Below are 72089 nucleotides of genomic sequence, written 5' to 3' on the forward strand. Positions count from 1 at the left end.
AGGTCATTGATCAACTTTGTCATGTTTGGCCGCATACCTTGGACACACTGGTAAAAAGAGCAGAGCGGTCAACCCATCACAGTCTGTGATGGTGTGCTGTGTGGTGGTGACCTCCACTGTCAATGCGACTGCTCAGAGCTGCGGTCACATGGTCTCAGGCGCCAGACATGGCGGCAACCCCCGACCCCAGTGGTGGACACCAGAAGTAAGGGATGCCATCAGGCTGACGATGCAGGCCTATGAGGCCTCTTTGGCTTGTAGGACTCCTGAAGTCAGTCGGCCTCAAATAAATTCTGGCAAACCGTACGACCCCTCAGGAGGGGGAAGCGGTGCTTCAACAACATTCTTTATGGTGCAGATGAAGACTTCTTGAACTCGACAGGGGATGTCGGATGGTTGAATTACTTTGAAGACCTGGTCAATCCTGTCATGTCTTCTGAAGAGGAAACAGCAACTGCGGAAGCAGACTTGTTCATCACCCGGACTGATGTCAGAGGTTGTTGGCAAACTCCTCTGGTTGTATTTTTCTTTTTTGGCAAAGGAGAAGGATGTAGTGTGAGATTGACGGATCGGTGCAGCGTCTGCAGTGATGCGGTGTGTAGATCAGACTTTAGTATTGAAGGAGCTGAGTCAAATGGCAAAGCTCTCAATTTACTGCTCAATCTAAGCTCTTCTCTCACTTATGATCATGAGATTAAGGTAAATGACCGAAAGGACAAGTGGTCAAAATGAGTTTCCTCTGCAGGGTGTCTGGGCGCTCTCTTAGCGATAGGGTGAGGAGCTCAGTCACACGGGCAAGAGCTCAGAATTTCTCTGAGCTCCTCCACGTCAAAGAGCTAGCTGGCTCGGTCATCTATTCCGCATGTCTCTTCACGTTCATGTTCCAGACATGTCCCACTGGGAAGAGGCCCCAGGAAAGATCCAGGACAATTTTGCATTATATTTATACTATATGTAGTTATTGTGAGACTTGCTGGCATTTTACACCTTGCCTGGGACTACAGTTGGAATCTAGCTAAACCACAGTTAATACTGGCTCATTTACAGAAATGTTGATTTAATGCGCTGTGTCCCAGTTCAAATAAACTAATAATAGATCAAATAAATAAATAAGCCTAACACATTTTGAATGAAAAATGTATACAAAATGATTTATTTGTGACCCATGCATCAAGCTAATGTATTGACTCAGTGACAAATCTGTATTGTTGCATCCCTATCTCCATTTGAATAGCAATCCACAAAACAAGGACTGTACAGTTGGTTTCATATTCAGAAACCATTTCGTGCATGGAGGCAGATTCTGTCGCACTGAAACTGAGCATCTTTGTGATCATCCGATTCACTTTGATAGTCTTCCTCCTCCACGTCAGTTACATCAAGTTGGTCTATAGAAAATAGACTTTTAGAATTTATGCAATGAAATGTTTAGCCATCAACTTCAATTTCCTCATGAATATCCTCATGAACGTCGTCCTCATAAAGATAGCGCACATAAACAAGAAGTATTGCCTTGTTGTCTATGTCAGTAGACTCATCATCCTGGATGGCGTACCACGGTGACTTTTTAATCCGCTCCAACAGTTGCGCCTCAATATCCTTCACGGCAAATATCCTTGGTGGCAGGATAAGTTATTCTCCAATTGTGAAAGGTTTCTTTGCCATTGCAAAGCGGTTTGCCACTAAGTACGATGCTCTCAGCGCACTCGCATTTGTTGATGTGGTGGCCCTCAGTAATTGCTTCTGTCCTTCTTGTTCACGTTTTTTTCTTTCAAAAAACTGTAAAGGCTTATCTTTTAATCCACTGTGCTTAGTCTCAATGTGCCAAAGCAGTTTTGATGGTTTCATTGCCTCGTTAGCGAGCTTTTCCCCACATATTACACAGAGCGGACACGGTGCGTGAGAATCACCTGTCGCCACAAACCCGTATTTTAATTAGGACTCATGGTATTGTCGATTAAATTTAGCTTTTTTCTTGGAGGTCGAGGGCTCCTCATCTGGCTCCTCGTCCGGGTCCTCACTTGGCCTTTTCCCCTTTGAATAAAGCTCTCCAAAGACATTTGTTTTTTACTCATTTTGATGTGAGCTTGTGGCATGAGGGTCTATTTTTGGGCAACGTGTTTGATGCGACGCATCCGTGATGACGTATCACGTATAATGCACGAAGATGCTCTCGCTGATAAATTATTGACTTTTTCAGTGCGGCCCGGTAGCAAGTGCGCTGCGGACCGGTACCTGTCCCCGGCCCGGTGGTTGGGGACCCCTGCTCTATGGCTCATGGCTTTGGGTCTCGCAAAGAGAAATGGATTTGATGGAATTACACCACATTCTGCCCTATTTTTTTGCTAGCAGTACAAGAGAACAGACTACATCTGGTGGGAGTAGTCTTTTCTTCCCCACAATTTAACCTCTACTGAAGTAGTTGCAGAGCTTCTGTTAAATTTCAGTTAGTCCATAACTAATGTCATCATGAAGTCTCATTTCATCCCTCTCCAAAAAAAATTTCATGGGCATTTTTGAAACTTCTCCAGCTCGTCTGCGATTAGAACACAATATTTTGTGGGAGGGAAAACTTTGCAAGTTAGGCATAATTCTGTGCACTGGCCTCTTCTTCAAGTTTGCTTCTGGCATTTTCTGCAATCTTCTTCAAGAGCTTGTGGTGTTTTCATCTTCAGTGAAGGGCCGTGCTAATGGTTTATTGTACTTAACATTACTCAGTGTGTTCTGAGTATTGCGAGAAACATTCTTACCACTTAGGCCGCAGTTATTTTATTAATTGGTTTACGGATTTTTAAATGAAATATATTGCACAGGCGGACGGAATATAAATATAATTTCAATTTCATAAGATGTTTTCTTCCGGGTTTGCCCAAAACGCACCACGGGAGGAGAGGTGGGGGAGACGCGGCGCGCAGGAGCGTGTAACAGTAGATTTAGCGTGTTTTAGACGGACAGAACTGACGCTTAAGTGTGCACCCTCCCCCACCCACCCAGTCACGGCAAAACGCGCTGAAGAAAATGTGGTAAACGGGTTTAAAATGTGTATTTGCAATATAAAGGCGCGCAGCAGACAGAGAGACGGACGAGCGCGCTCTCGCCAGAGCAGCTCGGAACAGACTCCCGCAGGAGTTTGGCGAGAAATTGCTTCACGCGCTCTTGTCTTTTGACTTAATACCGCTTTTCACATTTAATTTAAATGAAGATAAGTTAGTTATCCTAAGTTCGGCAGGACCACGGCCCTTCCTGCGGCTACACTACTTAATCATCCAGATCACATACACCTGTGTTCGTGATTTCCGTGCCCCTCCCACCCTCTCTTAAACAGTTCTAATTATTCTAATGTATCTCCTAGATGGGGGTATCGAGGCCCGGGAGCCTTCAGCCCTCATCGCAAGAAGACCCAAAACGGCATCAACTTCATACATTCGTGTTGTTCATGTTTCTCCCCTGCCAACAAACACCTTGCATCGTATCTGGGGTTGTGGTCCTTGCTAGTGAATGCTATTTTGCTTTATCGGCGGTACTTTATAAAAAAAAATGATTGATAATAATTAATTTTATTTATATTGTGTAAGTAAATAATCTAAGTGCGGCGGATCCGTAAACCAAGTAAAAAAATAACTAAGGGCTTATACAGCTTTTTAATTTTTTCAGTGGACTTTATAACCGCCTCATCTGCCATCAAGGCCATCAATGAATCTCGCAGATCTTATTCAGAGAATGTCCTAATATGAGAGCGAGGCAAGGTGTTTTGTACGAGAGATTCTCTTCTGTTTCTGTAGTAGTATTAATAGTCACCAAAGTGGTTAGTTAGTATCTCCTGGTACTAATATTCACGGGAGAGAAAAAGTACAGACAACCATCATCTCTTGTCCGTTTATTTTGCGCATGCTCACAAAAGCATCCCCAGTGCACGCAGGAAACACATGTTTTATTGTGACATCACTGCACAAGCTATTTAACATGGCTTTGCTATATTACTAAATATGCTCAACATCTTAATTGAAACCAGAGACCTTTTTGAGAGCTGCTATCACTTTCTGAAGGTTTGCTGGTTTAACGGAATCTTCAAGGTTGGACAAAGAAAAATCTTTCCCCAAGCATAAAAGAAACATCCCACTTTCCTGAGTTTCCGTCGTATGTATTCATACTTAGTATCATACAGTGACTGGGCAAACTGAAGAATGCACAAGTCATTTTGCACTCCTGAGCTGCAGCTAGGCCCAATACTCTGACTTTTCCAGACTTCTCACCTCCAGTTTCTGGTTCGCATGGGCATCTGCGGGCATGCCTCCATAGATCTTTGCAAATAAACATGCCTTGACAATATGCAGTGAACAAACTTTCCAGGCACACTAACAATTTTGGGTTGTCTCTTAACTTTCAGTTGACCCGTTTCACTCTATAATACAGCTTGAGTATGGAGAAAATTTCCTTTTTGTTCCTCAATTTTTGTTTGACATATTTTGAGAAGTGGAGAAGCCTGGGACAAAGGAGCATCTTCGCCATCTTCATCTTGTTATTCAGAATCCGGTACATTTTCTATATCAGACAGTGAATCAGTTATATCTTCATCCATCTCTTAACTCTGAACTCCATCTCTGTCTTTTTCAGCAACATGCGGTTTCTAAAATGAGACAATTAAAAATAAATTGAACAGGGCAAATTCAGAAAGTTGTATCAATGCTAGTTTAAAAATTGTTGTATCAATGCTAGTGGAAAGCATGATTATGCCAAACTCCTGGGAAATTCCAATTTAGCCATTGCTATTTAGCACATATAATTCCCATTATCTAATTTATAAAAACAATATTTTAAAAGATTATGTAAATGGTTAGCAACAAAATAAAATCCAACTGAAGTGGATACACAAGTGATGGCATGTCAGGCAACACAAGCTCTACTTTCTTTTAGCGCTTTCTCTCCTCAGTGAGTCTATTCAGTTTTTAATGTAAAATTTTACTCCCTGCCAAGTGCATCCTTTAAGCGCCTCCAGAGATGTCTCTGTGCATGTGTTGCATTGGGCCTGACCAGGTACCCGACCAGTTTGAATGAAATCCATTAAAGATTTTTTCCACTGCTTCCACTTCTTGTGCCGTCCATGTCTTCTTTTGCCCTTTTGATCCTAGAAAAGATGAACTCACCAATGAGATGATGTAACAGGTTATTAGTTTGTGACTAATGTAGAAATAGAAGAGACTAGCATAGGAAAAACAGAAGACCAACATTCGACTACTGGAGGGTGTTGGACAGTAAACACACAAAAGCAGATAGTTTGATTTGGTGTAAGTACCACATATTGTGAATTACATACAAAACAATACGAACAATTAACCCCAGAATAATTTACAGTTGAATTCAGTTGTGCATATAATGTTTGACTAGTCAGTTCCAAAAAAATAAAAAGTTCTGTTCCACAGTTTGAGAATCTCGCGAACGTTTATGGTTTACATGCCACAATATTGTCCGATATTCTGTTATTTGCAGTGTGAGTAGCTGTGTAACGCGTAAATGTCAGAGAGAAAGTAGAACGTTGAAGTGGTGGCAGTGACCAGTGAGAGGTGGGAGAGAACAGGCTGCAACAGCCTCCTACCAGACCAGTGGCAGGCGGGTCTGGACTCTGAGGGTCTGGACTCTGAGGGACGGTCCTCAGCTCCGGGCTTTTCATAAGCTCGCCATCTTTATACCCAAATGAGGGCACCTGGCCTGTATAGAATAAACAGGACTGAAATAAGCTGTGTAGGCTAAATTGTTATTGAACTGTGTACACAATATACAGTACAATAAAATGTTTGAATACCATGGCATCAATGTGCAATATTTGTACATTAAAACAGTTCAACAAAAATGGTAAAACATTAACTAAGGGTAACACCTAATGCAGGTTGAACAAGGCTGTTGGCCTAGACCACATGTTAGCATTAGCATGTAGCAGCTAATGCTAGATAGCATATTGGCTAACAAACAATGAAAATACAAATGTGACCAGCCGTGGATGAACCAGGAACAAGTCTCCCCAGAGACATTTTGATTTTCTGAAAGTGTAGATTCAAAGCTATCCAATGATGTCTCACTCATGCACATGATCATATTTGAAGAAGTTGTGGTCATTTGAATGTAAATCCCTCTGAAAGTCTTTTACAGAGAAAACGGCCTCTAAAGATTCTCACCTGAGAGAGCCCAGAGTCACAGGGGGCGGGGCTCATTTGCATCTCATTGAGATAAGCCCTCCCCCTGTCACACTGACAGCACCTCCCCCTACAGCTGTCACTCAAGACTCAAGAGGAGTGTTGTTTTATTGATGTAGTGTCAGGACTTGAACTGGACTTGAATCAGAATTAGAAGTTACTATATTAAAATGGAAATACTTGGATTACAAAAGGCCCTGATAAACAGAATTCACAGGTGATTCAGTGCAACACAAACAACATTGAACACTGAGCACTAAACGGCATGATATGTACGTAATGAAATATAAGGTATAACGTTATGTGGTGCAATAGGAAGTGGTGATATGTACATCATAAAAATGTATTAATCCAAGAGTCCAATTACATCAGAGATCACATCCACATCCTCTTCTGCACATTCGTCCGTGCATTCTTGTGCTGTGACTCTCGGCGCTGGGCATGTGATGTCTTTTGCCTCGTCAGCACAGAAAGGCCTGATTTTTTCATGCAGATAGGTCTGCCTGTCAATGTTCAGTCCAGGTGGGACCAGGACATGGAGATTGTCAACCGGAGGCAGAACAGCTGAATTGCGTAGTAGCTGAAATTCCACTGGTTCTGCTTCACAGTGACTTTGTGCAAGCACCACACCTGGTCTCTTGGCATCATAACTGTAAACAAATAACAGGACATTTAAGAAATGGCAAACTATTTCTCATAAAACACCATCATCATTAACCAATTATTTTTTTTATATGAACACAATGTGAAAGTTTCAATATAAATACCTGAAGCGCTGATGACTCTTGATCTTTGGAAGCCGTCTGAAGAAGGGACTCAGATGCTTCTGCCAGTCCAAGTTCTTGACAAACACTTTACCATCCACCGTTCCAACAAGCTGTGGGATATTGAGGTGACTCTCAGGAGAGCTGTTTTCCACTCCCCGTGACAATGTAAAAAAAATTAGAACAGAAGAAAAATATCTTAAGCAGAACAGAGAGCAGCACTGAAGTTTTACCAGGCTAATGTTTACACATTACAGTGGTCAAATGTAATAAACTAACCTGAGCGATGTCTTCCAAAGTGTCAACTCTGGTCTTCATGCTTGCTTGATAAGGAAATACATTGGCCCCGGCTGTAGAGGGTTTTAGTGTAAGTGTATCTGTAGAAGACAGAGAGAGAGATTTAGACTTATTCTCTAAGCCCTTTATTGTACAGTAACCAAAATCGCCATTCAAGGGACATTTAATAAAGTGAAGTTAAGTTTTAAAAAAAACGCCAAAAATATGCAGCAGAAGCCTAACAACAGCTACCCTAGCCTAGCAAGCATAGCAAGCTCCAAACTTAGCTCGCTAACAGGAATAAAAAACACGAAGAATCAGACATTACACCTCCCCAAACAGCTAGTTTTATGAGAGTTTGTGATGCTAATTTAGCAATTAGCATTGACATTCAATTCAACGCCAAAAATATGCAGCAGAAGCCGAAAAAACAACAACATCTAGCCTAGCCTAGCTCCGAACAGGAATAGAAAACATGATCTACTTACGCCATGATGAGCTGTAAAGTATTTCTGCAGACTTCATTCCCTCCGATGATATAGCTGGTCCTGGCAGACGTTCGCTTTGTTTGGGGCTTTTTTGTAGAAGTTGTCATCTCTGAAGTACGTCTGTTTACCTCGATATGTCCATCTTCAATGCTTCACGCTGCAAACAACCAGGGCGTGGCTGCCCTGCATAAGTAGCCATATGATCGCAGCCCATTGGCTGACTACAATAACACAGCCTGCTGCTGCATTTCAAGTAACACCCCCAAAAGTCCTGACAGAGAAAACTAGCGATTTTTCACAGCTTAATGTATGCTTTTAATGCTGCCTATGCAGTTATCTGATACATGGAGGGGCTACTTCATGACTCCAACTTTCCTTCGATTTTTAAAACATTTAATATGTTTTTTGGGGGCTTACGATCTGTTGTTTTGTGAGGCTGCGTCTGGCGCCTCTTTTCGTGTGATCACATGTGGATGTGATCAAAAGGGGGAATTGTGGCTATTGATCAAATTATTGTGATGTCTGTGTCCTATTTATCATGAGTCAAGACGATCTTGCTGCATATGGGTCACAATGAATTATTCTGTGTATTTTAAATATTCTGTGTATTTTCTGATCATCTGCGGACGTCATAGCAAAGGTCAGGCCATTTTTTATCAAACTCAAGCAACAGCTTTATAAAACACAGCTAAATCTTGTGAAGAGTCGAATCTCAGCTGCAAGACGAACAACATGCTACTGTTTTGCCTGTTTTTCCCTGTTTTCATCAAATAAAGAACTTGAGATCCTCTCCTCCCGCAGTCTGTTATAGACAAAACTTAGACAGAATCACACATTTGAAACCGTTTCGTCGAGGCCGACTTGTGGCGGTTTTTAGAGTGGTGAGTCACAAATATTCAGACTCACCAATCCCATTGATCAGTATTAAGGTGATATGTGATGTCCCTTCTAAACGTGTTCAGTGTTGGCTGGTTCTGAGCAGGTGTTGTTCCAAGTTCCTCTCCCACACTACTGATTGGGAGGAAGTCTGGGCAACAGGTGTTGAACTGCTCAGCAGGTTGATTGGCTGGGTGTGAACATGTGGAAGGAAAATATGCATAAAACTAGTAGATTTTACCCTGGGTTACAATGATGGTGAGTTATTATGATAATATGATGCCTAGTACACACTAATGTACTGTTGCCAATGCAAGCAATTATCCACGCCCATATGGATTTTGGTTGCATCTAGACAAGACGCAGAGCGATGGTTTTTAATCCTCACTAGAGGGCAAGGGCAGATTAATGTGTACTGTATTTACAACTGGTTTGAGCCCCGGATCTCTGTCCAAAAGCCCCTGATCTTTTAATCTTTTAAAAATGCATCATCGTTGGGTTGGAACGCAGGTGACCAGGGTTCGAATCCAGCAGAGGCTTCAATTCTCTTTACCCGTTTCGTTGGTTATTTTTGCTGAACTGATGTATGATTGGTTGCATGTAGAAAGTGGGCGGGAGCGTATAAAGTGCGCAGTGTTTACAACAGACAGCACGTCATGTGATCTGACCAATTTGGCCTTTTCTATCATTTAACTCAGGTTTTGCAAAAAGTGAAGGACATAAATAAGAGCAGATCAACTGGAAAAAGAGACATTCAGAACATGTGAGGAAAAACAAAGTTTTTCAACGACAGCACATGATCGTTCAAACCATGAATTCATTGTGGTTGTCGGTGAAGCAGTGGCTCAGGCAGAGAAACTACAGGACAAACAGCTCACTGAGGAAGGTGTTTGCTAAAGGTAAGACTTTTACTTTCAATAAAGATCAGGTCTAACTCTAAAACAGAACTTCATTATTTAAGGGCTGACTGGCCTAGACAGCAGAGCATCAGTCTGTGGATATTAGTGTTGTGAGTTTGAGCCCTGTCAGGGGCATGTTTTTCATATTTGTTTTGTCACTGATTATTTTAAAGAACAATTTGTACAATGTACAATTTCTTGAACAACTAAATGTCACATCTGCTGTTCTGTTCAACATTTTTTGGAGGGAAGAGCTCTCTCAGAAGGCAAAAAGTGTCTTTGCCTTTGGAGGGTTATTGTATGTAACTGCACTAAAACCACATCATATTGGCCAGAATGAACCCCCTCCCTTTCTTTTTGGGCTAAGCCCCAGATGTTTAGAATGTCTGTCTCCGCCTCTGGTTGTAGTAGAGACTGTGACTTCTATGTCACTCTTGTTCTTGTGTCTTTTATCTCCTGTGATAGATGGAGCTATTAAAAATATTAAAATTCTGACAAAGTGGCATGGACAAAATGGACACGTAAGCACTCACCTGTTCGGTCATTTCCAGACTTTTTTGGGGAAGGTTCTGTGGGAATAACAAAGAAAGTGTTATCCACTTTTTTATTACCTGTCTGACTCCCCTGTACAAATGTCTGGAGAGAGACAACTCTGGATCTGGAGTGGAGTGCCCCATCCTGGTTGGGCAGACATTTTCAGATCCATGCTTAAATAGGTTTTGTTATTACTCTAATCAGAGAAATAACAATAACTCTAATCAGCCATAGGCAGAAGTTGAGGAGAATTCCTTTTGGCTTCATGCAAATTATGGAGGGCTTGGGACAAGACGCTTTCGTTCCATTTGGTCTCACAGAGTTTTTTTTTTTTTTAAAAACAGGCGTTATTCTTGAGCTCTTCATTGCCAGCTATCATAGCTTCACAGTGAATGATGCTTGCTATTTTATTTAGGCTATGGCCTAATTTTAGAGCCAATGATGGGACCTTGTACGTGCTTCTTCATTTTTAACTGCTGTAATGGCATGTGGGAAATTGGTCTGAACAAAAGAAATCAGACAAGGTCTTTTACATCTTTTATCCCTTGCAAAACCAACCTTCCAGTCGTGCACATTTTTTGGCATAAGTATTCATGTTTTGCCTTATCATGTCCATGTGTATTAAAAAGGTGCTCCCCAAACATAACAATGTATTTTTCTTTGCAAACTATAGCCGTAAGTTCACCTTCACGCATGTCCTGTAACATTTTCCAAAATTGTGTGCTGACACTGTCCGGAACAGGCGCTCCATATTTGCAGAGAGCCTGAACTCTTGATGTTCCTTTTTTGAGTCCTTAAGTAGCATCTCTTCATATGCCTCCATAGGCTCTGCCTTTTATAGTAGCCCTCACAGTTTGTACAGTGCACAAAATCCCCTGCTCTTGAAGGTTGAATGGGCTGTCTACTTGGGACCACAGTTCCCTTACCCCCCTTTATCACCTTGTTATTATGGGCGCGATTGCCTTTGTTTAAAAGGAGGGAGAGTTGCATTTTTCGTTCCTTGGAACCTTTACCACATGCGAAAGCCTTTTCTACTTCTGGGATGTCTTTGTGCATTGACTTTAAATGGCGAGCCATTTTGGAAGCCATTTTGCACAATATAAGCAGTGAAACTTCTTGTTGTATATTCTATATATATACAGTGATCCCTCGCTATAACGCGGTTCATTTTTCACGGACTCGCTGCTTCACGGATTTGCATCATGCATTGTGTTCTGCATTCTGATTGGCTAAACAGTCTCTCCACGTCTTCTCTACCTGTGTCAATAACGTTATGGATTCATATGCACACGTACATAAAACCACTTGCCAAATTGAAGTTTGAGAGGCCGGTGAGAGCTTCAATGTTTTATGGAGTATTTCATTGTATAATAACTAAAAAAATAAAGGTTTCTACTTTGCAGATTTCGCCTATCGCGGGTTCGTTTTGGAACGTAACCCCCGCGATAAACGAGGGTTCACTGTATATATTTATACTTTTTTTTCGTCAATGTCAAAACACTCACTTCTGATGCGTCTGGAAACACCAGGGGGCGTCTGAAGTCTTGTGTGTTGAGGTGTCTGAGTTTCCGCCCCTTTTCTTCTCCCTTTTTGGTCAATGATATTCTTCTTTCTTTTCTTTTTTGGAGTTTTTCTGTTGCAGTTTCACTGTCTGAGGTGTCAGCTGTGTTGTCCAGGACGTCCTCATCTTGGCTTCCTGAACTTGTCAGGTCTTCTAGAGGTTTTCTGTTGAGTTGAAAGAAGAAATGTAGCCTCAGGGTTTAAAGGAATAATAGAATTGTTTGTCAATTTGAGAACTCAAGCGACTGTTAGTCCCTTTTTAAAAAGTGCACATGCACACACTCACCCCACCATCCTGTTTTTTCCAAAAGGCTGCCTTCCATCAAACCTCGTGCGGAAGCACGCAACAGCTCCGCTGTAACACGTGCGTTTGTTTATTAGCGTGATCGCATCATCTCTCGTCTCCTCAGATTTCTCGCAGTCTTTCTTTGTGGTCAATCATTCCCTGCGTGCTACTGCACACCTGCAGCCTCGTTCTCAGGATAGCAGCACGTTTCCCTGGCTGCGCATGCGTGGTTGATATGTTGGTGTGTTTAGCGAGTTACCAATACTCAACATGCTCTAGTTCAGAAGTTGTTCCTCAAGTAAAACACATGAACATGTGTTAACTGTTAAGCTATAGCTAGCTAGTAACTTGTGATTTGTAAGTTGTAACTTCTGTTAAAAAACAGTGAATAAACCAGATAAGTCGTCCTTGTTCAAGTGTCTTCAACTTAATTTAGCCCAGTAGCTTGTGTAATACTGTTATAACATTATGCAAATATGGCATGTGTTTAGGTCCTGACTCATTAGGTCCAGACCTGAACCTAAACCTCTGGATTCGAATCAGGATCTGAACCTGAACGTGGGTTTAGGTCTGCATCCCTAGTCTCCGGTCATACGGGCACTTTTGGGGGAAATCATTCCGCTTCATTCGATGGCTCCTTTAAAGGTCCCATATCATGCAAAATCAACTTTTCAGAGCTTTTAACCTGCTTACAGTGCTATTGGTGCCTCATATATGTGCCCAAAGTTTTTTTTTGATTGATTCCTGCTTTAGCTACAGAAAAGTATCTCTCCTTCTCCTCGTATTAGCAGCTCCGTGGCCTACCCACAGGAAGAGTCATCCCCAACCCTCACGCTAAAACTACGTCACCGCGTGGGCGGGGACACACTCACGCTAATGGCTCGTTCACACCGCAGACGCTTATTCGCGCGTTACGCAGAAGTTGGACGCCTGTACATTTAAAGACTAGACGCAAATAAGCTGCGTTCTCGACGCAAGGGAGCAGAGCCGAAAAATAATCAGCAGACGCGGGTTCGCCGCGTGCGCATGCGCAGTGGAGGTGTGGTCAGTGCAGTGGAGGTGTGGTCAGTGCAGTGGAGGTGTGGTCAGTGCAGTGGAGGTGTGGTCAATGCAGTGGAGGTGTGGTCAGTGCAGTGGAGGTGTGGTCAATGCAGTGGAGGTGTGGTCAGTGCAGTGGAGGTGTGGTCAGTGCAGTGGAGGTGTGGCCAATGCAGTGGAGGTGTGGTCAGTGCAGTGGAGGTGTGGTCAATGCAGTGGAGGTGTGGTCAGTGCAGTGGAGGTGTGGTCAATGCAGTGGAGGTGTGGTCAGTGCAGTGGAGGTGTGGTCAATGCAGTGGAGGTGTGGTCAGTGCAGTGGAGGTGTGGTCAGTGCAGTGGAGGTGTGGCCAATGCAGTGGAGGTGTGGTCAGTGCAGTGGAGGTGTGGTCAATGCAGTGGAGGTGTGGTCAGTGCAGTGGAGGTGTGGTCAGTGCATTGGAGGTGTGGTCAGTGCAGTGGAGGTGTGGTCAGTGCATTGGAGGTGTGGTCAGTGCAGTGGAGGTGTGGTCAGTGCAGTGGAGGTGTGGTCAGTGCAGTGGAGGTGTGGTCAGTGCAGTGGAGGTGTGGTCAGTGCAGTGGAGGTGTGGTCAGTGCATTGGAGGTGTGGTCAGTGCAGTGGAGGTGTGGTCAGTGCAGTGGAGGTGTGGTCAGTGCAGTGGAGGTGTGGTCAGTGCATTGGAGGTGTGGTCAGTGCAGTGGAGGTGTGGTCAGTGCATTGGAGGTGTGGTCAGTGCAGTGGAGGTGTGGTCAGTCTGGCTTCTCTAATGGCGGATCAAAGTTGAGACAGAGCCTTTTGAGTATTTGCTTTTCAAAGCCCAAAAACGGAGACGCTCGGCGGCGTGTCTGGATCCACCAGTGATCGAGTTGAGTCAATATCATCCTTTGCTTCAAGACTGGATAAACATCGCTCTCAGCTGTAGTTTCGTTTGTCCCGGGTCCGATTTGATGATTTGTTTTCCCGGTGGCTGCCTACAAGTCCGAAGGTTCATTAGTCCGAAGGTGTGAGTCTGCGCAGCGGGCTCTACTCGCGGCTCTACTCGCGGCTCTACTCGCGGCTCTACTCGCGGCTCTACTCGCGGCTCTACTCGCGGCTCTACTCGCGGCTCTACTCGCGGCTCTACTCGCGGCTCTACTCGCGGCTCTACTCGCGGCTCTACTCGCGGCTCTACTCGCTGTGTCTCCGTGCAGCGGGCTCTCCTCGCCTCCCTTTGTCCCACACACTTTTTTTTGTACTTTTCTAGCATTGATGCACTTTTTATGATTAAACTCACGTATTTTCCATAACCGACTTGTTTCTGTGCATAGCCTGAGCTCCTTATCGTATTATTAATGAATGAATTAACTCAAATAGCAGCAGTTTCGGCCGCGCGCCGCGGCTCTGTAGACACTCCCGTCTTAGCGAGCTGAATTTCCTTTTTGACTCCCAATCCTACGGTGATCGGATCACGCGTTTCTATATATACATATATGCCTCATGGTGCCTCTGTGAGTAGCTGGAGCACTAAAGATTGTGACGAGCCCCTGTGCGTGTCTTCGTGCTTCACGCGCATTTTACAGACTGACTACATCCCGATGCCGTCTGCACCTTCACTTTAGCCAATGAGGAACTTTCGGACCAGTGAACTTTCGGACTCGTGGGGGGTAACCGTTTTCCCGCATTGGTGCGCGGACATGTACCAGGACAACTACAGGCACCTGTCCATCAGGTCAGTACGCAAATATTCATATCTGAGCGCAATAATAAAGTGTATCTGCTGTGTATGTGTTGTGTATGTGTTGTGTATGTGTTGTGTATGTGCTGTGTATGTGTTGTGTATGTGTTGTGTATGTGTTGTGTATGTGTTGTGTATGTGTTGTGTATGTGTTGTGTGTGTGCTGTGTATGTGTTGTGTATGTGTTGTGTATGTGTTGTGTATGTGTTGTGTATGTGCTGTGTATGTGTTGTGTATGTGTTGTGTATGTGATGTGTATGTGTTGTGTGTGTGCTGTGTATGTGTTGTGTATGTGCTGTGTATGTGTTGTGTGTGTGCTGTGTATGTGTTGTGTATGTGATGTGTGTGTGTTGTGTATGTGTTGTGTATGTGCTGAGTATGTGCTGTGTATGTGCTGTGTATGTGTTGTGTGTGTGCTGTGTATGTGTTGTGTATGTGATGTGTGTGTGTTGTGTATGTGTTGTGTATGTGCTGAGTATGTGCTGTGTATGTGTTGTGTATGTGTTGTGTATGTGCTGAGTATGTGTTGTGTGTGTGCTGTGTATGTGTTGTGTATGTGATGTGTATGTGTTGTGTGTGTGCTGTGTATGTGTTGTGTATCTGCTGTGTATGTGTTGTGTATGTGTTGTGTATGTGCTGTGTATGTGTTGTGTATGTGATGTGTGTGTGCTGTGTATGTGTTGTGTATGTGATGTGTGTGTGTTGTGTGTGTGCTGTGTATGTGTTGTGTATGTGATGTGTGTGTGTTGTGTATCTGCTGTGTATGTGTTGTGTATGTGTTGTGTATGTGCTGTGTATGTGATGTGTATGTGATGTGTATGTGCTGTGTATGTGATGTGTATGTGCTGTGTATGTGTTGTGTGTGTGCTGTGTATGTGTTGTGTATGTGATGTGTATGTGATGTGTATGTGTTGTGTATGTGCTGTGTATGTGCTGTGTATGTGTTGTGTGTGTGCTGTGTATGTGTTGTGTATGTGATGTGTGTGTGTTGTGTATGTGTTGTGTATGTGCTGTGTATGTGTTGTGTATGTGCTGTGTATGTGCTGTGTGTGTGTTGTGTGTGTGCTGTGTGTGTGTTGTGTATGTGCTGTGTATGTGCTGTGTATGTGCTGTGTATCTGCTGTGTGTGTGTTGTGTATGTGATGTGTATGTGCTGTGTGTGTGCTGTGTATGTGCTGTGTATGTGTTGTGTATGTGTTGTGTATGTGCTGTGTATGTGCTGTGTGTGTGTTGTGTATGTGATGTGTGTGTGTTGTGTATGTGCTGTGTATGTGCTGTGTATGTGCTGTGTGTGTGTTGTGTATGTGATGTGTGTGTGTTGTGTGTGTGTTGTGTATGTGCTTGTGGTTGTGTATAAAACCAATGAAAAGTACATAGATAGTAACAATTAAACATAGTTTTCATAGCATTAATATGTTGTTCTATTGCACCATTTAAAATTTGATTGTGGTATATTTAATGAAAGTACAAGTAAACTACATTTAGGCTTTATAGTTTATTATTCAGATCTCTTGCCACTGGGGATTTCTACAGGACAATCACCAGCAGCTTCAGGGGACACACGCTCACGCTGAGACTACGTCACGGGGTGGGCGGGGACACACGCTCTCACTGAGACTACGTCACGGGTGGACAGGGGACACACGCTCTCACTGAGACTACGTCACGGGGTGGACAGGGGACACACGCTCTCACTGAGACTACGTCACGGGGTGGGCGGGGACACACGCTCTCACTGAGACTACGTCACGGGTGGACAGGGGACACACGCTCTCACTGAGACTACGTCACGGGGTGGGCGGGGACACACGCTCTCACTGAGACTACGTCACGGGTGGGCGGGGCACACACGCTCTCACTGAGACTACGTCACGGGGTGGGCGGGGACACACGCTCTCACTGAGACTACGTCACGGGTGGACAGGGGACACACGCTCTCACTGAGACTACGTCACGGGTGGACAGGGGACACACGCTCTCACTGAGACTACGTCACGGGGTGGGCGGGGGAGGCAGATCGCTCTTCTCGAGGGTAGGGGCCAATCTCAAACTGAGCCGTTTGCATTTCCGGGTTCTTAGCGGGGTCCAAGATATGGGTGATATTTCATAACTATTATGTCATGGATGTTGCACAACACTTGTGTATGAAATACCAAGAGATGACAAAGAGTGCTTTTTGAATCGGAGATAGCGTTAGCAGCCGATTAGCGCCAGCTTTCTGCTTCTGCTGCTGATTCAACCAGGCTCCTCATGTTTGATTAAAAGATCCAAATGTATTGTGTTATTTATTTATGTATGTTAGCAATAAACAGCAATTAGCTTGCAATTAAGTAACCCACGAACATGACGTTATAGATGTATTATTTGTTCAGCAACAAATAATAAGACTGCAAACAATTTATCGAACTGTATGAAATCCAGCACAACAAAGTTCATACTGTGGAGCAATATTTCATGTTGATTGCCAGCTCATGCATCATAAAACGTGAACATTAACTGTTTGACATGAAAACATCTGAACGTTTACCATCATCTCTGTGTCAGGTCTGACGGCAAAACACTGGTCCTTTTGTCTTTGATTATTCAACATAAATCACTAAATATAGTTTTTGGATCTTTATTTTAACTGAGTCCAGATGACTACAACTGAAGCTTTTTCTACTATCTTTATTTTAAGTTTATCACCGATAGCATCCTATTAATTTCAATGGACATAGCGTTTGTTTTTAGCCAAAAAAGGGCGGGACCATTCTGGTGGCACAGGAAGTGACATAATTATGATCTTCTTTTAGTTCCTGTTAGTAATCTTGCTGCTGCATTTTGAACCAGTCTTTTTATGGAGCTTTTAGGACCTGCTGCAGGAGTTAGTCGTCCAATCTAGACGTGACAAATGCATGGATAAGTTTAGCATCGCTTTTAGGCAAGATTTTCTATATTAAGGTATATTATGCGGATGAAATTAGGTCTGTCCTCTTAGATTTTTTTTCCAGATTTTTTTCTTTGGAAGCCCTATTTGAAGTCCTTTCTCAAAGTGTCTTGCTCCTGAGCTTTGCCCGAGACATCCCGGAAGTCCTCCATTTTCTTTTTTTTTAATTAGTAATATAATATAACAGACAATAAAAACAATCACAGAGTAAACTAAAAAGACATAAAGTGTTCTAGAATAAGGCATATGTAAGTCGGCTCTGTTCTTTTTTTGCCGCAGTCAAAAGTACATTCCACAGCTATCAATCAATAATTGACATAGTTGGCGTTTTATGTCTATGTTTATAATGTTACATGTTGTATTTTTGTCAAATATAAAACAAGGACACAGAAACTGAGATCATTAGAATAGTGCAATGAGAATCCGCCTTTCCATCGGTCCCATTTCTACCAATGTCCAATTCTAATTCTCAGTCAAACGTCTCCATCGATGTCCCTGGTACATTGTTTTATGATCCAATAGAATATCTGTTGAAGACTGTGCAGTGCCTCCAATATTTATGAATAACAGGGCAGTCCCAAAACACATGATCGTGATGAGCCACTAGCATTTCCCTGTGAATAATATGCACTTTGATACGCTGCTATAAAATACTCTGATATATTTTTCCAACATAATTCTTTCCAATCAAGTTATTGTGTGCATTTCCATTGAGATGTGGATATTTGCTCCCAGTCTTCAGAATTATTAACCAATTTCCTTATAACAAAAAGTATTGCAGTCAGTAAGAAACAGCCTTTTCTGAACATGAAAATACATGTATTCCATTCAATCCTTATACATCAGACTGTTAAAGCTGATTTACGAGTGTTTCTTTTTTTTCTTTTTTCAAGAATATGAAACGAAAGACACAGAACAAGACGAGACACGCCCACAGACCTCAAACCCAACAAACAGCACCAAACACCAAAAGAACAGTCACAGTGTGTTTGAGTGAGAATACGAGTCTCACTTGGTCCACAGTCGGTAAATCCAAATGAAGTTCGAATGTCATTTTTTCCAATTGCCTGATGTCTGTTACTGTGTCTGCTCTCTCTGTCCAGTCCTCAATTATTTGTGTGGTTTATATTGAACAGTGTTTCTATAAAGAGACTTGTCCAGGTCATCAGGCTCATTCTGCACATTCTCAAGGCCGTTTTGCTCTCACAATGGACGCATCATCACCGCGGCGCTGGAGCCGGCCCACATCAGACTCACATAAACATGACTAATGCCTCATATTTGAGCTCTGATTCGGCCTCCGTCCTCTGCTGAATCTGTCCGTGTTGATGGAGAGGACACTTTGTTTTTCTCTTTGGATTGTTCACTGCCCAGTTATCTGAGGACAGTGTGTCAGCAACTGTCTCAAAGTGAACCTCTGGAAATGTGGGAAACAGTGTCATTTTTGTGATCATTTTCTGTGCTTTTGATTAGACACAAAGCAATACATTAGAAGCTGTTTTATAAGTCACAGCTATCGGCCTATTTATTGTTCTGTCCCATAGCCGTGCTAAATAACATGCTTGTCAAATGATGTTGTGAAGTATCTGAAGCATATCTATATATATATATATATATATATATATATATATATATATATATATATATATATATATATATATACATATCCATCTTGAAGCCTCTAATCACTCGTTTGAAGACGGTGAGGTGAAGATTTTAAGCAGGAGAAAAGATGGTTTGAAAGAGGAGTCAAGGAAGCTATTTTTGTTAAAAAAGAAAGACCTTCTTTAAACAGAAATGGAGGGCTAAGGTTTAATCTTCCTGTTATTTATAATGGGTTACTGAACCCCTGGAAAGGTAGAGGACCAGGACCAGGACATTTAGATGCTAATCAGGTCCTCAGGGTGGTTGAGCCAGGGTCTCACAAAGACAAAGAGGATTCTAATAGCCCATTAAGATTCTGAATAGGCTCGGTAGATACAAGGGGGGAGTTTCTGTTGAAACAAACAACTCTTTCTACTTCAGGAAGGCTCCGCCCAATGGGCTGGACTTACCACAGAACAGTATTAATATCGGAGTTCTCGATCTAAATTCTTTTATTGACAATGACTCTTGGATGAGAGTCGAAACGTCTATTTTCTAACTGAGTCCAGATGACTACAACTGAAGCTTTTTCTACTATGGAACACGCCTGGACGAATATACAGCCGTCTACGTCGCACTAGTTCTATTCCAATCTTCCTTGGACTGTGTCCCTCCCATTATTTCGTTTGGGATACTGTTGAACTCATTTTAATGCATACATCCAGAAGTGGCCAGTACTTATATTTGTATGTAGTGACAAAACTGTATATCTCAAAGTAGCCATCATGTTTCCTCCTCCTCGAGTCACACATTGTACAGTGAGTGATCTCGTACAGATCAACAGCGTTTGCTTTTTCAATCTGCAAGTGACAGCGACACATGTCGTTTGTCTCTGTCACAGCTTTTCTCATCACAACGTACTTCATTCTATTGTTACTGTTATCTGTCCACCCTAACTGCTCCTCTGCTCCTCTGCTCCTCTTCTCCCTCTGCTCCTCTTCTCCCTCTGCTCCTCTTCTCCTCTTCTCCCTCTGCTCCTCTGCTCCTCTGCTCCTCTTCTCTCTCTGCTCCTCTGCTCCCTTTGCTTCTCTGCTCCCTTTGCTCCCTCTGCCCCTTTGCTTTCTCTGCTCCTCTACTCCCTTTGCTCCTCTGCTCCCTCTGCTCCCTTTGCTCCTCTGCTCCCTCTGCTCCCTTTGCTCTCGCTGCTCCTCTGCTTTCTCTGCTCCTCTACTCCCTTTGCTCCTCTGCTCCCTCTGCTCCCTTTGCTCCTCTGCTCCCTCTGCTCCCTTTGCTCTCGCTGCTCCTCTGCTTTCTCTGCTCCTCTGCTCCCTCTGCTCCCTTTGCTCTCGCTGCTCCTCTGCTTTCTCTGCTCCTCTGCTCCCTCTGCTGGTTAAAACAAACTACTGTTTACTACTCTTCATACAGGGGCAAACATAAGAGGGGAGTGGCCATATTGATCTCAAATCCAACCCCCGAAAAGCTGCTGGGCCAGACTGTGTCACTCCTGCCACCTTAAGACACTGTGCAGGCGAGCTGGCCCCTGTCTTCACAGACGTTTGTAACACCTCCTGGAGTCATGCCATGTCCCAGCTTCAAGTCGTCCATCATTGTCCCTGTCCCCAAGAAGCCCCGGATCACTGGACTTAATGACTACAGACCCGTGGTGCTGACGTCTGTAGTCATGAAGTTATTTGAGCGCCTGGTCCTCCCCCACCTCAAGTCCTTCACCTCCCCCCTGCTGGACCCCCTGCAGTTTGCCTACAGAGCCAACAGGTGGATGACGCATCACAGCTGTATCTGCTTGTTAATCACTGGGTGCGGTATATTAGATGTGTGTTTCTCTGCCTCTGCGCGAGATTGTCTGTGTTGCCTGGTCGGCCCAGGTATCAGGCCTTATCGAGCTTCTGGTATTTTGACCATGACTTCTGCTTTTTGCCTAATCCAGTCTAACTACGCCTCTCGTCTGCTCCCTGACACCGCGGTTTGCTGGTGCTGCCCACCGCTGGAAAGATCCTTTTTTTGTCATCACACTTAAACAAAAGACTTTGCACATTCTCTATTCTGTTATCATTAAAATCTGTTACAAATCACCTCCTGTTTCCTGCTTCCGTAATTGGCTCCGTTCTGCCGTTCGTGACAGACTCAACACCATCCTCCCGGCTCTGCTTCAGGACAACAAGCTCTCTTAAACACTCGGACTACCAGCACAGGATCTCCTCAGGGCTGTGTACTTTATCCTCTGCTCTTCTCCCTGTACACAAACCGCTTCCTCGGCACCCCCATCACCTCCATCACCCCCATCCCCCAGCACCGTTAGCTCCCTCATTAAAAAGGCCCAGCAGAGGATGTACTTCCTGTGGCAGCTGAGGAAAGCCAAGCTGCCAGCAGAGATGATGGTGCAGTTCTACACGGCCATCATTGAGTCCATCCTCACCTCCTCCATCACCGTGTGGTACGCTGGAGCCACAGCCAGGGACAAACAGAAACTATAGTGCCCTCTGCTGAGAAAATGATCGGCTGCAGACTTCATCTCTGCAGGACCTGTACGTCTCCAGGACTCTGGGACGAGCAGGTCGGATCACAGCCACCCCCCTCAGGCAGGAGGCCACTCCCCTCAGGCTGGAGGCCACTCCCCTCAGGCAGGAGGCTACGGTCCATTCGGACCAGAACCTTCCTCCACAAGAACAGTTTCTTTCCCTCTGACTCATGAACACTTCTTAAACACTGTGTGATAAAATGTGAATATATGATTATATTTCTGTGATGTATTTTATCTGCATAATAGTGATATTTTATCTGCATCATTAGTCTAAGAGAAGAACGGGTGTGTGACAAACTGCATTTGTTTGTGAAGGTATCATAAAGATGGGCCAAAGAATGTTGCCCCAGGGGGGGGGGGTTGCACCCCCCCTTGCAGGCTTTATCTCTACGGAAAAATACCAAGTGCCTTGATGTGAGGCTGACCAATGAGAAATGTGACCCGCCTATTCCAGAATATCTAATAAAACCAACCAGCATGGGAAAAAACGGGGTGAGACACAGGAGGATCACGCAGGCTGCTTACAACAGCTTGCGTGACCCCGCCCCGCGTTTTCTCCCAAGCTTGTCATACAAATGTCTGATATTTCTGTGTCGTTTCATATTCTAAGTTGAATTGTGTTCTCGATGTGTTAAGGAATAGCATCGGTGTTTGTCTAATTCCATGACACACTGTCACTTTAACTATAATTTAATCACTCACTGTTCACTTTCTGCACTACATTTATACATTTAACTGTACATTTTGTGTACATAGTAAGCCTATTTTCATTTTTATCTGAAGTATATATAGTAGGTTCAAATTGTTTTTCCTTAATGCTTGCCCTTTTTGACTTTATATAGATTGTTGTATCATTGTTCATTGTTCATTTTTCACAAAGATAAATATGGCAGATTTGTACTTGTCAAAGGAACTATTAATGGAAGTGAGTTTGCTTTGATAAATGTAACATATGATCTTTACTAGAATAGACTACTTAGGCAGACATAGGTACAATAGATCAAAGTGATCATGCTCCTATTTACATCACTCTAGATCTGGAACAGAAACTAAAAATATACTTTGGAGATGTAACGCTCGTCTACTCAATGACCCACAATTTGTAAAAATGCTGACAAAGGACATTGAGACTTGTGTAGAGGAAAATGACAATGGTGAACTTTCCTGCAGAGTCTCTGAGATGCAGCAAAGGCTTAAAAAAGCTCAGATATCTCCGAGTTGTAAAGAGGCCATCATATCCTTAACACCAAAAGAAGGGAAGGACTGACTCGACTGTGCCTCATACAGACCAATCTCAATTCTAAATGTGGACTCACCATATCCACCTCAATAATCTCCAAAAGAATGGAACAAATACTCCCAAATTTGATTAGAAATCAAACTATATTATTTGTAGAGCACAGTTCATACAAAAGTAACTCAAAGTGCTTTAAAATAGTAAAAACATTACAATTCCAATACAATATCAATCACAAGACAAAAATAACAGCAGTAATAGTTACTTATACTTTAAACTTAATCAAAATGGATGAATTGCTTCAGTCAAAAGCACAGCAACAACACTGCCAGCATCGGGACCCTCTCACAGGTCCTCAGAGATCCAGATAACTTAAGACGGGATCTACACATAACGAACCATATACAAAAAGGACAAAACAAAGCTGTAATAATAAGACTGGACGCTGAAAAAGCTTTGGATTCTGTGAGCTGGTTTTATTTATTAAAAGTGCTAAACAGATTTGAAATTGATTATTTAATGATCGAAAAATATTGAGTCACTTTACAATGGTCCAAGATCATTGACATTGACGCTCACCTCACTGACTTTGGAGAGAGGGGTGAGGCAGGGTTGTGCTTGGTCCCCCCTTTTGTTTGCTTTGTACTTAGAACCATTGGCCCAATATATTCCCATTGATGGGACAGAACATCGACATAACATGTCCTGCTGCACAGATGTCCTACTAAACTAAACAATACCAGACATTTCCAAACCCAATGTGATGCATTTCTTTCATGATATTGGGCCAATGTTTGGATACAAACAAAAAACAGAAATGATCTCTTACTGGCGGCCTCCTCTGTCCTTTAGAAAGACTTAAACATTTAAATGACAAACGGAATCCCTTAAATATTTAGGCGTGGTCCATCAATCTTAGAGAAAAACTGTACTCTTCTTTTCTCAACTATAAAGATAGACCTCCCACACTTAAGTCTCAGTCAAAGGATTGAAACTATAACATTTATATTCTGCCCAAATTTCTCTATCCAGACTCACCCACTTTTCCATCTCAAACCGACAGTTTGATGAGTAAAACAATCTCAAGATTTGTGTGGAAAGAAAACAAAATCTTGAATCCAGTTCAAAACAAAAAAAGAGGCTGGAGTTTACCTTGTCTGAAAAATGACTTAATTTCAGCTCAAATCAGAGCCTTGCTGTACTGGTGTGATCCAGAATATTGGAACGTCTACGTGATGTCACACAGACACTATATGTTCTTGTATTTCATGTATTTTGTATTATATTATATTTTCCATGATTTTCCATTTAGCCAGTTTCAACTCCTTAACGCTTCAACTGATTTCAACATGTTATACCTCATTACGATCGCTTTCACAGTAGTACGTGTGCTATTACTTTTGACATTTGAACAACTTGTACTTTTTGCAGAATGTTCAAAAGTATTAGTACTTTTTCCCCATTTTAAATGAATTTGGGCATTATGAGTGTCTGCGGAATTCTTTAGACTTTATTCTTTAGACTTTATTCTTTAGAATTTTGTGACGGAGCCAGTCGAGAGAGAGAGAGAGAGAGAGAGAGAGAGAGAGAGAGAGACCGTGGATGTATTATATTATCTGGATAGGCCACGCCCCCTCTGCCTCTGGCTCCAAATTGAGTAGTGGCCACTTCGCAGAATGCAGCCTCTTGGTCGGACCATTTCAGGAGTTCGGCCTCTAAAATTACCAAACATGCTAAATTGTTTTTAGTCTAAAAATAAAATAGAAGGAATTTCACTCTTTGACTGTTTCTAAAATACTTAAAAAATACATTTTTAACCTCCCGGTGAACGGTGTACGCGCACCGAGCGCGCATGTGACCCTCATGAACGAGCCTCAAAAGAACATGTGACGGAAACTAAACACAAGCAGAAGAACATGTGACGGAAACTAAACACAAGCAGAAGAACATGTGACGGAAACTAAACACAAGCAGAAGAACATGTGACGGAAACTAAACACAAGCAGAAGAACATGTGACGGAAACTAAACACAAGCAGAAGAACATGTGACGGAAACTAAACACAAGCAGAAGAACATGTGACGGAAACTAAACACAAGCAGAAGAACATGTGACGGAAACTAAACACAAGCAGAAGAACATGTGACGGAAACTAAACACAAGCAGAAGAACATGTGACGGAAACTAAACACAAGCAGAAGAACATGTGACGGAAACTAAACACAAGCAGAAGAACATGTGACGGAAACTAAACACAAGCAGAAGAACATGTGACGGAAACTAAACACAAGCAGAAGAACATGTGACGGAAACTAAACACAAGCAGAAGAACATGTGACGGAAACTAAACACAAGCAGAAGAACATGTGACGGAAACTAAACACAAGCAGAAGAACATGTGACGGAAACTAAACACAAGCAGAAGAACATGTGACGGAAACTAAACACAAGCAGAAGAACATGTGACGGAAACTAAACACAAGCAGAAGAACATGTGACGGAAACTAAACACAAGCAGAAGAACATGTGACGGAAACTAAACACAAGCAGAAGAACATGTGACAGAAACTAAACACAAGCAGAAGAACATGTGACGGAAACTAAACACAAGCAGAAGAACATGTGACAGAAACTAAACACAAGCAGAAGAACATGTGACGGAAACTAAACACAAGCAGAAGAAAGAGACGTGACGAGACCAACGATACACGTAAGTTGTGTTTGTATGTCATCCCTCACGTTTCACACATCGTTCAATGTGAAGTGTAAATCAACGATTACACAGTTAACACAAGTTAACACAAGTTAACGCGTGCTAACACGAGCTAACGTAAGCTAAAGTTTAGCTACACAAAGATGCAACGACACGTCGTGATGGCTCGTGCTTCTGCAAATAAATAACTCATTATTTCTCTTACTAAATGTTCTAAGAGACAAGAGGTTAAACACAGATCAAGGAAAACTAGAGAAAGAAGGAAATAAAGTGATGTTTGTATCATGTGCTATAAAAAACTACCAATAATTCAAATATAACCTGCTATAATGGGTCATATCTTACATATATAAATGTAAAGGTGTTTAAAAGTGACAGTCGTGTTCTCACAGGGGCTGAGACCACATTTGAGGTTTTATTACATCTTTAATAATGACGTGTGCTGTGTTTTCTATAGGAATGTCATGGATTTACTTCTATGGAAAATGTAGAGATTTAGCAAACATGTCAGTTATGTTCTAACTTCTAAGGTTTAAACTCATGCATAAGTAAATGACTTTTGGTTCTAGCTGTAAAAATGAATGTGAAAGATGAACTTTTGTGTTACAGAGCGAAATGTAAATGTGTCAATAACATATTCCAGTTTTTCTCTGTTAAATGTGCAGAATATATCAATGTTCTAATGAGTATCTTTCTCATCTTCAGAGCTGACCAGTGAGTTTAGTCTGTCTGTGCTGACCAGAGCTCTACAGGTCACTACAGGTCACTACAGGTCACTACAGGTCACTACAGGTCACTGCAGGTCACTACAGGTCACTGCAGGTCACTACAGGTCACTACAGGTCACTGCAGGTCACTACAGGTCACTACAGGTCACTGCAGGTCACTACAAGTCACTACAGGTCACTGCAGGTCACTGCAGGTCACTACAGGTCACTGCAGGTCACTACAGGTCACTGCAGGTCACTGCAGGTCACTACAGGTCACTGCAGGTCACTACAGGTCACTACAAGTCACTACAGGTCACTGCAGGTCACTGCAGGTCACTACAGGTCACTACAGGTCACTACAAGTCACTACAGGTCACTGCAGGTCACTGCAGGTCACTACAGGTCACTACAGGTCACTACAAGTCACTACAGGTCACTGCAGGTCACTACAGGTCACTGCAGGTCACTACAAGTCACTACAGGTCACTGCAGGTCACTACAGGTCACTACAGGTCACTACAGGTCACTGCAGGTCACTACAGGTCACTACAGGTCACTACAAGTCACTACAGGTCACTACAAATCACTACAGGTCACTACAGGTCTCTACAAGTCACTACAGGTCACTACAAATCACTACAGGTCACTACAGGTCACTACAGGTCACTACAAGTCACTACAGGTCACTACAGGTCACTACAGGTCACTACAGGTCACTACAAGTCACTACAGGTCACTACAAATCACTACAAATCACTACAGGTCACTACAGGTCACTACAAGTCACTACAGGTCACTACAAATCACTACAGGTCACTACAGGTCACTACAGGTCACTACAAGTCACTACAAGTCACTACAGGTCACTACAAGTCACTGCAGGTCACTACAGGTCACTACAGGTCACTACAGGTCACTACAAGTCACTACAGGTCACTACAAATCACTACAGGTCACTACAGGTCACTACAGGTCACTACAAGTCACTACAAGTCACTACAGGTCACTACAAGTCACTACAGGTCACTACAGGTCACTACAGGTCACTACAGGTCACTACAAGTCACTACAGGTCAGGTCACTACAAATCACTACAGGTCACTACAGGTCACTACAGGTCACTACAAGTCACTACAAGTCACTACAGGTCACTACAAGTCACTACAGGTCACTACAAGTCACTACAGGTCACTGCAGGTCACTACAAGTCACTACAGGTCACTACAGGTCACTACAGGTCACTACAAGTCACTACAGGTCACTACAGGTCACTACAGGTCACTACAGGTCACTACAAGTCACTACAGGTCACTGCAGGTCACTACAAGTCACTACAGGTCACTACAGGTCACTGCAGGTCACTACAGGTCACTACAGGTCACTACAGGTCACTACAAGTCACTACAGGTCACTGCAGGTCACTACAGGTCACTGCAGGTCACTACAGGTCACTACAGGTCACTACAGGTCACTACAGGTCACTACAGGTCACTACAGGTCACTACAAGTCACTACAAGTCACTACAGGTCACTGCAGGTCACTACAGGTCACTGCAGGTCACTACAGGTCACTACAGGTCACTACAGGTCACTACAGGTCACTGCAGGTCACTGCAGACCTAATCACTGCAGACACAGAGTCATCTCAAGTAAACTCCTGACGACTCCAAAGCAAAAGGTATTTTAATAATAACTTCTGCCTCGACTAAAAGTAAACAGTAGAATCAGTATTTTGAATTTATAAAATGTCTGTTTTGTTATGACCAAAAGAACTAAATGATAATTGTTCTTCAAAAGAGCCACTGCTGTGTCACATGTGTCTGTAAAGCAGCTTCAGGACAAACATGTGAAGTGTATGTTATATGACTTTTATAAATCTAAACATATGAAGTGTATGTTATATGACTTGTATAATCTAAACATGTGAAGTGTATGTTATATGACTTGTATAATCTAAAGCTGTGACATGTTCTGTTTGTCTCTCAGTCAAACGATGGAGCTGAACGGAGGAGTTACTGAAGTACAGAAGACTGCGTAACCATGGAAACAAAGTCTTGTTAAATACTGAGATATTCAGTATTTAACACAATAATGTCACATTCATGTGCATATAACTGAAGTAAAAATAGTGTTTATTTTACCATTATTATTAGTATTATTTTGTCTTACGCTGTTTTTATTTTATCTTTATTTTCCCCCTCCATTCCCTTTAGGTATGAGAGGTTCTGTCTACAGGAGTTTTTGTTTATAAGAGTTCCTCTATTAAGATCGATCTATTAAGAGTGTTTTTTAAACTTCCTATACGTTTTCTGTCCTTTTCCTCTGGATCTACTGTGTTGCAACAACGAAATTTCCCCATGTGTGGACAATAAAGGAATATCTTATCTTATTCAGTTTGTTCTATTTGACTTATACAGGTTGTTTTATCATTGTTAATATTTTTATGTTGCACTGAATCACCAAAGCAAGTTCCACTGTTTGTGAATTATTTTCTTTGACAATGGCAATAAACCTTTTCTGATTCTATTAATGATGATAATAATAATGAACAGTACAGACTCAAACTCCTTAATAAGGGACTCCCACATTGTGGCTTTAAAACTCACTGTAGCTTTAAAACTCAACTAAAACTGGCTAAAATCAATTTATCATTTCTAGTTATAATCAGATTTGCATTTATTGAACAAGTTCATTCATGTTCATTATTCTTATTAAATACATTAATAAACAAATGTGTTTTGTATTTATTAAAGATTGACATGATACGAAAACGACACAAAAGGAAACTGAATATAATTAAATACTGCTTAACTCAATTATGTAACAGAATCGATGATTATATTTTATATTTCTTCTCATCTGATTAAAAAATGCATATTGGCCAAATTTATGTAAATTAATAACTGAAAAGAACAAAATAACATAATAATAAACAAAATAAATACCCAAGCCAAAAACTACAGAAAATGATGAGGACGTTATTCCACCTCTAAATGTAATTCATTGTCATTAAACCAGACTTTTTATCTTAACACTTCTTTATAATTCTCTTAAATATCAGAGCAACAGACTATTTCAAGCCGAATTATTCCAAAAGTCCGTGTTGACTGTTCTCAGTCTTTCACGCTGCTGTGACGTGCTCGCTCCCGACGCCAAAGCCTCACGGCGATGACGTCACAAAAGTGGGAGGAGATATACCAGTATTCAGGAAGTAATGCGGAACTAAAAAACTTTTTTGGAGCCACGCGCCAATGAGCAGCTCCATAGGCTTCAATGGCGGCCATCTTGGCTTCCAGGGGCTTGGGAGAGACGCAGACACTTATTGCTAGAGTGTCTAGTAGAGGTGAATGTTGTGCAAAGACTGGACTGACAGTAACCGACATTAGACATTAGACAAATGGAAAAAAAGGAGATTCGAGCTTAATTTGGAAATGGACAAATTTGGACCAACTGGGGCTTATATTTTAATATAACTGCTTTTCTCTTATTTTATTCAGCCCGTCTGGGCCCCCATACGACCTAATCCTTCTTCTGGTCAGATTGGTGAATACAGGGCTGTGACATCCAGAGAAAATCAGCTCTACACAGACTGAAAATCCTCTTTCCAGGGAATAAGTGCAGTGTTGACTCTTTAGTCACGTGAACATTTGACATTTTACACATATCAATCGACTTTAGAGCATGTTTTAGCGGCGAGACTCTTCCCTCGTTCTTCATTCGTTCCCCCTGGACCGGAAGTGAGATTACAACGGTATATTATACGATCATGTGGGAAAAGAAGGAAAAGTGGGCGGGGCGGAAAGTTGATGACGATTTGTATTTTTATTTTTTAAAATCTGCTCTCTGCTCATGTTCTGTTTGTTTTATGTTTTATGTTAAATCTTTTTTAAAGATTGAAACAATCTTTGAAAAGAAAAAAAAAAAAAAGTCAAATTGATAGTTTTTGACCACAGCCAATTTTTCCGTTTGAGTTATGTCCAGACTCCAGAAATATGTTTTTTCTCTTACTTAGGTCGCCTCTTGGACCACCACTTTGTCCTCATACTTGAGTAATATGGTGTTGGCTCCGCACCTCTGGGCCCTGAACACAGAGCAGGGGCCGGAGTCCTCGGATGCACTGCAGCACTGTCTGTGCAGAGGGAAGTTCAGGTGGCAGACTAAGATGGATGGTCTTAATACTTTCAGCACAAACAAAAGAGCTGTGTCTCCATAGTTACACACTTTGTTATACTTTCACCACAGTGAACAGCTGCATGGTGACCGGCTGATTCTAGTAAGAGCAGAGGCCACGGCGTGAAACCGTATTGGAACTGTAATGCCAGGTCACGTTATTTGAAACAATGAAATAGATGCAGTTATATTTAAAAGTTTGTGCTTGGTTAGGCAATAAACTTTAAAGAAAGTATACAGTATGCAAGTAATAACATTCAAATTATTTACACAATTACATATTATTTCCTCTGGGCTGTTGGATTAATACCAACTCTTCAAGCACATACTCGACCAGTGTATACTCCCTGATTTACAGGCCTCACTATGGTCCCTGCAGGCCTCAGTCTGGTCCCTGCAGGCCTCAGTCTGGTCCCTGCAGGCCTCAGTCTGGTCCCTGCAGGCCTCAGTCTGGTCCCTGCAGGCCTCAGTCTGGTCCCTGGAGGCCTCAGTCTGGTCCCTGCAAGCCTCAGTCTGGTCCCTGCAGGCCTCAGTCTGGTCCCTGGAGGCCTCAGTCTGGTCAGGCCTCAGTCTGGTCCCTGCAGGCCTCAGTCTGGTCAGGCCTCAGTCTGGTCAGGCCTCAGTCTGGTCCCTGCAAGCCTCAGTCTGGTCCCTGCAGGCCTCAGTCTGGTCAGGCCTCAGTCTGGTCAGGCCTCAGTCTGGTCCCTGCAGGCCTCAGTCTGGTCAGGCCTCACTATGGTCCCTGCAGGCCTCAGTCTGGTCAGGCCTCAGTCTGGTCCCTGCAGGCCTCAGTCTGGTCCCTGCAGGCCTCAGTCTGGTCAGGCCTCAGTCTGGTCCCTGCAGGCCTCAGTCTGGTCAGGCCTCACTATGGTCCCTGCAGGCCTCAGTCTGGTCAGGCCTCAGTCTGGTCCCTGCAGGCCTCAGTCTGGTCCCTGCAGGCCTCAGTCTGGTCAGGCCTCAGTCTGGTCCCTGCAGGCCTCAGTCTGGTCAGGCCTCAGTCTGGTCAGGCCTCAGTCTGGTCCCTGCAGGCCTCAGTCTGGTCCCTGCAGGTCTCAGTCTGGTCCCTTCAGGCCTCAGTCTGGTCCCTGCAGGTCTCAGTCTGGTCCCTGCAGGCCTCAGTCTGGTCCCTGCAGGCCTCAGTCTGGTCCCTGCAGGTCTCAGTCTGGTCCCTGCAGGCCTCAGTCTGGTCCCTGCAGGCCTCAGTCTGGTCCATGCAGGCCTCAGTCTGGTCCCTGCAGGTCTCAGTCTGGTCCCTGCAGGTCTCAGTCTGGTCCCTGCAGGTCTCAGGCTGGTCCCTTCAGGCCTCAGTCTGGTCCCTGCAGGCCTCAGTCTGGTCCCTGCAGGCCTCAGTCTGGTCAGGCCTCAATCTGGTCCCTGCAGGCCTCAGTCTGGTCCTTTCAGGCCTCAGTCTGGTCAGGCCTCAGTCTGGTCAGGCCTCAGTCTGGTCCCTGCGGGCCTCAGTCTGGTTCCTGCAGGCCTCAGTCTGGTCCCTGCAGGCCTCAGTCTGGTCCCTGCGGGCCTCAGTCTGGTTCCTGCAGGCCTCAGTCTGGTCCCTTCAGGCCTCAGTCTGGTCCCTGCAGGCCTCAGTCTGGTCCCTTCAGGCCTCAGTCTGGTCCCTGCGGGTCTCAGTCTGGTCCATGCAGGCCTCAGTCTGGTCCCTGCGGGCCTCAGTCTGGTCCCTGCAGGCCTCAGTCTGGTCCCTGCGGGCCTCAGTCTGGTCCATGCAGGCCTCAGTCTGGTCCCTGCAGGCCTCAGTCTGGCCCCTGACCCTGCTCTACTGTCAGTATAAAGTTTCACAGCTAAACTTTGTAGACTTTAAGCCTTGTAATGAAGATGTCGGCTCACGCTCCATTAGAGACACATAATTAAGAAGAGGATTGTAAGAGGGTTTGATTAAAAGAGTTTTTCTTACACACACACACACACACACATGTAAACAAAGAAAGATGGTGTCCTCAGAAGCAGCTCTGAGCAGAGGTAATGATGCAGAGGACAAAGGGGCCCCAGCTCAGACAATGGGCTGTCAATACAGTCCCCGGGGGGTAAATGTGCCCCCTGCAAAGCACAGGACGGACCACTGTGAAGAAATAAGATACACTCAAGTCTACTCAGAACCAGTCAAGAGAGGTTCAGGATCCATCTGAAATCCATCTGTAAACATGTCTGACATTCTCCATGGGCCTATTGCCCTGCATGTGCCCAGATCGAAAGGAAACAGCCAAAAGAACACTTGTTAGTCCCACCTAGAAAATACTAAAGGCCACTGCAGACCGAGACGCCCTGCTGCTCAGCAAAATAGACCCTAAAATAGACCCTGTATTCTAAAGGCTGGTATTATTGAAAATGCTCTGAAGCTAATATATGTATATTAGCTTCAAAGCATTTTCAATGGGAAGCATTAGCATTAGCATTAGCCTCCAGACATCACCAAACAACTATGAAAAACCAGGGCAGTTTTGCACAGGCGAGTAACACCAGAGCCTCATGGGAAACATTCAGGTGTGGCACTGTTTTGTGTAGGTCGGGACATTAGCATACACTTCAAAACAACCTAACAACGTGTGGTTTGGTTTTGACCTTCTGGGTTAAGAAAAACTACCAGAACGTGATTGTGTTTCATTGTGCTGCAGAGTAAATGACTTGTGAGTAACGCAGTTCCTCGTGTCTGAAAATGAAATGCTCACAACTGATCCGTCCTTTGACCTGGAGACGAGGACAGAGTGTTCTTGGGGGTTAGAGTGAATTCAGTTGTTTGGCGCATGTAAACGTGGTGATTGGATCTGGGAGATTCAAATCGAGACACCACTTTCCAGTGGCGGAAAGTAACAAAGTAAAAGTACTGTACTTATAAAAATATTAGGTATCTGTACTTTATGAAAGTAATTTTTATGGTGAATACTTTTTACTTTTATTTCACTACATTAGAGAGCTAGTATCTGTACTTTCTACTCCAATACTTTTTCAACTGGACTGAGAAGTAGGAGTTTTTCCTTTGGTTTTAGTGCTGGCTTTGAGCAAACAAACATATATACATCAACTACTGTTGACCAACGATCTGAATGAAAAACACTTTTGACTCTTAATTACATTTTTAAACAGGCACTTCAAAACAATTTACTGAAGTAGATGTTTTTTTATGTGCTACTTATACTGCAGTATTTTCTGCTCCTGAATCTGCATTTTTACTTAAGTATCCAAACTGAGTACTTCACCATTGCCTCCATTGTAGTTCTCAAGGGTACATTAAAATAAAGGCAGTGTTCCTAGGGTCGAGATTGATCTGCAGGTAGCACATTTATCTAAGCTGAGAGTACTTGACACAGACTGTGTACATGTACATGCTACTTAAGGAAGTACACATGAGCAGAGAACAAACAAGGACATTCTTCTCATTCACCATTTCATGATCCGGCCCAGAAACATAGCTAGTTCCTTTCCTTGGTGTGGACGGACTGCCTCCACTCAGACAGCTCTAATGTCAGTTCTAATGAGCTGTCTGCAGGAATTAGACTGCTCCCAACAACTCAGAGACTAGACAGTGCCATTACACTGCAGGTTCATTGGGTACATCTGACAACGAAAGAGGCAGACATTAGTGTTTGTCCATTGTAATAGGTCTCAACTTTGTAAGCTCAGAAAATGTTTGGATTTCCATTAGTGCAAAAAAAACAGGCTTGGAACCGGACAAAGGACTAATCAGGTCGTGGACAGGACAAAGGACTAATCAGATCGTGGACAGGACAAAGGACTAATCAGGTCGTGGACAGGACAAAGAACTAATCAGATCGTGGACAGGACAAAGGACTAATCAGGTTTTGAACAGGACAAAAGACAAATCAGATCGTGGACAGGACAAAGGACTAATCAGATCGTGGACAGGACAAAGGACTAATCAGGTCGTGGACAGGACAAAGAACTAATCAGATCGTGGACAGGACAAAGGACTAATCAGGTCGTGGACAGGACAAAGGACTAATCAGATCGTGGACAGGACAAAGGAATAATCAGGTCGTGGACAGGACAAAGGACTAATCAGGTCGTGGACAGGACAAAGGACTAATCAGGTCGTGGACAGGACAAAGGACTAATTAGGTCGTGGACAGGACAAAGGACTAATAAGATCGTGGACAGGACAAAGGAATAATCAGGTCGTGGACAGGACAAAGGACTAATCAGGTCGTGGACAGGACAAAGGACTAATCAGGTCGTGGACAGGACAAAGGACTAATCAGGTCGTGGACAGGACAAAAGACTAATCAGGTCGTGGACAGGACAAAGGACTAATCAGGTCCTGGACAGGACAAAGGACTAATCAGATCGTGGCCAGGACAAAGGACTAATCAGGTCGTGGACAGGACAAAGGACTAATCAGATCGTGGACAGGACAAAGGACTAATCAGGTCGTGGACAGGACAAAGAACTAATCAGATCGTGGACAGGACAAAGGACTAATCAGGTTTTGAACAGGACAAAAGACAAATCAGATCGTGGACAGGACAAAGGACTAATCAGATCGTGGACAGGACAAAGGACTAATCAGGTCGTGGACAGGACAAAGAACTAATCAGATCGTGGACAGGACAAAGGACTAATCAGGTCGTGGACAGGACAAAGGACTAATCAGATCGTGGACAGGACAAAGGAATAATCAGGTCGTGGACAGGACAAAGGACTAATCAGGTCGTGGACAGGACAAAGGACTAATCAGGTCGTGGACAGGACAAAGGACTAATTAGGTCGTGGACAGGACAAAGGACTAATAAGATCGTGGACAGGACAAAGGAATAATCAGGTCGTGGACAGGACAAAGGACTAATCAGGTCGTGGACAGGACAAAGGACTAATCAGGTCGTGGACAGGACAAAGGACTAATCAGGTCGTGGACAGGACAAAAGACTAATCAGGTCGTGGACAGGACAAAGGACTAATCAGGTCCTGGACAGGACAAAGGACTAATCAGATCGTGGCCAGGACAAAGGACTAATCAGGTCGTGGACAGGACAAAGGACTAATCAGGTCGTGGACAGGACAAAGGACTAATCAGGTCGTGGACAGGAAAAAGGACTAATCAGGTCGTGGACAGGACAAAGGACTAATCAGGTCGTGGACAGGACAAAGGATTAATCAAGTCGTGGACAGGACAGAGGACTAATCAGGTCGTGAACAGGACAAAAGACTAATCAGGTCGTGGACAGGAAAACAGGACTAATCAGGTCGTGGACAGGACAAAGGACTAATCAGGTCGTGGACAGGACAAAGGACTAATCAGGTTGTGGACAGGACAAAGGACTAATCAGGTCGTGGACAGGAAAACAGGACTAATCAGGTCGTGGACAGGACAAAGGACTAATCAGGTCGTGGACAGGAAAACAGGACTAATGAGGTCGTGGACAGGACAAAAGACTAATCAGGTCGTGGACAGGACAAAGGACTAATCAGGTCATGGACAGGACAAAGGACTAATCAGGTCGTGGACAGGACAAAGGACTAATCAGGTTGTGGACAGGACAAAGGACTAATCAGGTCGTGGACAGGACAAAGGACTAATCAGGTCGTGGACAGGACAAAGGACTAATCAGGTCGTGGACAGGACAAAGGACTAATCAGGTCGTGGACAGGACAAAGGACTAATCAGGTCGTGGACAGGACAAAGGACTAATCAGATCGTGGACAGGACAAAGGACTAATCAGGTCGTGGACAGGACAAAGAACTAATCAGATCGTGGACAGGACAAAGGACTAATCAGGTCGTGGACAGGACAAAGGACTAATCAGATCGTGGACAGGACAAAGGAATAATCAGGTCGTGGACAGGACAAAGGACTAATCAGGTCGTGGACAGGACAAAGGACTAATCAGGTCGTGGACAGGACAAAGGACTAATCAGGTCGTGGACAGGACAAAGGACTAATTAGGTCGTGGACAGGACAAAGGACTAATCAGGTCGTGGACAGGACAAAGGTCTAATCAGATCGTGGACAGGACAAAGGACTAATCAAGTCGTGGACAGGACAAAGGACTAATCAGGTCGTGAACAGGACAAAAGACTAATCAGGTTGTGGACAGGAAAACAGGACTAATCAGGTCGTGGACAGGACAAAAGACTAATCAAGTCGTGGACAGGACAAAGGACTTATCAGGTTTTGAACAGGACAAAAGACAAATCAGGTCGTGGACAGGACAAAGGACTAATCAGGTCGTGGACAGGAAAAAGGACTAATCAGGTCGTGGACAGGAAAACAGGACTAATCAGGTCGAGGACAGGACAAAGGCCTAATCAGGTCGTGGACAGGACAAAGGACTAATCAGGTCATGGACAGGACAAAGGACTAATCAGATCGTGGACAGGAAAAAGGACTAATCAGGTCGTGGACAGGACAAAGGACTAATCAGGTCGTGGACAGGACAAAGGACTAATCAGGTCGTGGACAGGACAAAGGACTAATCAAGTCGTGGACAGGACAAAGGACTAATCAGGTCGTGGACAGGACAAAGGACTAATCAGGTCGTGGACAGGACAAAGGACTAATCAGGTCGTGGACAGGACAAAGGACTAATCAGGTCGTGGACAGGACAAAGGACTAATCAGGTCGTGGACAGGACAAAGGACTAATCAGGTCGTGAACAGGACAAAAGACTAATCAGGTCGTGGACAGGAAAACAGGACTAATCAGGTCGTGGACAGGACACAGGACTAATCAGGTCGAGGACAGGACAAAGGACTAATCAGGTCGTGGACAGGAAAAAGGACTAATCAGGTCGTGGACAGGACAAAGGACTAATCAGGTCGTGGACAGGACAAAAGACTAATCAGGTCGTGGACAGGACAAAGGACTAATCAGGTCGTGGACAGGACAAAGGAATAATCAGGTCGTGGACAGGACAAAGGACTAATCAGGTCGTGGACAGGACAAAAGACTAATCAGGTCGTTGACAGGACAAAGGACTAATCAGGTCTTGAACAGGACAAAGGAATAATCAGGTCGTGGACAGGACAAAGGACTAATCAGGTCGTGGACAGGACAAAAGACTAATCAGGTCGTTGATAGGACAAAGGACTAATCAGGTCGTGGACAGGACAAAGGAATAATCAGGTCGTGGACAGGACAAAGGACTAATCAGGTCGTGGACAGGACAAAAGACTAATCAGGTCGTTGACAGGACAAAGGACTAATCAGGTCGTGAACAGGACAAAGGACTAATCAGGTCGTGGACAGGACAAAGGACTAATCAAGTCGTGGACAGGACAAAGGACTAATCAGGTCGTGGACAGGACAAAGGACTAATCAGGTCGTGGACAGGACAAAGGACTAATCAAGTCGTGGACAGGACAAAGGACTAATCAGGTCGTGGACAGGACAAAGGAATAATCAGGTCGTGGACAGGACAAAGGACTAATAAGGTCGTGGACAGGACAAAAGACTAATCAGGTCGTTGACAGGACAAAGGAGTAATCAGGTCGTGAACAGGACAAAAGACTAATCAGGTCGTGGACAGGAAAACAGGACTAATCAGGTCGTGGACAGGACACAGGACTAATCAGGTCGAGGACAGGACAAAGGACTAATCAGGTCGTGGACAGGACAAAGGACTAATCAGGTCGTGGACAGGACAAAGGACTAATCAGGTCGTGGACAGGACAAAGGACTAATCAGGTCGTGGACAGGACAAAGGACTAATCAGGTCGTGGACAGGACAAAGGAATAATCAGGTCGTGGACAGGACAAAGGACTAATCAGGTCGTGGACAGGACAAAAGACTAATCAGGTCGTTGATAGGACAAAGGACTAATCAGGTCGTGGACAGGACAAAGGAATAATCAGGTCGTGGACAGGACAAAGGACTAATCAGGTCGTGGACAGGACAAAAGACTAATCAGGTCGTTGACAGGACAAAGGACTAATCAGGTCGTGAACAGGACAAAAGACTAATCAGGTCGTGGACAGGAAAACAGGACTAATCAGGTCGTGGACAGGACACAGGACTAATCAGGTCGAGGACAGGACAAAGGACTTATCAGGTCGTGGACAGGACAAAGGACTAATCAGGTCGTGGACAGGACAAAGGACTAATCAGGTCGTGGACAGGACAAAGGACTAATCAGGTCGTGGACAGGACAAAGGACTAATCAGGTCGTGGACAGGACAAAGGAATAATCAGGTCGTGGACAGGACAAAGGACTAATCAGGTCGTGGACAGGACAAAAGACTAATCAGGTCGTGGACAGGAAAAAGGACTAATCAGGTCGTGGACAGGACAAAGGACTAATCAGGTCGTGGACAGGACAAAAGACTAATCAAGTCGTGGACAGGACAAAGGACTAATCAGGTCGTGAACAGGACAAAAGACTAATCAGGTCGTGGACAGGAAAACAGGACTAATCAGGTCGTGGACAGGACAAAAGACTAATCAAGTCGTGGACAGGACAAAGGACTAATCAGGTTGTGAACAGGACAAAAGACAAATCAGGTCGTGGACAGGACAAAGGACTAATCAGGTCGTGGACAGGAAAAAGGACTAATCAGGTCGTGGACAGGAAAACAGGACTAATCAGGTCGAGGACAGGACAAAGGTCTAATCAGGTCGTGGACAGGATAAAGGACTAATCAGGTCGTGGACAGGAAAAAGGACTAATCAGGTCGAGGATAGGACAAAGGACTAATCAGGTCGTGGACAGGACAACAGGACTAATCAGGTCATAGACAGGACAAAGGAATAATCAGGTCGTGGACAGGACAAAGGAATAATCAGGTCGTGGACAGGACAAAGGAATAATCAGGTCGTGGACAGGACAAAGGAATAATCAGGTCGTGGACAGGACAAAGGACTAATCAGGTCGTGGACAGGACAAAGGACTAATCAGGTCGTGGACAGGACAAAGGACTAATCAGGTCATGGACAGGACAAAGGACTAATCAGATCGTGGACAGGAAAAAGGACTAATCAGGTCGTGGACAGGACAAAGGACTAATCAGGTCGTGGACAGGACAAAGGACTAATCAAGTCGTGGACAGGACAAAGGACTAATCAGGTCGTGGACAGGACAAAGGACTAATCAGGTCGTGGACAGGACAAAGGACTAATCAGGTCGTGGAGAGGACAAAGGACTAATCAGGTCGTGGAGAGGACAAAGGACTAATCAGGTCGTGGACAGGACAAAGGACTAATCAGGTCGTGGACAAGACAAAGGACTAATCAGGTCGTGGACAGGACAAAGGAATAATCAGGTCGTGGACAGGACAAAGGACTAATGAGGTCGTGGACAGGACAAAAGACTAATCAGGTCGTTGACAGGACAAAGGACTAATCAGGTCGTGGACAGGACAAAGGACTAATCAGGTCGTGGACAGGACAAAGGACTAATCAGATCGTGGACAGGAAAAAGGACTAATCAGGTCGTGGACAGGACAAAGGGCTAATCAGGTCGTGGACAGGACAAAGGACTAATCAGGTCGTGGACAGGACAAAGGACTAATCAAGTCGTGGACAGGACAAAGGACTAATCAGGTCGTGGACAGGACAAAGGACTAATCAGGTAGTGGACAGGACAAAGGACTAATCAGGTCGTGGACAGGACAAAGGACTCACTTTACAAAAGTGAGTTTTGAAAAAAGTACTACCTCTGCTTCCGAAGAGTGCACACGCTTTTTTGCTCGCTCCGCTTGCTATCGCTGTTTTCCTTATTTATTTTGCTTTTTAATCAGTTTTTGTCTTCCAAACATTTTTGCCTTAGACTTTTTCAAGTAAACCAAGGATTTTAAGAACATTTTTCCAGTTTTAACGACATATCTGACGCCAGCGACATGTCCGGGAGAAGAAGGGAGAAAGACTGTGAACGCTGTCGGAAATATCAACAAGAAATTAATGAGCTGAAAACACGGATATTTGTTTTGGAATCTGAAAAAGTTATTCACAATACCATTCCTGTGTCAACCGACGGTAAGAAGAGCACACTTTTTACAAGAAAAACTGCTACTTTCAACCTAAACCGCAGTGACTCTGTGTCGTTTCCAAAACTGTCTAAAAACCAGAAAGACCAGGCTGTTTCTTGGAACAAACTTGGAGCAAAGCCTAAACGATACAAAGATAACGTGAAGTCACCTAAAATACAGCTCACCAACAGATTTTTACCACTTTCAGAGATGGAATTAAATGAAAAAAGGAAAGATGACGTGGCCAAAATACAGCGAGGAGGATCTGTGCCAGGAGCAAAGGTCAAGATTGTTTTGGTTGGGGACGGCGCGATAAGTCACGTGACGCATGAAAAGATAAACACACATTCTTTTCCAAGCACCACTGTTTCTGAGATAACGTCACTCCTTCCAAATATTATGGCTAAGCATGGAGGAGCTAAACAGCTGATGGGTGCAGTGGACATGCGGCGGGAACAGACTGAAGTTTTGAAAAAAGACTTCTTGAAGTTATTCGACGTGCTTGATAAAATGGAAATCAAAACATTCATAAGTGGACCTCTTCCAAACATCGACAGGAGGATAAACAAGTTTAGCCGGCTTCTTCAGCTGAACACATGGCTGTCCAAAGAGTGTTCCCCGAGAGGATTACATTACATTGAGAACTTCTATCTATTCTGGAAACGAGAGGACCTGTTTAAGAGAAATGGCCCCCACCTATGCAGAGGTGGAGTGAGGGTGCTGACAGAGAACCTGCTCCACGCTCTGAGGCATTGGACTGGGCCTGGACAGGGTCCTGAGCAGATAGTTAGAGAAGAGAGGAATGAGAGAAGAATTCCTGCTCCATCAGCCAGAGACCAAGCCAATGTTTCAACATCAAAAGCACCACAACCTCAGCCTCCACCAAAGGATTCATCAGCAGCTGCTCCACCACCACCAGCAAAGGATTCAGCTCCAGCTGCTCCGCATTCACCTCCACCGCCTCCAGCAAAGGAACAATCTTCAAAGGCCTTGGACCCATCTGTGACAAGCCCAACAACATCCCTGTCATCGCCCCTGCCTTCACACCAGCCCTGGGTTCCCCCTGCAACATCTACTCCCACTAAAGATTCATCATTCTCCTTCTCATCTCCACTCTCACCCATGGGCCTTCCCAGCCATTTTGAAAGTCTGATCAAATCAGGCATTAAGATGGCTCCACTCACGCCCAATATAGCAAGGGCTATGTCTTCCCTGCACAAGCCGACTACACCAACAAAAGCCCCACCACCCATCCCCCCTCGCCTCTCACCTGGTCCCAAACTCTCCTTAGCTACAAAAGCCCCACCACCCATCCAACCTCGCCTTTCACCTGGTATCTCCCATAGCTAGGATGCACTGGGTCTCAGCGTTGCCGGGACTTATTGTCACATTAAAAATCAAACCAACCCGGGGCCCTATGTAAAAAGAGCCCCCCCTAGTGCTATTTCTGTAGTCACATCATCACACAGATGGAAAAACAAAATGCGAGTCAGGCCCAATCTGAGAAATGTGATTCATATTCCCTGTGAAAAGATAAAGCCCAGTCTCACTGAAACTAGTCTGAAACTTGCTGTGCTAAATGTCAGATCCTTATGTAACAAATCTCTCTTAATTAATAATTTTATTTCTTCTTATAATCTTGATTTTATGTTTTTAACTGAAACATGGCTTGACAAAAACACAGGAAATGTAGTTCTGATAGAATCTGCTCCACCCAACTTTAAGTTTGAATCTGAAACACGAGAAAACAAAAAAGGGGGTTGAGTCTGTGCTGTCTTTAGAGATGAAATAATTACCCGCAGGTTGTCTTTTGGGGTGTTTTCATCATTTGAGTATGTATCCTTTAAAATGGAGCTAAAACGGTCTCCATCCATTCTCGTCATTGTTTTGTACAAGCCTCCCCAGCACTGCCAAAGTTTTATTGATGATTTTACTGAGATGCTTTCAGTCATATGCACAGACTTTGATGGTTTGGTCATTACAGGTGTTTTCAATGTGCATGTTGATAATATTTGTGACAGAAACGCTAAAGAGCTTGATGCTGTCCTTGAAACCTTCAGTCTTACTCAGCATGTGAGAGGCCCCACCCACAGCAAAGGACACACTCTAGATCTCATAATTACAAAGGGGGTAAATATTTCAAATGTTAATGTGATCGATGTTGCTCTGTCTGATCATTTCTGTGTCTTCTTTGACCTGTCTGTTTCTCCCAAACCTCCGGTTGGTCCTGCAGTTGTTCAGAGGAGACACATAAGTGATGGCACAGGTGCACTGTTTATGGAAATGATAAACTTTGAAAATGTCTCATGTTCTAATGTAAATGATTTGTTGAACTCTGTTACATCTAGTGTTTTGAATGTTCTGGACACCATCGCCCCTATAAAGGCTAAAATGGTTAAAAATAAGCAGAAGTTGCCGTGGAGAAATGATGATTGGGTCAGGGCACAAAAAAAGGGAGTGCCGCAGGGCCGAGCGGAAATGGCGCAAGTCAAAGCTCCAGGTTCAAAAAGAGATTTACAAAGAGAAGCTGAACATGTACAACCTAATCTTATGTAGAACTAGGGAAAGATATTTCTCTGAAATAATTGTAAGCTGCAGTAACAACGGGCGTGTCCTGTTTGCCACAGTAAATAGATTAACAAACCCTCCAGCTCAGCTGCCGTTAGAACTCATTTCCACATCCAAGTGTAATGAGTTTGCATTATTCTTTAATGACAAAGTTCAGGGCATTAAAAATGCTATAAATCCCACAATGCAAAAAATTACCCTAAAACCACCAAGACACTTAGAGCTAACTCACTTTGCACCAGTAACTGACAAAACTGTCCATGAGATCATCACCAGTCTGAGTTCATCTACATGCTGCCTTGATGTGTTACACACCAGATTTCTAAAGTCTGTGCTGAACAGTTTGTTAGCACCATTCACTCACATAGTTAACATGTCGCTTCAATCTGGAACATTCCCAATGTCTTTGAAAACTGCGGTCATAAAGCCTCTCCTAAAGAAGAGCAGTCTTGATGCCGCAGTACTGAGTCATTACCGGCCCATCTCTAATCTACCATTTTGGGGCAAAGTCCTTGAAAAGGTTGTTTACCAACAGCTCACAGATTTCCTCTTAATAAACAACTCATTTGATGTTTTTCAGTCAGGTTTTAGACCTCATCACAGCACTGAGACTGCTGTTGTCAAGGTGACAAATGACATCCGCCTGAACACTGACACGGGCAAAGCCTCAGTCTTAATTCTGTTAGATCTGAGTGCTGCTTTTGACACTGTCGATCATGGGATCCTCTTACAGAGACTAGAGGACTGGGTGGGCATCACTGGCACTGCCCTAAACTGGTTAAGGTCCTATCTGGAAGACAGGAAGTACTTTGTTGAAATTGGTAGCTGTGTCTCAGACCACATGACCCTGACCTGTGGAGTGCCCCAAGGGTCAGTCCTGGGTCCCCTTCTGTTCAACCTCTACATGCTGCCGTTGGGTCAGTTGATACGCAGTGAAAATGTGTCCTATCACAATTATGCAGAGGACACTCAGATCTATGTTTCACTATCGGCAGGTGACTATGGACCAGTAGATTCACTCTGTCACTGCATCCAACAGATCAGTTTGTGGATGCAAAACAACTTTCTCCAGCTGAACTCAGACAAGACTGAAATAATCGTTTTTGGCCCACAGAAACAAAGAGAAAGTGTTAGCGGTCACCTTCAGAGTCTGGCTCTAAAACCTACAAACCAAATTAGAAATCTGGGGGTAATAATGGACTCAGACTTGAACTTTAATAGCCACGTCAAATCAATAACATCAGCAGCTTTTTACCATCTAAAAAACATTGCCAAAATCAAAAATATACTGTCAAAACCAGATTTAGAGAGACTTATCCACGCGTTTGTCTCCAGTAGATTAGACTACTGTAACGGCCTGCTCACTGGTCTCTCCAAACGAGCTGTAAAACAGCTGCAGTACATCCAGAACGCTGCTGCTCGGGTCCTGACTAGAACCAGGAAGTATGATCACATTAGTCCTGTTCTCAGGTCTCTGCACTGGCTCCCTGTGGCTCAGAGAAGAGACTTTAAAGCAGCTCTGCTTGTGTACAAGTCTCTCCATGGCCTAGCACCAAAGTACATCTTGGATATGTTAGTGCCATATGAACCATCTCGGACTCTGAGGACCTCAGGGACCGGCCTCCTGCTGGTGCCAGAGTCAGGACAAAACATGGGGAATCTGCGTTTCAGTTTTATGTAGCTAAAATCTGGAACATTCTTCCTGAAGATGTGAGACAGGCTTCAACTCTGACAATGTTCAAATCTAAGCTAAAAACAGTTTTGTTTAGCTGCGCATATGACTGAAGGGATTTTTTCTTTGCACTCTTCTCTTTTGTTTGTGATTTTATTAGTTTAGAAAATCAGTTGGATTGATAATTTTTAATTTAGTTAATTTTATTGTAGTTAATTTTTATCGTTGCACTCTTCTCTTTTGTTTGTGATTTTATTAGTTTAGAAAATCAGTTGGATTGATAATTTTTAATTTAGTTAATTTTATTGTATTTCTGTAATTTCTTTGTGATTTGAATGCATTTTTCCTGCTGTGTGAAGCACTTTGAATTGCCTTGTGTATGAAATGTGCTCTACAAATAAACTTGCCTTGCCTTGCCTTGCCTTACCACTCGACGTTATTAGGAATTAAGAAGTATTCCAGAAGTGCTCCTCGATCCAAATGATTTAAGAACACAATGTTTCTCTAAATCAAATGTGACCCTTCTACAGGACATGTCCTCTTCTGGATGGACTTCCTGTGTGGCATTTCCATACATTTTGAAGGACACACATTATAGTCCTTTAACCTTGTACGTATGGAAAATCACACATTATTCTCTCTGTTGCGTTGCCTCATTAGGATGTGTTAGCTCCACCTACAGGCTGCATTAGGATGTGTTAGCTCCACCTACAGGCAGCATTAGCATGTGTTAGCTCCACCTACAAGCAGCATTAGCATGTGTTAGCTCCACCTACAGGCAGCATTAGCATGTGTTAGCTCCACCTACAGGCAGCATTAGCATGTGTTAGCTCCACCTACAGGCAGCATTAGCATGTGTTAGCTCCACCTACAGGCAGCATTAGGATGTGTTAGCTCCACCTACAGGCAGCATTAGGATGTGTTAGCTCCACCTACAGGCAGCATTAGCATGTGTTATCTCCACCTACAGGCAGCATTAGCATGTGTTAGCTCCACCTACAGGCAGCATTAGCATGTGTTATCTCCACCTACAGGCAGCATTAGCATGTGTTATCTCCACCTACAGGCAGCATTAGCATGTGTTAGCTCCACCTACAGGCAGCATTAGCATGTGTTAGCTCCACCTACAGGCAGCATTAGCATGTGTTAGCTCCACCTACAGGCAGCATTAGCATGTGTTAGCTCCACCTACAGGCAGCATTAGCATGTGTTAGCTCCACCTACAGGCAGCATTAGCATGTGTTAGCTCCACCTACAGGCAGCATTAGCATGTGTTAGCTCCACCTACAGGCAGCATTAGCATGTGTTAGCTCCACCTACAGGCAGCATTAGCATGTGTTAGCTCCACCTACAGGCAGCATTAGCATGTGTTAGCTCCACCTACAGGCAGCATTAGCATGTGTTAGCTCCACCTACAGGCAGCATTAGCATGTGTTAGCTCCACCTACAGGCAGCATTAGCATGTGTTATCTCCACCTACAGGCAGCATTAGCATGTGTTATCTCCACCTACAGGCAGCATTAGCATGTGTTATCTCCACCTACAGGCAGCATTAGCATGTGTTAGCTCCACCTACAGGCAGCATTAGCATGTGTTAGCTCCACCTACAGGCAGCATTAGGATGTGTTAGCTCCACCTACAGGCAGCATTAGCATGTGTTAGCTCCACCTACAGGCAGCATTAGCATGTGTTAGCTCCACCTACAGGCAGCATTAGCATGTGTTAGCTCCACCTACAGGCAGCATTAGCATGTGTTAGCTCCACCTACAGGCAGCATTAGCATGTGTTATCTCCACCTACAGGCAGCATTAGCATGTGTTAGCTCCACCTACAGGCAGCATTAGCATGTGTTATCTCCACCTACAGGCAGCATTAGCATGTGTTATCTCCACCTACAGGCAGCATTAGCATGTGTTAGCTCCACCTACAGGCAGCATTAGCATGTGTTAGCTCCACCTACAGGCAGCATTAGCATGTGTTAGCTCCACCTACAGGCAGCATTAGCATGTGTTAGCTCCACCTACAGGCAGCATTAGCATGTGTTAGCTCCACCTACAGGCAGCATTAGCATGTGTTAGCTCCACCTACAGGCAGCATTAGCATGTGTTATCTCCACCTACAGGCAGCATTAGCATGTGTTAGCTCCACCTACAGGCAGCATTAGCATGTGTTAGCTCCACCTACAGGCAGCATTAGCATGTGTTAGCTACACCTACAGGCAGCATTAGGATGTGTTAGCTCCACCTACAGGCAGCATTAGCATGTGTTAGCTCCACCTACAGGCAGCATTAGCATGTGTTATCTCCACCTACAGGCAGCATTAGCATGTGTTATCTCCACCTACAGGCAGCATTAGCATGTGTTAGCTCCACCTACAGGCAGCATTAGCATGTGTTAGCTCCACCTACAGGCAGCATTAGCATGTGTTAGCTCCACCTACAGGCAGCATTAGGATGTGTTAGCTCCACCTACAGGCAGCATTAGCATGTGTTAGCTCCACCTACAGGCAGCATTAGCATGTGTTAGCTCCACCTACAGGCAGCATTAGCATGTGTTAGCTCCACCTACAGGCAGCATTAGCATGTGTTAGCTCCACCTACAGGCAGCATTAGCATGTGTTAGCTCCACCTACAGGCAGCATTAGGATGTGTTAGCTCCACCTACAGGCAGCATTAGCATGTGTTAGCTCCACCTACAGGCAGCATTAGCATGTGTTATCTCCACCTACAGGCAGCATTAGCATGTGTTAGCTCCACCTACAGGCAGCATTAGCATGTGTTATCTCCACCTACAGGCAGCATTAGCATGTGTTAGCTCCACCTACAGGCAGCATTAGCATGTGTTAGCTCCACCTACAGGCAGCATTAGCATGTGTTAGCTCCACCTACAGGCAGCATTAGCATGTGTTAGCTCCACCTACAGGCAGCATTAGCATGTGTTAGCTCCACCTACAGGCAGCATTAGCATGTGTTAGCTCCACCTACAGGCAGCATTAGGATGTGTTAGCTCCACCTACAGGCAGCATTAGCATGTGTTAGCTCCACCTACAGGCAGCATTAGGATGTGTTAGCTCCACCTACAGGCAGCATTAGCATGTGTTATCTCCAAAAGAGAGATAGAGATTGATTTACAGGTGATTGCTGAATGTCTGACTGATAAATGCACGTTCCACCACGACAGAGACGCACACCGTTGTTGAGAACCGCTGCTCGTCCATTGTTTCAGCATCGTGCAGTTTTGCAGCGGCTCCTGCTCAGCATTATCTTCTGCAGCTGAAGCGTGGAATGTTTTATTATGTCTTCCTCGCACTGATCATTTGGGAAATTAGCTGAGTGTAATTTTAACAGATTTACATTTATTCAGCCAGAGCTTCACACGAACATCTGTCGAACACCATTATGAGAGTGTGGCTGCACGAGCGACGTCTGAACGTCTGAACTGAACGTCTGAACGTCTGAACGACTGAACGTCTGAACGTCTGAACTGAACATCTGAACGTCTGAACGACTGAACGTCTGAACGACTGAACGTCTGAACGACTGAACGTCTGAACGACTGAACGTCTGAACGTCTGAACTGAACGTCTGAACGTCTGAACTGAACGTCTGAACGACTGAACGACTGAACGTCTGAACTGAACATCTGAACGTCTGAACGACTGAACGTCTGAACGACTGAACGTCTGAACTGAACGTCTGAACGTCTGAACGTCTGAACGACTGAACGTCTGAACGACTGAACGTCTGAACGTCTGAACGACTGAACGACTGAACGTCTGAACGTCTGAACGCCTGAACGCCTGAACGTCTGAACGACTGAACGTCTGAACGTCTGAACTGAACATCTGAACGTCTGAACGACTGAACGTCTGAACGACTGAACGTCTGAACGTCTGAACGTCTGAACGACTGAACGTCTGAACGTCTGAACGTTTGAACAACTGAACGTCTGAACTGAACGTCCCAACGTCTGAACGACCGAACGTCTGAACGACCGAACGTCTGAACGACTGAACGTCTGAACGTCTGAACGACTGAACGTCTGAACGACTGAACGTCTGAACGACTGAACGTCTGAACGTCTGAACGACTGAACGTCTGAACGTCTGAACGACTGAACGTCTGAACTGAACGTCTGAACGTCTGAATGACTGAACGCCTGAACTGAACGTCTGAACGTCTGAACAACTGAACGTCTGAACGACTGAACGTCTGAACGTCTGAACTGAACGTCTGAACTGAACGTCTGAACGACCAAACGACCGAACGTCTGAGCGTCTGAACGTCTGAACTGAACGTCTGAACGTCTGAACGACTGAACGTCTGAACGACTGAACGTCTGAACGTCTGAACGTCTGAACGACTGAACGTCTGAACGTCTGAACGTTTGAACAACTGAACGTCTGAACTGAACGTCCCAACGTCTGAACGTCTGAACGACCGAACGTCTGAACGACTGAACGTCTGAACGTCTGAACGACTGAACGTCTGAACTGAACGTCTGAACGTCTGAACGTCTGAACTGAACGTCTGAACGACCAAACGACTGAACGTCTGAATGACTGAACGTCTGAACTGAACGTCTGAACGACTGAACGTCTGAACGTCTGAACTGAACGTCTGAACGTCTGAACGACCGAACGGCCGAACGTCTGAACGACTGAACGACTGAACGTCTGAACGACTGAACGTCTGAACATCTGAACGTCTGAACGTCTGAACGACTGAACGTCTGAACGTCTGAACGACTGAACGACTGAACGTCTGAACTGAACATCTGAACGACTGTACGTCTGAACTGAACGTCTGAACGACTGAACGTCTGAACGACTGAACGTCTGAACGTCTGAACTGAACGTCTGAACGACCGAACGTCTGAACGACTGAACGTCTGAACTGAACGTCTGAACGTCTGAACGTCTGAACGACTGAACGTCTGAACGTCTGAACGACTGAACGTCTGAACGTCTGAACGTTTGAACGACTGAACGTCTGAACGTCTGAACGTCTGAACGACCGAACGACCGAACGTCCGAACGACCGAACGTCCGAACGACCGAACGTCCGAACGTCTGAATGACTGAACGTCTGAACTGAACGTCTGAACGACTGAACGTCTGAACGACTGAACGTCTGAACGTCCGAACGTCTGAACGACTGAACGTCTGAACGTCTGAACTGAACGTCTGAACGTCTGAACTGAACGTCTGAACGTCTGAACGACTGAACGTCTGAACGTCTGAACGTCTGAACGACTGAACGTCTGAACGTCTGAACGTCTGAACTGTCTGAACGACTGAACGTCTGAACGACTGAACGTCTGAACTGAACGTCTGAACGTCTGAATGTCTGAACGACTGAACGACTGAACGTCTGAACGTCTGAACGTCTGAGCGACTGAACGACCGAACGACCGAACGACCGAACGTCCGAACGACTGAACGTCTGAACGTCTGAACGTCTGAACGACTGAACGACCGAACGTCCGAACGTCCGAACGTCCGAACGTCCGAACGTCCGAACGTCCGAACGACTGAACGTCTGAACGTCTGAACGTCTGAACGTCTGAACGACTGAACGACTGAACGTCTGAGAAGAGCGAGGGGGAGAGAAGCAGATTACACAAATGTGATTATTTTGCACAGAAGTGTTTAAAAAAGTAAAGTTTATAGTTGAATATAATTTAGATATTATCTTGAAATTTCTGATTTATAAACCTGAATGAAACTGTCAGAGCTGCAGTGATCGTTGTTTGATTTATAACTATAGCAGATATAATAACTCTTTAGTTGTAAATACATTTACTGGTATTTACTTTATATATACTGGTATTTACTTTATATATACTGGTATTTACTTTATATATACTGGTATTTACTTTATATATACTGGTATTTACTTTATATATGCTGGTATTTACTTTATATATACTTGTATTTACTTTATATATACTGGTATTTACTTTATATATACTGGTATTTACTTTATATATACTGGTATTTACTTTATATATACTGGTATTTACTTTATATATGCTGGTATTTACTTTATATATACTTGTATTTACTTTATATATACTTGTATTTACTTTATATATACTGGTATTTACTTTATATATACTTGTATTTACTTTATATATACTTGTATTTACTTTATATATACTTGTATTTACTTTATATATGCTGGTATTTACTTTATATATGCTGGTATTTACTTTATATATGCTGGTATTTACTTTATATATGCTGGTATTTACTTTATATATACTTGTATTTACTTTATATATACTTGTATTTACTTTATATATGCTGGTATTTACTTTATATATGCTGGTATTTACTTTATATATACTGGTATTTACTTTATATATACTGGTATTTACTTTATATATACTTGTATTTACTTTATATATACTGGTATTTACTTTATATATACTGGTATTTACTTTATATATAGTTGTATTTACTTTATATATGCTGGTATTTACTTTATATATACTGGTATTTACTTTATATATGCTGGTATTTACTTTATATATGCTGGTATTTACTTTATATATGCTGGTATTTACTTTATATATACTTGTATTTACTTTATATATACTTGTATTTACTTTATATATGCTGGTATTTACTTTATATATACTGGTATTTACTTTATATATGCTGGTATTTACTTTATATATACTGGTATTTACTTTATATATACTTGTATTTACTTTATATATACTGGTATTTACTTTATATATACTGGTATTTACTTTATATATACTGGTATTTACTTTATATATACTGGTATTTACTTTATATATACTTGTATTTACTTTATATATACTCGTATTTACTTTATATATGCTGGTATTTACTTTATATATACTTGTATTTCCTTTATATATGCTGGTATTTACTTTATATATACTGGTATTTACTTTATATATACTGGTATTTACTTTATATATACTTGTATTTACTTTATATATGCTGGTATTTACTTTATATATACTTGTATTTACTTTATATATGCTGGTATTTACTTTATATATACTTGTATTTACTTTATATATACTTGTATTTACTTTATATATGCTGGTATTTACTTTATATATACTGGTATTTACTTTATATATACTTGTATTTACTTTATATATACTGGTATTTACTTTATATGTACTGGTATTTACTTTATATATACTGGTATTTACTTTATATATGCTGGTATTTACTTTATATATACTGGTATTTACTTTATATATACTTGTATTTACTTTATATATACTGGTATTTACTTTATATATACTGGTATTTACTTTATATATACTGGTATTTACTTTATATATACTTGTATTTACTTTATATATACTGGTATTTACTTTATATATACTTGTATTTACTTTATATATACTGGTATTTAATTTATATATACTGGTATTTACTTTATATATACTGGTATTTACTTTATATATACTTGTATTTACTTTATATATGATGGTATTTACTTTATATATGCTGGTATTTACTTTATATATACTTGTATTTACTTTATATATACTTGTATTTACTTTATATATGCTGGTATTTACTTTATATATGCTGGTATTTACTTTATATATACTGGTATTTACTTTATATATACTTGTATTTACTTTATATATACTGGTATTTACTTTATATATGCTGGTATTTACTTTATATATACTTGTATTTACTTTATATATACTGGTATTTACTTTATATATACTGGTATTTACTTTATATATGCTGGTATTTACTTTATATATACTTGTATTTACTTTATATATACTGGTATTTACTTTATATATACTGGTATTTACTTTATATATACTGGTATTTACTTTATATATACTGGTATTTACTTTATATATGCTGGTATTTACTTTATATATACTTGTATTTACTTTATATATACTGGTATTTACTTTATATATACTGGTATTTACTTTATATATACTTGTATTTACTTTATATATACTTGTATTTACTTTATATATACTTGTATTTACTTTATATATGCTGGTATTTACTTTATATATGCTGGTATTTACTTTATATATGCTGGTATTTACTTTATATATGCTGGTATTTACTTTATATATACTTGTATTTACTTTATATATACTTGTATTTACTTTATATATGCTGGTATTTACTTTATATATGCTGGTATTTACTTTATATATACTGGTATTTACTTTATATATACTGGTATTTACTTTATATATACTTGTATTTACTTTATATATACTGGTATTTACTTTATATATACTGGTATTTACTTTATATATAGTTGTATTTACTTTATATATGCTGGTATTTACTTTATATATACTGGTATTTACTTTATATATGCTGGTATTTACTTTATATATGCTGGTATTTACTTTATATATGCTGGTATTTACTTTATATATACTTGTATTTACTTTATATATACTTGTATTTACTTTATATATGCTGGTATTTACTTTATATATACTGGTATTTACTTTATATATGCTGGTATTTACTTTATATATACTGGTATTTACTTTATATATACTTGTATTTACTTTATATATACTTGTATTTACTTTATATATGCTGGTATTTACTTTATATATACTGGTATTTACTTTATATATACTGGTATTTACTTTATATATACTGGTATTTACTTTATATATACTGGTATTTACTTTATATATACTTGTATTTACTTTATATATACTCGTATTTACTTTATATATGCTGGTATTTACTTTATATATACTTGTATTTCCTTTATATATGCTGGTATTTACTTTATATATACTGGTATTTACTTTATATATACTGGTATTTACTTTATATATACTTGTATTTACTTTATATATGCTGGTATTTACTTTATATATACTTGTATTTACTTTATATATGCTGGTATTTACTTTATATATACTTGTATTTACTTTATATATACTTGTATTTACTTTATATATGCTGGTATTTACTTTATATATACTGGTATTTACTTTATATATACTTGTATTTACTTTATATATACTGGTATTTACTTTATATATACTGGTATTTACTTTATATATACTGGTATTTACTTTATATATGCTGGTATTTACTTTATATATACTGGTATTTACTTTATATATACTTGTATTTACTTTATATATACTGGTATTTACTTTATATATACTGGTATTTACTTTATATATACTGGTATTTACTTTATACATACTTGTATTTACTTTATATATACTGGTATTTACTTTATATATACTTGTATTTACTTTATATATACTGGTATTTAATTTATATATACTGGTATTTACTTTATATATACTGGTATTTACTTTATATATACTTGTATTTACTTTATATATGATGGTATTTACTTTATATATGCTGGTATTTACTTTATATATACTTGTATTTACTTTATATATACTTGTATTTACTTTATATATGCTGGTATTTACTTTATATATGCTGGTATTTACTTTATATATACTGGTATTTACTTTATATATACTTGTATTTACTTTATATATACTGGTATTTACTTTATATATGCTGGTATTTACTTTATATATACTTGTATTTACTTTATATATACTGGTATTTACTTTATATATACTGGTATTTACTTTATATATACTGGTATTTACTTTATATATACTTGTATTTTCTTTATATATACTTGTATTTACTTTATATATGCTGGTATTTACTTTATATATACTTGTATTTACTTTATATATACTTGTATTTACTTTATATATGCTGGTATTTACTTTATATATGCTGGTATTTACTTTATATATGCTGGTATTTACTTTATATATACTTGTATTTACTTTATATATACTTGTATTTACTTTATATATGCTGGTATTTACTTTATATATGCTGGTATTTACTTTATATATACTGGTATTTACTTTATATATACTGGTATTTACTTTATATATACTTGTATTTACTTTATATATACTTGTATTTACTTTATATATACTGGTATTTACTTTATATATACTGGTATTTACTTTATATATACTTGTATTTACTTTATATATACTTGTATTTACTTTATATATACTTGTATTTACTTTATATATGCTGGTATTTACTTTATATATACTTGTATTTACTTTATATATGCTGGTATTTACTTTATATATACTGGTATTTACTTTATATATACTTGTATTTACTTTATATATACTGGTATTTACTTTATATATACTGGTATTTACTTTATATATACTGGTATTTACTTTATATATGCTTGTATTTACTTTATATATGCTGGTATTTACTTTATATATGCTGGTATTTACTTTATATATACTTGTATTTACTTTATATATGCTTGTATTTACTTTATATATGCTGGTATTTACTTTATATATGCTGGTATTTACTTTATATATACTGGTATTTACTTTATATATACTTGTATTTACTTTATATATACTGGTATTTACTTTATATATACTGGTATTTACTTTATATATACTGGTATTTACTTTATATATACTTGTATTTACTTTATATATACTGGTATTTACTTTATATATACTGGTATTTACTTTATATATACTTGTATTTACTTTATATATACTGGTATTTACTTTATATATACTTGTATTTACTTTATATATACTGGTATTTACTTTATATATACTGGTATTTACTTTATATATACTTGTATTTACTTTATATATACTGGTATTTACTTTATATATACTTGTATTTACTTTATATATACTGGTATTTACTTTATATATACTGGTATTTACTTTATATATACTGGTATTTACTTTATATATACTTGTATTTACTTTATATATGATGGTATTTACTTTATATATGCTGGTATTTACTTTATATATACTTGTATTTACTTTATATATACTTGTATTTACTTTATATATGCTGGTATTTACTTTATATATGCTGGTATTTACTTTATATATACTGGTATTTACTTTATATATACTTGTATTTACTTTATATATACTGGTATTTACTTTATATATACTGGTATTTACTTTATACATACTGGTATTTACTTTATATATACTGGTATTTACTTTATATATACTGGTATTTACTTTATATATACTTGTATTTACTTTATATATACTTGTATTTACTTTATATATGCTGGTATTTACTTTATATATACTGGTATTTACTTTATATATACTGGTATTTACTTTATATATACTTGTATTTACTTTATATATGCTGGTATTTACTTTATATATGCTGGTATTTACTTTATATATGCTGGTATTTACTTTATATATACTTGTATTTACTTTATATATACTTGTATTTACTTTATATATGCTGGTATTTACTTTATATATGCTGGTATTTACTTTATATATGCTGGTATTTACTTTATATATACTGGTATTTACTTTATATATACTTGTATTTACTTTATATATACTTGTATTTACTTTATATATGCTGGTATTTACTTTATATATACTTGTATTTACTTTATATATGCTGGTATTTACTTTATATATACTGGTATTTACTTTATATATACTTGTATTTACTTTATATATACTGGTATTTACTTTATATATACTGGTATTTACTTTATATATACTGGTATTTACTTTATATATGCTTGTATTTACTTTATATATGCTGGTATTTACTTTATATATGCTGGTATTTACTTTATATATACTTGTATTTACTTTATATATGCTTGTATTTACTTTATATATGCTGGTATTTACTTTATATATGCTGGTATTTACTTTATATATACTGGTATTTACTTTATATATACTTGTATTTACTTTATATATACTGGTATTTACTTTATATATACTGGTATTTACTTTATATATACTTGTATTTACTTTATATATACTGGTATTTACTTTATATATACTGGTATTTACTTTATATATACTGGTATTTACTTTATATATACTGGTATTTACTTTATATATACTTGTATTTACTTTATATATACTGGTATTTACTTTATATATACTTGTATTTACTTTATATATACTGGTATTTACTTTATATATACTTGTATTTACTTTATATATACTGGTATTTACTTTATATATACTGGTATTTACTTTATATATACTTGTATTTACTTTATATATGCTGGTATTTACTGTATATATACTTGTATTTACTTTATATATGCTGGTATTTACTTTATATATACTCGTATTTACTTTATATATACTCGTATTTACTTTATATATACTTGTATTTACTTTATATATGCTGGTATTTACTTTATATATACTTGTATTTACTTTATATATGCTGGTATTTACTTTATATATACTTGTATTTACTTTATATATACTTGTATTTACTTTATATATACTTGTATTTACTTTATATATGCTGGTATTTATTTTATATATACTTGTATTTACTTTATATATGCTGGTATTTACTTTATATATACTAGTATTTACTTTATATATACTTGTATTTACTTTATATATACTGGTATTTACTTTATATATACTGGTATTTACTGTATATATACTGGTATTTACTTTATATATGCTTGTATTTACTTTATATATGCTGGTATTTACTTTATATATGCTGGTATTTACTTTATATATACTTGTATTTACTTTATATATGCTTGTATTTACTTTATATATGCTGGTATTTACTTTATATATGCTGGTATTTACTTTATATATACTGGTATTTACTTTATATATACTTGTATTTACTTTATATATACTTGTATTTACTTTATATATACTTGTATTTACTTTATATATGCTGGTATTTATTTTATATATACTTGTATTTACTTTATATATGCTGGTATTTACTTTATATATACTAGTATTTACTTTATATATACTTGTATTTACTTTATATATACTGGTATTTACTTTATATATACTGGTATTTACTTTATATATACTGGTATTTACTTTATATATGCTTGTATTTACTTTATATATGCTGGTATTTACTTTATATATGCTGGTATTTACTTTATATATACTTGTATTTACTTTATATATGCTTGTATTTACTTTATATATGCTGGTATTTACTTTATATATGCTGGTATTTACTTTATATATACTGGTATTTACTTTATATATACTTGTATTTACTTTATATATACTGGTATTTACTTTATATATACTGGTATTTACTTTATATATACTGGTATTTACTTTATATATACTTGTATTTACTTTATATATACTGGTATTTACTTTATATATACTGGTATTTACTTTATATATACTGGTATTTACTTTATATATACTTGTATTTACTTTATATATACTGGTATTTACTTTATATATGCTTGTATTTACTTTATATATACTGGTATTTACTTTATATATACTGGTATTTACTTTATATATACTTGTATTTACTTTATATATGCTGGTATTTACTTTATATATACTTGTATTTACTTTATATATGCTGGTATTTACTTTATATATACTCGTATTTACTGTATATATACTCGTATTTACTTTATATATACTTGTATTTACTTTATATATGCTGGTATTTACTTTATATATACTTGTATTTCCTTTATATATGCTGGTATTTACTTTATATATACTGGTATTTACTTTATATATATACTGGTATTTACTTTATATATACTTGTATTTACTTTATATATGCTGGTATTTACTTTATATATACTGGTATTTACTTTATATATACTCGTATTTACTTTATATATACTTGTATTTACTTTATATATGCTGGTATTTACTCTATATATACTTGTATTTCCTTTATATATGCTGGTATTTACTTTATATATACTGGTATTTACTTTATATATACTGGTATTTACTTTATATATACTTGTATTTACTTTATATATGCTGGTATTTACTTTATATATACTGGTATTTACTTTATATATACTTGTATTTACTTTATATATACTTGTATTTACTCTATATATACTTGTATTTACTTTATATATGCTGATATTTACTTTATATATACTGGTATTTACTTTATATATACTTGTATTTACTTTATATATACTGGTATTTACTTTATATATACTGGTATTTACTTTATATATACTGGTATTTACTTTATATATGCTTGTATTTACTTTATATATGCTGGTATTTACTTTATATATGCTGGTATTTACTTTATATATACTTGTATTTACTTTATATATGCTTGTATTTACTTTATATATGCTGGTATTTACTTTATATATGCTGGTATTTACTTTATATATACTGGTATTTACTTTATATATACTTGTATTTACTTTATATATACTGGTATTTACTTTATATATACTGGTATTTACTTTATATATACTTGTATTTACTTTATATATACTTGTATTTACTTTATATATACTTGTATTTACTTTATATATGCTGGTATTTACTTTATATATACTGGTATTTACTTTATATATACTTGTATTTACTTTATATATACTGGTATTTACTTTATATATACTGGTATTTACTTTATATATACTCGTATTTACTTTATATATACTTGTATTTACTTTATATATACTGGTATTTACTTTATATATACTGGTATTTACTTTATATATACTTGTATTTACTTTATATATGCTGGTATTTACTTTATATATACTGGTATTTACTTTATATATACTTGTATTTACTTTATATATACTTGTATTTACTCTATATATACTTGTATTTACTTTATATATGCTGATATTTACTTTATATATACTGGTATTTACTTTATATATGCTGGTATTTACTTTATATATACTGGTATTTACTTTATATATGCTTGTATTTACTTTATATATGCTGGTATTTACTTTATATATGCTGGTATTTACTTTATATATACTTGTATTTACTTTATATATGCTTGTATTTACTTTATATATGCTGGTATTTACTTTATATATGCTGGTATTTACTTTATATATACTGGTATTTACTTTATATATACTTGTATTTACTTTATATATACTGGTATTTACTTTATATATACTGGTATTTACTTTATATATACTGGTATTTACTTTATATACTTGTATTTACTTTATATATACTTGTATTTACTTTATATATACTTGTATTTACTTTATATATGCTGGTATTTACTTTATATATACTGGTATTTACTTTATATATACTTGTATTTACTTTATATATACTGGTATTTACTTTATATATACTGGTATTTACTTTATATATACTGGTATTTACTTTATATATGCTTGTATTTACTTTATATATACTGGTATTTACTTTATATATACTGGTATTTACTTTATATATACTGGTATTTACTTTATATATACTTGTATTTACTTTATATATACTGGTATTTACTTTATATATACTGGTATTTACTTTATATATACTTGTATTTACTTTATATATACTGGTATGTATTTTGCTTTAGTTTATATGATTATGATCATGTCATGTTCTGACTGTTTATTCAAAGCCATAGAATCCAGATTAAGGCAAAATTCCAGTGTTGCATTGTCTTGCATTCATGACCTTTAACCTCGACACCTTCTCCCTGGACATGGAGCAGTTTAATGTGATACAACGTTCCAGGCGAAGCAACAACAACAACAACCGCAACGGCACAAACAGGTGGAAAAGTTACATAGTGCCTTTAAATCAAGGGGCATGGACTTTCAAACACACTGGAGACGAAATAGAGTCAAACACATCCAAAAACAGCCTCACTCCAGATCTGATGAGTAAAAACATAATTATGAAGTATATTTCTGCTGCAGCAGATGAAGCAGAGGCTTTGAGGAGCAGCAGAGCGTGTGTGAAATCACTACAAATGTGTGGTTTTGAGATTAGGTCGCTCCGGCGTGATGGAGATAGAAGAGTTTAGAGAGAGGAGACTGTACGGAGCGTTCTCCTCCGATGGGACAAGGCGTGGCAGATCATCTGACTGACCGTAACATCAGCCACGGCTTTGACCATGTATGAAGAAGACTCGGGACACGAGCATCTTACGTCTTGAAGCACGTTTATTCCAATACCAGGAAGTCCCAACAACCTAGACGCAATGCATTCTGGGAACAGTAGTCTACCGCTACACCTCCTCCTTTTAGCTTAAGGTATACTCTTTAAAGTAAACACCAAGATTTCAAATAAACATAAATATACAGCATATTTTAGTATAAGCATTTCTTTTCACATTAGTATTGAACATAGTTGTATTTTACCTTAACATGTCTTTAGAACAACCTTTTATGTGAACATTAGAATCTTTACAAATTCAGTCTCTCAGGAGGTCTCACCAGACGACCTGAACTAGTAATAGTCCCTGTCGGTCTGAGGTGCCTTCTGTTTCTCCTCAGGAAACCCCTATCAGTCTCTACCACATACGATCTGGGAGCATTGGCTGGTCTAACTACAGATCCAGTGGTTTCCTCAGTGGTAATCCACACTTTCTGTCCAGATGATAGTTTTGGGAGTGGCCTGGCACGGTGTCTACGGTTGTAATGTTTTGCCTGCTCACGTCTCCTTTCCTCATCCTTTTTTCGAAAAGTCTGTAAATCCGGCCACGTAGGATCCAGCTTGGTTGTGTGTTGAGGTAGAGTGGTGCGCAGGTTTCTTCCCATGAGCAGCTGCGCTGGTGAGAACCCATGTTCCAGTGGAGTGGCCCTGTAAGCCAGCAGCGCTCTGCTGTAGTCACTGTCCTTTTTCCACAAGTCTTTACAAGATTCACTCTGTCACTGCATCCAACAGATCAGTTTGTGGATGCAAAACAACTTTCTCCAGCTGAACTCAGACAAGACTGAAATAATCGTTTTTGGCCCACAGAAACAAAGAGAAAGTGTTAGCGGTCACCTCCAGAGTCTCGCTCTAAAACCTACAAACCAAATTAGAAATCTGGGGGTAGTAATGGACTCAGACTTGAACTTTAATAGCCACGTCAAATCAATAACATCAGCAGCTTTTTACCATCTAAAAAACATTGCCAAAATCAAAAATATAGTGTCAAAACCAGATTTAGAGAGACTTATCCATGCGTTTGTCTCCAGTAGATTAGACTACTGTAACGGCCTGCTCACTGGCCTCTCCAAACGAGCTGTAAAACAGCTGCAGTACATCCAGAACGCTGCTGCTCGGGTCCTGACTAGAACCAGGAAGTATGATCACATTAGTCCTGTTCTCAGGTCTCTGCACTGCCCCCTGTGGCTCAGAGAATAGACTTTAAAGCAGCTCTGCTTGTGTACAAGTCTCTCCATGGCCTAGCACCAAAGTACATCTTGGATATGTTAGTGCCATATGAACCATCTCGGACTCTGAGGACCACAGGGACCGGCCTCCTGCTGGTGCCCAGAGTCAGGACAAAACATGGGGAATCTGCGTTTCAGTTTTATGCAGCTAAAATCTGGAACAGTCTTCCTGAAGATGTGAGACAGGCTTCTACTCTGACAATGTTCAAATCTAAGCTAAAAACAGTTTTGTTTAGCTGCGCATATGACTGAAAGGATTTTTTCTTTGCACTCTTCTCTTTTGTTTGTGATTTTATTAGTTTAGAAAATCAGTTGGATTGATAATTTTTAATTTAGTTAATTTTATTGTATTTCTGTTTCTGTAATTTCTTTGTGATTTGAATGCATTTTTCCTGCTGTGAAGCACTTTGAATTGCCTTGTGTATGAAATGTGCTCTACAAATAAACTTGCCTTGCCTTGCCTTGCCTTTAATAGTGCGAACAGCACGCTCCGCCTCTCCATTTGCTTGGATCTGGGGCTGCTCGTAACATGTGTGAATTGATACTCTTTTGCAAACTGTCTGAACTGCTCTGACGAAAACTGCGGCCCATCATCTGAAAACACAGTCTCTGAAACTCTGTGTCTTGCAAAAGTCTCTTTGACAGCTTTAATAGTAACTTCTGCTGTTGTGTGTTTGAGTTCAACTATTTCAATGTATCTGGAGAAAAAGTCAACAAGAAGAAGATACTGCTTCTTTGACCATTCAAACAGATCCATGCCGACCTTCTGCCATGGGAGGTCAGGAACAGGTGTTGGCAACAGAGGTTCACGATTCTGTAACCTGTGTTTCTGACATGTTTCACAATTTTCCACCATTTGACCTATTTGTGCTGAGATGCCAGGCCACCAAACGGCCTGTTTTGCTCTGGCCCTGCACTTTGAAATGCCCTGGTGTCCTTCATGCAGACGTTGTATAATGTCCGCTCTCACTGAAGGTGGTACCACAAGTCTCTCCTCTTTCATGAGAAGACCCTACGTGAAAGTCCATTCTGTGTTGCCAGACCCCTTTTACTTCTGGATCTAGTTTACATTTTTCTGGCCACTCTGTCAAACAATAGTCAGTTATTTTTTTACACAGTTTGTCTACTTCCTGTGCTGCCTTTAGCTCCACCAGCATTTTTTCTGTGGCTGGGATTTGAGACACTACACAGTCCACAAAAACCTCTACCTCTTTCTCCAGCTGGAGGTCACTTAGAGACGGCGGACCCGCCAGAGGAGCTCGTGACAGGGCATCAGCGGTGACGAGGTTTTGTCCGGGCACATGGACAATGTTGAATGAGAATCGTAGCAGCCTGAGGCGGAATCTCAGGATGCGTGGAGGTAGGTCATCCAGGCCTCTTGTGCTCAGAAGAGGGACCAAAGGCTTGTGGTCCGTAATCAGTGTGAACTGTAGTCCCATGAGGTAAGAAGAAAGTCTTTCAGATGCCCATGTTGCAGTGCCTCCTTTTCTATTTGGGCATAGCGTCTCTGTGTCGGTTAGTCCTCTTGAAATGTAGGTCACCGGCCGCCACGAACCGTCCGACTGTTTCTGAGAGAGTACGGATCCAATATGGCGATGCATCCGCAGCTACTCTTGTGTCTGCATTATTGGAGTACTGAGCGAGCAATTCCGGAGAACTTAATATTTATTTTATCCTCTGAAACGCCGTTTCCTGCGGCTGTGCCCAAATCCACTCGTTTCTCTCTTTCTGCAGCTCCTTAAGCGGTGTGGTGACTGTGGCCAACTGCGGCATGAACTTGGCAAGATAGTTAGTCATGTCCAAGAGACGGCGCTCGTCCTCCACACTTTGGGGCTATGGCAGCTGCTGGATCGCTTTTACCTTGTCTGGATCCGCCTCGATGCCTTTTGCAGAAACTTTGTGTCCCACAAAAATGATTTCACTTTTTGCAAACTCACACTTCTCGTTAAGTGTGAGACCTTCTTTTTGAAACTTTTTAAGCACACAATGCAGTCTCTGGTCGTGCTCCCGTCTGTCCCTGCCATACACCATCACATCGTCGGCATGACAGATCACACCATCAAAGTCCTCCAGCATCTGTGACATTCTCCTTTGGAAATGTTCAGGTGCTGATGCCGAAGGGAAGTCTATTAAAATGAAACCTCCCAAAAGGTGTAATGAAAGTTGTGAGAGGCCTTGACTCTGGCGTGAGAGGGATTTGCCAAAATCCGGAACGAGCATCGAGCTTTGTAAACACTTTAGCGTCTTTCATCATAGCTAATGTTTGATCCACTGCTGGGAGAATGTGACGTTCCCTTTTTACTACTGTGTTCAGGGGTGTGAGGTCCACACATATTCTGGGGGGCTTCTTTGCCGGTCTAGGAATCACCACAATGCCTGAACACCACTCAGTTGGCTCAGTTACTTTTGAAATAACTCCCATTTCTTCCATTCTGAGCAGCTCTGTTCTAACTGCATCTCTGAGGGGAAGGGGGACACGTCGGGGGGCAGACAGGGCCACTTAACAATGGCTGTACTAGACCTGACACAAGGTAGACATCTTGTGACGTTGTGCGCCCTTTTACTACCAACTGCGCCCCAAAGCAGCCTCTAACTTTAAGAGGGTAACTGCCTGGCCTGAGTAGTTTCTTTGTAGGCTTCTGCAGCTTTCCGTCCCTGTCTGGCCTGTACAGTCTCTCTGGAATAGATGTAACATCTGCCCCTGTGTCAAGTTTAAACTCAACATTTTCCCCATTTAACTTGACCTTTTGAACCCAGGGTTCAGACCTGTTTGTTTCTATTTCCCCTAAGAACACAAGCTCTTCACTGTCTGTATTACTTTGATTTTCAGTTACTTCGCGTAAACCTGCTGCTTCACTACTACGACAAGCTACCGCAAAATGTCCTTTTTTCTGACATTTACGACACTGTGCCTCTTCAGCTGAGCAATCTTTCCATGAGTGCTTATTCTTTCGTCCACAGCGACTGCACTCTTTTTCATTTGGCTTGGTTATATTTTGTTCCTTCTTCTGCCATGTCTGAGACTTGCCTCTTTTGCTATTTGTTCGTATAATGTCCATGTTCAGTGCTTTTTCTTCTGCAACGCTCCTGTATAAAATTGTCTGTTGTTTCTTTACAGTTTCACTCTGCCTGACCTTCTGAATGGCTTTGGCAAGTGTTAATTCTGAGTCCATTTGTAGTTGCTCTGACAATCTTATCTCTTATGCCAACTACAACTCTGTCCCTTATAAGTTCCACTCTAAGCATTCCAAATCCACAATTTTCTAAAAGTTTGTGTACAGCTGTGATAAAGGATTCTGCACTCTCACCATCTTGTTGACGTCTGAAGTTGAATTGCGCGCTTTCAAAAATGACGTTGTGTTTTCCCACATAATGTTGATCAAAAGCTGCTTTGACCGCACCATAGTTCTTTATGTTATCATCACTCAGTGGTAAAACAGCCAAAACGTCGTCAGCTGCATCTCCCATTGCATACAGGAGTGAATTCACCTGATATTCCTCTGGTTTGCTGTCGAGGGCTGTTGCAATGCGAAACCTTTCAAAACGTCTGATCCACTTTGGCCACTCTGTGGGCCGTGAAAAATCAAATGTCTCTGGGGGAGTTATTTGTACAGTGGTCACCATCTCTCTGTGTGAATCCCTGGCGGCTTCGCGTTCAGGATCTGAGTTTTCTGATGCACCGTCGCTCTGCACTTCTTCCTCCGCCGACATGTGGACGGGGCTGCGCGCGCACACACCTGTTAGTTCGCGCTGGTGACTTCTTTCGCCCGCACAACGGTCATTTTTCGCTCTAAAAACTGCCGAAAACTTCTTCCGCAAGTTATCCGCACAGTGCTGCTCCGAAAACGCCGCGGAGACTGAAAGTTCGCCACTTCTGACACCATGTATGAAGAAGACTCGGGACACGAGCATCTTACGTCTTGAAGCACGTTTATTCCAATACCAGGAAGTCCCAACAATCTAGATGCAATGCATTCTGGGAACAGTAGTCTACCGCTACAGACATTAATGGCCCTTTGGGGCCCAGACTCTGGAACTCACTCCCGTTTTGAGCTAAGAATGGCTGACTCGATCACCACACCAAAAACATTAGAACCAACCTATTTAGAGTTGTATTTTTTGTCTTGCTATACTGTTTGTATTTCACTATTGTTGTACTAATCTGTGAAGCTCTCTACAAAGACAATACACCTACTTACTTATACATCAAATGCCCTTCCTGTCTGAGAACAGCTTTAATTCACAGGTTTCATGGTGTGTTCCAAGCGACTGGGACTTTTCCCACCTCCGACTAACGAAATGCCCTGGAACACCACAAGCACTGGTAATTCCGACACGTGAACTGGGAAAGGACAGTGCCCTGTACCTGCTGGAGAACAATGGAAATACTTCTGAGGTTAGACACTGTAATATTACATACATTCTATCAAAAAATGTAATTTCATATCATATCAATCACCGGGAAGACCCAGGACACGCTGGAGGGACTATGTCTCTCGGCTGGCCTGGGAACGCCTCGGGATCCCCCCGGAGGAGTTGGAGGAAGTGTCTGGAGAGAGGGAAGTCTGGGAGTCCCTGGTTAGACTGCTGCCCCCGCGACCCGGCCCCGGATAAAGAGGAAGAAGATGGATGGATCATATTAATCATTTAAATGGTTCAGCCTCTCTGGGGGGTCCACGGGATCACATGTTTGGAGGGAATTCTGTTGGAAAAGTGTGTCTGGTTTCTTTATAACTCCATGTCAAAATCCCCTTTACTCACACGGAAATGCAGACTGTTGGAGAGGATGTGGCAGCAGGAGGCAGACTGTTGGAGATGATGTGGCAGCAGGAGACAGACTGTTGGAGAGGATGTGGCAGCAGGAGGCAGACTGTTGGAGATGATGTGGCAGCAGGAGACAGACTGTTGGAGAGGATGTGGCAGCAGGAGACAGACTGTTGGAGAGGATGTGGCAGCAGGAGGCAGACTGTTGGAGAGGATGTGGCAGCAGGAGACAGACTGTTGGAGAGGATGTGGCGGCAGGAGACAGACTGTTGGGGAGGATGTGACAGCAGGAGACAGACTGTTGGAGAGGATGTGGCAGCAGGAGGCAGATTGTTGGAGAGGATGTGGCAGCAGGAGACAGACTGTTGGAGAGGATGTGGCAGCAGGAGACAGACTGTTGGAGAGGATGTGGCAGCAGGAGACAGACTGTTGGAGAGGATGTGGCAGCAGGAGGCAGACTGTTGGAGAGGATGTGGCAGCGGGAGACAGACTGTTGGAGAGGATGTGGCAGCAGGAGACAAACCACTATCATGTGTTTTGGGATTGTCCTGTTGCTCACCATCACTAAAGTGGGATCATCATTCCACTGGATTTCAGAACTATGTATTTGGGCCTCAAAACTCCGGCCATGGACACAATCAATGGAATGTGCTCCTGGGAGCCGGGGAAAAGGCCCTCACAAAGAAATGGATGACAAAAACTGCACCAATGATCAAGGACTGAACTGACACATTTGGACTTTTACCAATTTTGGACCAACTTGGATGTTTAAGTTGGAGTTTGCGTGCTTTAGATTTACTCCTGTATGTTCTCTCTGGTCCTGTTCTGTTTGATGTGTTCAACAAAATAGATTGGATTCTTTTCTCTCTCTATTTTTTAAATTCTACATAAAACACATCATTTTAGAAAACTTTAAACAACAGTTTTCAGGGACATCCATGTATCAGGACATGTATCGTATCAAGCTCTGAGTATCAGATACATATTGTGTTGTGTGTTGGTAATGTCCAGTCCCATTGACAACACTCTTGTCCTCACTCGCAATAGCTCAATACACACGAACACACGTGAACACACAAGTGAACACACGTGAACACACATGAACACACGTGAACACACATGAACACACGTGAACACACGTGAACACACAGGAACACCCATGAACACACACGTGAACACACACGTGAACACATGAACACACGTGAACACACAAACACGCGTGAACACACATGAACACACACGTGAACATACGAACACACGTGAACACATGAACACACACGTGAACACACGTGAACACACACGTGAACACATGAACACACGTGAACACACGTGAACACACAGGAACACCCATGAACACACACGTGAACACACACGTGAACACACACGTGAACACACGAACACACGTGAACACACAAGTGAACACACGTGAACACACATGAACACACACGTGAACATACGAACACACGTGAACACATGAACACACACGTGAACACACGTGAACACACACGTGAACACATGAACACACGTGAACACACGTGAACACACAGGAACACCCATGAACACACGCGTGAACACACACGTGAACACATGAACACACGTGAACACACAAACACGCGTGAACACACGTGAACACACAGGAACACCCATGAACACACACGTGAACACACACGTGAACACACACGTGAACACACGAACACACGTGAACACACAAGTGAACACACGTGAACACACATGAACACACACGTGAACATACGAACACACGTGAACACATGAACACACACGTGAACACACGTGAACACACACGTGAACACATGAACACACGTGAACACACGTGAACACACAGGAACACCCATGAACACACGCGTGAACACACACGTGAACACATGAACACACGTGAACACACAAACACGCGTGAACACACATGAACACAAATGAACACATGAACACACGTGAACACATGTGAACACACATGAACACATGAACACACACGTGAAAACAAACACACGTGAACGTACGAACACACGTGAACACACATGAACACACATGAACACACAAATGAACACAAACACACGTGAACACACGAACACACGAACACACACGAACACAAGGACACACGTGAACACACACGTGAACACACGTGAACACACATGAACACACACGTGAACACAAACACACGTGAACATACGTGAACACACGTGAACACACGTGAACACACATGAACATTCGTGAACACACGTGAACACACACGTGAACACAAGTGAACACACGTGAACACACACACGTGAACACACGTGAACACACACACACACACACATGTGAACACAAGTGAACATACGTGAACACAAGTGAACACACGTGAACACACGTGAACACAAGTGAACATAGGTGAACACAAGTGAACATACGTGAACATACGTGAACACACGTGAACACACGTGAACATACGTGAACATACGTGAACATACGTGAACACACGTGAACATACGTGAACACAAGTGAACATATGTGAACATATGTGAACATACGTTAACAAACGTGAACACACGTGAACACACATGAACATACGTGAACACACGTGAACATACATGAACACAAGTGAACACACGTGAACATACGTGAACATACGTGAACACACGTGAACACAAATGAACACACGTGAACACACGTGAACACACGTGAACATACATGAACACAAGTGAACACAAGTGAACACACGTGAACACACGTGAACATACGTGAACACACGTGAACACAAATGAACACAAGCGAACACACATGAACATATGTGAACATACGTGAACACACGTGAACACAAATGAACACACGTGAACGCACGTGAACATACGTGAACACAAATGAACACACGTGAACACACGTGAACACACGTGAACACAAATGAACACACGTGAACACACGTGAACACACGTGAACACAAATGAACACACGTGAACGCACGTGAACATACGTGAACACAAATGAACACACGTGAACACAAGTGTGAATACACGTGAACACAGGTGAACACACGTGAACACAAGTGAACACACGTGAACACTCACGTGAACACACATGAACACACACGTGAACACAAACACACGTGAACACACATGTGAACACACGTGAACACACATGAACACATACACACGTGAACATACGTGAACACACGTGAACACAAACACACATGAACACATACACACGTGAACCGTGAACATACGTGAACACACGTGAACACACATGAACACACGTGAACACAAACACACGTGAACACACGTGAACATACGTGCACACACGTGAACAAATGTGAACACAAGTGGAACATACGTAAACACACGTGAACAAACGTGAACATACGTGAACACACGTAAATACACACATGTGAACACACACGTGAACACAAGTGAACATACGTGAACACAAGTGAACACATGTGAACACAAGTGAACACACGTGAACATAAGTGAACACACGAGAACATACACGTGAACACACGTGAACACACATGAACACACATGAACACATGAACACACAAATGAACACAAACACACGTGAACACACACGTGAACACACGGACACACGTGAACATACGTGAACACACACGTGAACACACGTGAACACATGAACACACACGAACACACACGTGAACACATGAACACACACGTGAACATAAACACACGTGAACATACGTGAACACACGTGAACACACGTGAACAAAAGTGAACATACGTGAACATACGTGAACACAAGTGAACATACGTGAACACACGTGAACATACGTGAACAAACGTGAACACACGTGAACATACGTTAACAAACGTGAACATACGTGAACACACGTGAACACACGTGAACATACGTGAACACACGTGAACATACGTGAACACAAGTGAACACACGTGAACAAACGTGAACATACGTGAACATACGTGAACACACGTGAACACAAATGAACACACGTGAACATACGTGAACACACGTGAACACACGTGAACATACATGAACTCAAGTGAACACAAGTGAACACACGTGAACACACGTGAACATACGTGAACACACGTGAACACAAATGAACACAAGCAAACACACATTGACATATGTGAACATACGTGAACACACGTGAACACAAATGAACACACGTGAACATACGTGAACACACGTGAACACAATTGTGAATACACGTGAACACACGTGAACACACGTGAACACAAGTGAACACACGTGAACACTCACGTGAACACACATGAACACACACGTGAACACAAACACACGTGAACACACATGTGAACACACGTGAACACACATGAACACATACACACGTGAACGTGAACACACGTGAACACAAACACACGTGAACACATACACACGTGAACATACGTGAACACACCTGAACACATGTGAACACACGTGAACACAAACACACGTGAACACACGTGAACACTCACGTGAACACACATGAACACATACACACGTGAACGTGAACACACGTGAACACAAACACACGTGAACACATACACACGTGAACATAAGTTAACACACATGAACACACGTGAACACACGTGAACACACGTGAACACACGTGAACACAAACACACGTGAACACACGTGAACATACGTGCACACACGTGAACAAATGTGAATACAAGTGGAACATACGTAAACACACGTGAACAAACGTGAACATACGTGAACACACGTAAACACACACACGTGAACACACACGTGAACACAAGTGAATATACGTGAACACAAGTGAACACATATGAACACAAGTGAACACACGTGAACATACGTGAACACAAGTGAACACATGTGAACATACACGTGAACACACATGAACACACATGAACACACATGAACACATGAACACACAAATTAACACAAACACACGTGAACACACGTGAACACACACGTGAACACACGTGAACACGTGAACATAAACACACGTGAACATACGTGAACACACGTGAACACACGTTAACACAAACACACGTGAACACACATGAACATTCGTGAACACACATGAACACACGTGAACACACATGTGAACACAAGTGAACACAAGTGAACACACATGAACACACACACGTGAACACACACGTGAACACACGTGAACACACACACACGTGAACACAAGTGAACATACGTGAACACAAGTGAACATACGTGAACACACTTGAACACACGTGAACACACGTGAACAAACGTGAACACATGTTAACACACGTGAACATACGTGAACACACGTGAACATACGTGAACACACGTGAACATACGTGAACACACGTGAACATACGTGAACACACGTGAACATACACGAACACAAGTGAACACAAGTGAACATACGTGAACATACGTGAACACACTTGAACACAAATGAACATACGTGAAATCACGTGAACATACA

Source organism: Eucyclogobius newberryi, unplaced genomic scaffold (genome assembly GCF_026437365.1).
Source record: "Eucyclogobius newberryi isolate DKJ021-1_F unplaced genomic scaffold, fEucNew1.0.hap1 SCAF_8, whole genome shotgun sequence".
In the NCBI taxonomy this organism is placed as follows: Eukaryota; Metazoa; Chordata; class Actinopteri; order Gobiiformes; family Gobiidae; genus Eucyclogobius; species Eucyclogobius newberryi.